At 35.0% G+C, this 72,089-nt stretch overlaps 2 protein-coding genes across 6 annotated transcripts; one reads left to right on the forward strand and one right to left on the reverse strand.

The window, feature by feature from the left end:
• Window positions 1–28,292: 28,292 nt before the first annotated feature.
• LOC120260198 (protein LAZ1-like) lies at window positions 28,293–33,587 on the forward strand. 5 transcript variants are annotated; one of them, XM_039267656.1, is made up of 9 exons: window positions 28,293–28,745; window positions 28,837–28,893; window positions 28,976–29,084; window positions 29,676–29,860; window positions 29,949–30,037; window positions 31,198–31,459; window positions 31,977–32,228; window positions 32,777–32,823; window positions 32,893–33,101. In XM_039267656.1, the coding sequence occupies exons 1-9, from the start codon at window positions 28,596–28,598 to the stop codon at window positions 32,960–32,962; spliced, it is 1,221 nt and encodes a 406-aa protein (XP_039123590.1). In that variant the 5' UTR covers window positions 28,293–28,595; the 3' UTR covers window positions 32,963–33,101. The 5 variants fall into 5 exon arrangements, with proteins under 5 accessions (XP_039123590.1, XP_039123575.1, XP_039123584.1 ...); XM_039267641.1 differs by lacking the exon at window positions 32,777–32,823 and having other exon boundaries at window positions 32,860–33,587; XM_039267650.1 differs by lacking the exon at window positions 32,777–32,823 and having other exon boundaries at window positions 32,893–33,587.
• Window positions 33,588–35,887: 2,300 nt separating this feature from the next.
• Window positions 35,888–39,912, reverse strand: LOC120269748 (small nuclear ribonucleoprotein SmD3b-like). Its single transcript, XM_039276886.1, has 5 exons — window positions 39,624–39,912; window positions 38,688–38,740; window positions 38,521–38,587; window positions 38,376–38,432; window positions 35,888–36,295 (listed from the first exon to the last, which is right to left on the reverse strand). Exons 1-5 carry the CDS (start codon window positions 39,780–39,782, stop codon window positions 36,236–36,238), a joined length of 396 nt encoding a protein of 131 aa, XP_039132820.1. The 5' UTR covers window positions 39,783–39,912; the 3' UTR covers window positions 35,888–36,235.
• Between the last annotated feature and the right edge of the window lie 32,177 nt (window positions 39,913–72,089).

Raw genomic sequence — 72,089 nt, forward strand, 5'->3', positions numbered from 1 at the left:
TAGTAAATTAAACTGGATAAGAGATACTTGATTTAAACAGTGCTCCGGACTACTCTTGGGGAACATATACTGACTCCTTACAATGACTATCACGTATATCCTCTTGGACCAAAGGGTAAACCCTAATTCAGAAAGCTCGACACCATATGCTCTATCCCTAGCCATGTACTCGATCCAAATCCTCTATGTGTGCCCTAACAAGCAATGATTGCAACTATGACAAATATTACACATAATAAAATTGTAAAGCGTGATAAAACATTGAAGAATCCAAGAAAACACCATATATAGCTAAAGTAAAAAAAGTAAATCAAACACACAACATTTCAAGGCTCATAAATCTGGGGCACCAGAGAATGGTTTAGCCATCAAACACACAACATTTCAAGGTTCATAGATCCGGGGCACCAGAGAATGGTTTAGCCCCTCATGGGTTCACACGACATATAAAATAAAGAGAAAACAAACATGTAAGAATCCATAGTACTCTCTTTTGCTTCTCTAATCTTCCCAATAGTGCTCCGAGGACCTTCCCACCGACTTAGCTTTACTCCAATCGGTGCTCTAATATCTCAGCTTTTTTCCCTTTCCAAATGGCGATGAAGGTTGTCTAGCAACAGTAACAAAAAATCCCAAACCAAGTCCCCTCAAACCCTAACATTGGGGGTATAAAAAGTAGTTCCCAATACAAGCACGGCCGTTCTTAGGCCATGCTTATGCCTATGCACTATACAGGTTGGTCTAGGGTTTGACATCAGCTAAGAAATCTTCCAATCAGTTATCTACATGGATATAAGCACGTCCCGTGCTTGGGCTGTGCTCCCATCTACACAGTTGTGCTTTGAGCTCTATGCCAATGATTCCTTTTTTTCTGATAAAAACTCCAAGTTTTGTGATGTGCACGGGGCTAAGCATGGCCTTAGCACGCCCATGCTTCTCCTAAAGAGGTTTAGTTGAGTTCTTTTGATGTTGAATTTGCTCCAAATCTTGTTATTTTATCCCAAGACTTCTTTACCTGTACATATAAGCACTTATACCCAAAATAGCATTGAAATATATAAATTGAATGCTAAAAGATAAGTTAAATGCATAAAGGAGGTATGTAAAATGTCTATATGATATGCACTCATCAATGCCACCCTCAAACAGGTGTAAATAGGGCAAAACAGAGAACTAGAGAATTTCCTAGGTTAAGCTTGCACAACCATGCTTATGGTTGTGCAAATTACATGAATGAGGAAAATAACTATTTCCTAAAAACACGGGCTTAATCACGCTCATGCTTACGTCGTGCTTTAGTAAGCATGGTCAAGGGCTTAAGAGTAGGGACGTGCAACATTTTTTTCCGAGGCAATTAGGCAAAAACTTGTAATATGCATGAGCTTAACATGGTTCTAAGCAAGCTCGTACTCTTTTCTGTAGAAGGAAGCCTATGATTGTTAATTTTCCCTAATGAGAAATAGTAAGGCCTAAGCACGATCATGCTTAGGCCTTGCTCAAGACAATGTTCTAGAACCCTAGGGTACTTTTTAAGCGTGTCCCGCCGCCGTCACCTTTTCACTTGTCGTTTCACTTCATCTTCTTTTACTCCTCCCATTCTCAAAATTTTGAGTGATTTTTGTGTGGTTTCTCCCGATTTCTTGGAGTTTCTATGCAAATTTAGCCTGATATTTTTGTGGTTTTCTCTCTTAGTCCTCAAGCTCAAAGTATGTCATTCTTCGCCATTCCTTCATAAAAAGCTCATATTTCTAGTTAAAATCATAAACTAAAAGCATGCTTACATGTTTAGAACGCGTTTGACTCCATCAATCCACCCTATAAAACATATATAATTTTGAGTATATATATATATACAAACACGCAGTTCATAGGAATGTATGCAACTATGATTTTTCTTTTTCTTTTTTTTTTCTTTGGGTTTTATAAACTTAAATATAATCATGGATGCTATGAGTTGAAATACAGAGTTTATAATGAATAGAATAGTATATTATTATTTTAAGGGGTGCATAGGCAAACATGTATTCAAAAGGTTGCATTCATAATTTTTTTTTTGAGGTATCTTAATAAAAAAAATTTCATCGTTATTGAAGTGTATGACATATATATGATTTCTATCAACATGGAAATATGCACTTTTAAGAAGACATACATGAACATATAACTTTTAGGAGATTCATAAAAATTTACTTTTATCAAGGGTAATGTCCTTAGGTGAGAATTTTACTTTTGCATTGGACCGTTATTTTTTTCTTGTTTTTCTTTTCCATTGGATCTCATCAGTCAGTCAAAGAAGAATATTCATGGTCATCATCATTTGGTCATAACAAGAATGAAACCTTAATGCATCTCCTTGTGAGAATTAAGAAACAAGAGTGAAAATTCTCAAGGAGAGTTTTTTTTTCTTGTTTTTCTTTTCCATTGGATCTCATCAGTCAGTCAAAAAAAAAACAAAATCCTATAAATTTACAAAAAAGACCCTCCACTTTCAAAAGTTCACTATTTTTTTTTTTTTGCATTTTAACACATTCTCATTTTTCCAATGTTGTCAAACCCAGACCATCTTCATGGCTGATTCCCGGTTTTTCGGGTTGAACTGGCCTTTGCCAGTCTGACTAGACTTTATTGACTTGGCTTTGAGAATACCCGGCTTGTTTACCCAGAAATCGATTGACTCAGCCGGGTCTAAATGAGTTAAAAAATCCGATAATAAGAAACAAGACAAGTGAGGGAAAAGCTCCGGAGAGACGGCCAGATGCGATGAGAAGATCTGAAAAAGTGAGGAAGAACTTCGAAGCAAAAGAGATAGACGGCTGATTGAGAAGTAAGAGACAGACGGAACGGTTGAGAAGCAAGAGAGAGAGAGAGAGAGAGGGTGGTTCACGTGATTTTTTTGAATTTTTTCTTGTGTGAGTTCCCCATAGAGGGGTGAGAGGATCGAGGGCCGGGAAATTCAATTATTATGATTCTTAAATATTTTATGTATTTTTTAAAATTAATGATAGTGTATAAAATTTTAAATATTAAATTTTTTTAAAAAATTAAATATTTAATTAATTATGTTTTTTAAATATTAAAATATAAGTTATATTATTTTGTATAATTACAAATTATTATAATATATTTTTTAATATTTTATTATTAACCCCAGTTCAACTTCAATTCGACCCTATCGAACCCATCGACCCCTGACTCCTGAGTTTGACCGGATCAATGCCCGGGCCGGGTCTGACTACCTTACATTTTTCTGCAAATTTTACTAATAAACCCTTGAAATTTCCATTTTTCACATTTTCAATCATTCTTGTGAATAAACCCCAAGAGTTCTCACTTTTCCTTTTTTAAAAAAAAAAATATTTGCACTTGTGTCCTCAAACTTTTTTTTTTTTCATTCATTCATAAATTTTTCTAATAAACTCCCATCTTTTTACATTTTCATATTTTTCAGCGAATCTCATCGGATGAATAATCCAATTTTCACTAATTTACTTTCTTGGATAAGTTCCACCTATCAACTTAAATCTTCCACACCATATATTTTTTATACCTTGCTAACATATCCTCAACCATTGCCCCCTTGTGAGCATGGCAAAAGTGAAAACCCAAAGTGAGCGTTTTTTTTCTTTTTCTCCGTTGGTTTTTATCAAGTTTGTCAAAGAAGAGAATTCCTATAAATTTACAAAAATGACCCTCCTCTTCAACAAGTTCCCTATTTTTTTTTTTCTTTTTTGAATTTTAACGCTTTCTCATTTTTGTGCCTCCTCGCTCCGTTCCGCTCTGTTCATCCTTGTATATGAGCAATATATAGCAATTTAGCTCAAGTCTTTCAATGAAAAATGCAACATAATTACATAGGTGTCAGTACAAGATGACTTCAAATAACATGGGAAGCTCCAAAATCACTCCAAACTGCTCGATATTCAGCGACTAACCAGAAGAAAAAACCCCGAGAGCAACAATTCAAAACCACTGCCATCTAGTGTAGGAAATGGTGCTATTTTACCCTTGTAAGTCCCTTGGCCAAGGCTGAGATGAAGGTTACATTTGTCTATATTCCCTTGGACGAGTACATGTTCTCATATAAACTCACATAAATATGTATATTCACTTATATACTCCTCAAAATTGAATTTAGGAATACAACTGCAATGAATACTTGCATGTACACCCTTGTAAAAAAGTCACATAAGGTTACAACTATATCCTTGTAAAATGCGTGTTTGTATTTGCATGCAATCCATGAATAATCATTTTGAAGTATACATAACCAAAAAAAAAAAATCATTGTTGGGTATCTCCCTAGCTAGAAGGCTACAACTGTATACATACACTGGTAATTATTTATGTTATATGGGGATAACCGTAAAAATATAATTCTAATAAGGCATATGTCCCCAAATATGATTATTATGAATTTATGGATGCAAATATGCAAATCTTATAAGATTATCCATAAGAAATGAGACTTATATAAAAGTTTAGATCTAAATTTGATTTTTATAAGATATATGTGAATATGTACTTTTATAGGATAGATAATGTATATATATATTCAGTATATGAGGTTATATATGAAAATATCTCTTTGTATAGGGGCATATGTGCTTATTTTATTCCAATGGGAGTAAAAAGGATTGAAGGTTAATTTGAAGTCAAGTGCCATATTATATATTTTTTTTTTTGTGGAATCTTTTATTTATGGTAATGTTTATCATGATTTTTTTTAAAAACCAATAATAATACGTTGAAACTATACTAATAAAAAAAAAACTAGTTTCATATTTACTTTCATAATGCTCAACACAAATTATACTCTATTACAAAAATATATAATGCAATTTCATATGAATTGAAAGTAATAAATTTTATAAAAAAATAATTTAATTTAAAAGCACTACATTGCAAATATTCCAAAATTAGAATTTCTTTTTTTAGAGATTATGGTGGCAAGTATTTGCTTTTCTATGATGCTATCCATGCAGATATGCATTTTTATTGGTGTAAATAGGCAAATATATATATATATATATATATTATAAGATATACATGTAATTATGTAACTATATGAAGGTATATGCGCAAACATTATCTATATAGTGGGTTAATCACTAATATGCATTTTCATATTATTATGTATACATTGTGTTTGTGGATGATATAGGGTCTATATGAAAATATCAAATTTTATAGAGGTTCACACGCTGATATTATTTAGTGAATTTGCCTTGTTCTAGAACCAAGTCCTTGGTTCAAGAACTGTGCACACAAGTACATATATATTTTATAAGGTTTAGAGTTTAGGGCAGGATTCATAATTTAGGGTATACAGTGTATATGGATGTGTGCACACAGTAGTTAAATATGGATCTCCATTAGAACCCCTTACAAATGATAATAATATATTTCTAGGAGTGTGAGTAATAGTTATGTACTGGGGATTCCCACCACCCATGTGTACGTATGCCTTGTCCCCACTTTCTCTGTCAAATCTCGTGCATGTCCCTGCTTTTCATAGCGGCTTAGCAACCACCTTAGAGAAAAAAAGAATGCCAAAATTTTAGATAATAAAACAAGTTCAATGATAAAAAAAAAAATTGAAAAAAGAAATTTTATAAGGCGCTAATGTTATTTAGGTTTTATAGTGTTATATATTAAAAAAATTAATTAGGGTACATGATAGATTTCATAATATAGTTGTTTGGTTGCCCGTATTTTCAATAACAATGTAAATCAAATTACATGCAAATCAATTTACTGTATTTTAACTTACATCATGGTTGTTTGGTTACTTTGTAATTAAAAATGCTGCATTTAATTTCTCAAGTGTTTGGTTTGATGTAAGTTGTGGGTTAAAACTACTATGTAAAATAAATGATGAGATTATCTTTTTTCCAATTTTTAAATATTTTACAATTTTTTTAATATTTTATTTATTTAATTTTAATGTATTTTATTTATTTAAATATATTTAAGTTAATGAATTTTATCTATTTAAACAAGAGGTAGAAATAATAACATTGAAATGCAGGGTTGGAATTGAAAAATTGGTCCTAAAGCTCTTGCATCTCCATCAAAAATATTTACACAAAAACCCGAATATTTTTATTTAATTGTTTTTGGACGAAAATTTTTTTTGCTAAAACAAACCTTCAAAATAAAGCAACACATGGAAAAGACCTCCAAATGGCTTCATCTGGTTCTTCTCCTTCGTTGAGATATTTACAGAAAAGACCCTGAGATTTTAAAATATTCAAGAATACTAGGTTCTTGCTGGAGGTGATCACTGGAGGAGATGGGAAACCCAGGCGACGTCCGACGAGGAGTTCTTCGGCTTCTCAAGGCCGCTTTCCTTGTTGAGCCTTTTGAACATCTTGGCTCATAGAGCTCGGCGGATTCCACTCTCTCGGCGGGCTGGTTATCGCGGGTTCCCATTGGTCGAGCTAGCCGGCGACGTCGTTGATGGTTGAGCTCGTCGGAGTAGATGCTACTGATCTTGGACAACCGAATGAGCATCTTCCCAGTCGGTGACATCAGAGGGGAACCCAACTGCATCAACGATGGCTATTGTTTGTTTTATGAGGGGTAATTTAAAAAAAACCAAATGCAGCAAAAACACCCCAATTATGTAAGTGAAATCCCTGCATATATGCTTTCACAATAAACCAAACAACTCATATTAACATCTAGTTACGGGTAACCAAACAGCCCCTTAATGGATTCGTGGTTGGATGTTTATTTAACCATCTTATTAAAGAATCAGGTTCAATTGAGCATAAATTTGAACCCAATTGACCGATGTCAACGGAAAACCTAGCTACTAAGTGGTATAAACATACATAAATATATAGAGAACAAGACAATGAAATTGATTGCTAACTTTTAAAATTACCAATAAGATCTTTAAAACTATACAGACAACTGAGAATTTTAGGTCGTAGTAAAGACAAAAATGAAGATAGCCAAGAAATAATATGAAAAAAATTCATATTACACTTTTCAAGACATGTTTATTAATAAACTTCTATGAATTTCATGTCTATATATACTTCATATAAAGCTTGTATTCGCCTCTATATACTTTTTTAAGAACATATATTTATATAAATTTCAATAAAAAATGCATATTAGTTTATATACCCACATTGTCATACTTTTTTTTTGACACTAGGGGCAAGCACCCCCATTTAAGTTTAAAGTTAGGGACGTGCACTGATGTGGAGTGCATCGGCAAGGTCAACAACATCGTGCCATCACCTTGCGTAGGTTTCGATTCCGAATTTTCCCGAAACAAGAACCTTTCGCAAGGGACCCGGTACCAATAGGCCAAAATCATACTTTGAACATTACTCTTTTAAAAGTAATTTATTTTTATGTATCTCCTAAAAGCTATATGTGTTAGGATGCGAACTACATATTATGCGGGCATATAATAAATATATACATTAAATTGTGTAGTTGTACACAGATTGCATTAATATTATGTGTGTATATATATATTATCTTTAATTTAAAAAGAATTAGTTATAGTAATTTTGTAATTAGCCCAATATTTAAACTAGATGTGTGGATTTATATAATAATATGTAGAATTCATAGGGACAAAACCATCAAATCTACAATGGGTAAATTTATAATTAGCCACATAAATTTTTTTATAAATAGAATGTGGTCCCTCACTAAGCATACTAATCATTGAGATTTTAAATTAGGGGGTTTTTCGAATTAGAATTGTCATCTTTCTTTTTGCTTACAATCAGTTAGAAGATCAAGAACACCCCATCGTTCATATAAATGATTTTAAGTACCGGTACGCTTCCACTATTTTTCAAGTTTCCCATGCAATTTTAACAAGAGTATTAAGGCCTTTATAGAGGATTATTCCCATCATGTGATACCAAAGTAATGTTGTTGTAAAATTTTTTTGGGATAATTAGATCTTGAATTTATTGATTAATATATATATATATATATATCTTTGTTACGCATACTTCTGGGTTGGATTTTTCATAACAGTATGATGTTCAATATATTCAACTACATTGCAGTTAATTTTCATGTTTATAGAAAACAAGGATTAAGTGAATTAATCCACTGATTAAAAAATGAAAAAAACAAGAAACAAATCAAGGCGGGCTCATGTCACGATTATAGGGGCAACACTTTGCAACCTTTGCTTTGACTTTATATCAACAGCAAATTGATATATATATATATATGGTAATCCCTTAGATAGTCGTTTTATTTTTTTAAAAAAAATTTATCGTTTTAGTGTCTCTATTTTAAATTATAACTTTTTAATGCATCTACTATCTTAATTGAATTATGTCAATCTTTTTTTATATTTTAGGGTTAGAGTTTCGGCTTCATAAGGACTGATATGACTTAATTAAAATAGTAAAGGACTAAAAAAATATAATGTAAATTAAAAAAATAAGTTTAAAAAAATAGAGAAACTATTTACGAAATTATATATATATTCAGTGCTTTTGGTTTGAGATTTAACTTGACACAGTGCTTTTGCTCCATGTGGAGTATTAATTAATAAAGAAAATTATCTAAAAGTCCCTAGAGAGTTTCAAACTTCCACTGCAATCCCTCTAACTTTTTCCATTTCCAATTCGATCCATCCTTTTTTAAGTCGAATTCTTTTTAATCCTTAGTATTACTTCCGTCGGTTAAATGGATGAAAAATGTCACAAATGTCTATATCCCAAATGAAAAGGCAAAAGCAAAAAATTTTCCCTCTAAGTCACATCACATTAAATGTGATGTAATGTGATGTAGGGCAATGAATCTTTTTTGTCAGATACTTTTATCTTTTACACTCTTTCTTCTTCTCATTCTTCTCATTCTTCTCATTCTTCTTCAACTTCTTCTTTGTCATCTTGCTTGGGTTGCCGAAACCTCAACTTCTTCTTTTCATCTTGTTTGAGTTACCCATTGAAAATGTCAACACGTAGGTTCTTCTTCTTCTTCTTCTTCTTCTTCTTCTTCTTATTCCTATTAATTTTCATGCTTTCGCTGCTGTGGAAACTTACAAGCTTCTTCTTATTTTTCATGTTTTTGTGGTTGTGGAATCTTACAACCTTCTTCTTAATTTTCATGCTTTTGTGATTATGAGATCTTACAAGCTTTTTGAAATTTCATGTAGATGTCAACAAGAATGAAAACTTTTTGTGTTGTGTCGCGATACAAAGGAGAAGGACGCATGCTTCAATTCAGCGTCTTAAGCTCATGGGAGTCAGTCATGGGTGAAATATGTGTGTGTTGGGCCTTGGATGTTTCTCAAGTGAGAGTGAAGTTCGTAACGCTTGACTTATACAAAAAGCTTTGCCCAAACGAGTATGACCCGGATTTTCAATGCATGTGTCATATATACCATAGTTTCAACAAATTTGTCGTGGATATTACCATTGAGGAAGTGAGTGGCTCTGTGGATAGAAACTCGAGCTCATTGATCCCATCGTAATACAACAATAACCGCTATTGCTTTGTTATTTTTGGGTTTTGTTCTTGTGTTTAAGTCGCCGTTCCTTTGTATTCCTATCATTTCCTGTGTATTATTATCTTTTCTTGTGTATTATAATTATTTCTTGTGTATAATATATGTTTCCAGTGTATTATTAATTTTTCATGTGTAGTAATCACCGTTCCTGTGTATTTTGTGTTTTTTTGTTTAATGCAACGCATGGAGTCCTTTTTAGATAGCATGGACCCCAATGGTGATACTTTTCTCTTCGAACATCCTCCTTCTGGGCGCTTAGTATTGCCGAGTGTTCCCAAAAACATTATGCGTCAACAATAAAAGTAGGCCAACAGTTTTAGAATGCATACCACTTCAAAAATTGCATGTGAAGCACAATTATAAGACAAAATTTTGACTTTACACTTATAAAAAATGATAAAATCTGGGTGACTATAAGGTGCGCTACTCCGGAATACCAATGGCGAGTGCATTCTTCAAAAGAGGGAAATATAGGCACGTTCCAACTGAAGACAATTCAAGCAACTTACATTTGCGGTGGAGGCATCGGTATGATAGCGCATCCAAAAGCAAACAAGAAGTGGGTTTTGGAACATGTTATGCAGAAACTAAAAGAATGACCATTGTATAGAGCTGTTGACATACCATACGTGTCATCCAATTTTAGGGTTGTTCCTGCAAAAGATGGGAAGTACATGGCCTACAGTGCAAGCATGCATGTGCCGCAATCATGGAAATAGACACAAATGCCCATTCTTATGTAGACGATTACTTCATAGTCGAATGGTATCGTCGGCCGTATGCTAACTCAATATCCTTGATTTTCTGACAGTAACAAGCTATCTGACGACAAAGCTAGGGAGGTTCGAATTCGGCCGTTAATATCAAAGAAACAGTCCGACCATCCAAGAAGAAAGAGAATTGAGTCATAACTCTTCAATATCTGCTATTTACATTGTAGCCGAGTGCCATCATGCTTGACATAATCGTAGATCATGTACTGCAGTCATATCGGATTGAACATTCTATCCGTAACAGTAATGTAATTTATTTGTTTTTACTATTGCTATATTTAGTTTTTGTCTATTATAAGCATGAACTGTGTTTGTTTTGTTGTTGTTGTGTAGTTTTCTTTTTACTTGTGTATTAAAATTGTTTCCTGTGTATAGATTCGGAGTACTATGTATTATTTTCGATTTTTGTGTAGAAATCTGGCTTCCTGTGTAGTGCTTCGGTTTGCTGTGTACTCTATCTGTATCCTATGTGTTATATCAGGGTTGGTGTGTATTATTTACGTTTCCTATGTATCTTTAACTTTTCTTGTTTAGTAAATTATGTTGATTTGCATTATTTTTTATGTATATTTCTTATTTAATGCCGATTTTATAATTAACTGCATACGCAATGTTTTCATTCACAGAGAACAAAAACAATACTAGTACATATATGGAAACTGAAAGTTATGAGAATGTTATTGTTCACATGAATACGGAATACATCAACATTGTGACTGTTTTGAAGTGGCTTCGTCGGTTGCAGCAGCTTCTTTTTTCTTGTCGATCTCCTAACCGTCAATAATTCTCTTTGTCACTAGCTGACACAAGTTCGAAGAACTACAAAGCAAACACACAATAAATACAATATCGTCATCATATCATACATAGTTAATCTATAATATACACATAAAAATGAAACACTACACATTAATTACATTTTATACACAAGAATTAAGGATTCTACACGGGATGCTAGGAATATACACAGGAAGCAAGGATTCGACACATGAAGCTTATATATTACATAGATATTGGGTATTATACAAATGAAACTATTACAATACACATGAAACAAACTCATTACACAAAATTAGCAAATATTTCACACTGAAAAATGACATACTTCCTTGTTTTCCTTTAAGTGATTTCAATAGCAGGCACATAGACGCCGCCTTTATGAAACTGGTCTCTCCATAACACATTATCCCAATCACAGTTTTTTCACATTGCCCGTCATCTTATAGAACGAGATGATTAAGGGCAATGGTGCACCCTTTCATGTGCACACTTAAAATGCCATGAACCATGTATGTTTTGATGTTGTTATTTAGTTGACTAGACACATGTGTATTAATTTTCTTTCCTGTGTAGTGTTTTCATCTTGTGTGTAGTAATTCCATTTCTTGCTGTTGAGTGTATAGTAGTTTTGTTTCTTGTGTATTATTTCTGTTTGCTGTGTATTATTTATATTTACTGTGTATTGGGTATGTTTCCTGTGTATTACTTTCATTTGGTCGGTATTATTTAGGTTTCCTGTGTATTGTACGTATTTTCCATGTTTAACATTTCATTTGATGTGTATCATTTGTTCAGTACATTTCAGATTTACAGCTGATTTTGTAATTACAAACATCAATATTAGTCACTTACAAACAACAAAAAAAATGACAATTAATAATATGGATACTAAAGCTCTTGTAATAATAATGTTTACATTAGGTACTGATGTCAGAGCCCTACAGATTTATCTCAAGTTCGGCGTTTGAAGTCTACCGTTGTTTCCTCCATCATGTATAGCACACCATTAAAATTAAGAAAAGCTTAATTTATACAGTTAGTATCCATCATGTATAACACACCATTAAAATTAAGAAAAACTTAATTTAAACAATTAGTAAACATGTATATATATATATATATTTTTGCATGGACCAATTTTTCAAAATTATAAAAAAATAAAACCAAATTACAAATTCAATAATTCTTCAAAATTGTAGAAAAGCTTAATATATATTTTGGATTTTTTTTAATGAATAATGGTCTAATTAGATATGTAATGAATTTTTTTTATGAAGTTGAATAAATCATAATTTCATTAATAAAAAATTACAACAAAAAAAAACAGCAAGGTAGCATGACAAGAAAGAAGCAAAGAAATTAGGATAGATCATTAATAGTGATTGGTATTTTTACAAAATAAAATAAGTTTTATTAACCAACTTTAAAACAATTCCATTAATTACTCATAAAATAATAATTAAATATTATTTAAAACTATCTTCATCTTTAAACAAAATTAAAATACTATAAATTTAGAAAAAAATAAATTTTATTTATTATCTTCAAAATAAAATAACCAAAGTATCAAATTCAATTTTTAACAAGATAATAATAATAATAATAATAAAAATAATAATAATAATAATAATAATAACAATAGAAATTACAGGGTTATTTTTGTCATTTCAACCGGTTAACGGGATGGGAGAAGTCGCAGTTTCATGTGGTTGAGATCATGGGTATTATTGTAATTTTTTATCCCACATAATTTTTCCATTGCCTCCGTTAAGTGTAAATGGACTGAAAAGTAAATTAAACAAAAAGGAGGGACCTATAAGGAAACCCAATAGTTGTAGAGATTTATTGGGATTATGCAAACTGTGGAGGGATTTTTTGGTACTTTCCAATAATTAATATGATCATTTGATCTTTATATATATATATATATATATATATTGATAAGTGTAGAACATTCTTTGTATAATTTTGTATACTCATTTGGCTTGTATTAGGATTATATTGTAGAATTCGATGCTAAATCTAGTGTCTTGCATTCTCAGGCTTCGGGCAACACTTAAAGACGAGGGAGAACCAAAAGAAGCATTCCAGACCTTAAACGAAGAAGTTGGATCTCTTTCGGTATCAAATGAACAAGGATAAGGCAAACTAGGTGGCTTACGGGTAGCTTACGACCTGGCTTATGACCTTAAGAACTTTCTAGAGAATCTTATGGGCATGCTTATTCCTGTAAGGAGCTCAAAGCCAAATTAGAGGGCCTTATAGGAAGGACTTATGCTCGTAAGGATGCCCGTAAGGACCATCCAAAGGAGCTTACGACTAAAGCTTATGCCTGTAAGGACGATCACAATGGATAACACAGTGAAGCTTATTATCCAGCACTTACAACCGTAAGCTGGACTGTAACACAAACAGAAGACTTTACGGATGGGACTTACGGCCATAAGTGATATCCCTCAAGGCTTGGGACCCATCTTCTCCAGCTACTTACGACCACGTCCTTACTCTTATAAGCAGCCCTTAAGCAGTCAAGTATAAATACATATAATGAGGATTTTTAGGGTATTCTTGGAGGTTTTCTTTGATTCTTTTTGGAGATCAAACTAGGGGAAGAAGAAGACAAATCTCCAGGGCTCAAAGGATGATTCTAAAGGAAATTTGGATCCACATTCAAGAGGATAGGAGATCGTAGACGTCAAGCTCATCTTGGCAGAGTGTGTGGAAGCTTTCCTAGGGTTTCTTCGGCGATTCACCTACGGCACGATTGAGAATAGGGTTTTTATGTTGTTAATATCTCTCATCATGTCTTTCTTGTTAAATGATTGCCCTCCACTAATGGATGGTTAATTTGTAGATGTTTGGGCATAGTTGAACTCTCAGGTTTACTCTTTGATATTAGTTGTTAGATTCTTGTGATTTACTTATTTTCTCTAATTGCAATTGTTTCTATTTGATTCTAATCGCATGTTTGAATGCTTAATTTCTATTGGAGTGAAAGCCCTAGTTATCATACTTGATGTGCTTTGTAATGAGAAGAAATTCCTACCTAACATAGACATGTTGTGATTAGAGGGAATTGTGAGTAAGCCTAGACATAGGGTAATTTGGAGACTCCGTCTCCTTCAATTCTCCCGAGTGAGTTAGTGAGTATCTCCGTGCCCTTTGCAATCATGTGCAGTACATTTTAGGTTAAATGGTATTTCTACTCTGTATTTAGACTAGGGGTAATCTCTTCTTAAGAAGGATTACCTACTTAAGAGATTCTCATTAGCTCACAATAAGGTTTCATAGTGTGTTAATGTGATTGTGTGAATGATTATATCAACTCTGCACCGATTCAATTACTCTTCACCCTCTACCGAGGGGTTTAGTATAATTATATAAACCTCTTGGTTCAAATAAGATTGTGTACTCAGACAATCTTTGTCTTGCACTTTATCAAACCCTAGAGGATGCTATACCAGGACATCGTTTCTTTCCCTGATTTCTCTTCTAATTTATTTCCATATTTCTTGCTTTATTCTCTTTTTGTTCATACACACATCATTCGATCAACTAGGATAATTTTCAGAATTAGGGTTACTATTAGAATTTGTCATTCTTCTTTGTGGACCGGCATCTTGCTTTACACACACTTATATTATGCGATTGATACGTACACTTGTGTCCTAGTCATATATATATATATATATATAATTTTATTTCATTCTTGTGAGCTTTGTTGATATTTATATATATCTATATATATATATATATATATATATATTACCTTCAATTTATATATAAATATTTTAAATTGATTTTTAAAATTAAGGATCAACTTTCGTAATTAAGGTTTTATATTATGCTAGTTGGTTTATACCTTATTTTCTTATGCTTGAATAATTTTCATATTTTTGTGTAATTTGATAGTTGAATATTGTTTAATTATTGTCCGTGAATTTGGTATTATAATTTAATAATACATGTGTCAACAATTTCGAAATTATGATGGTTATGGTTGTAATCCATAATTATAATGTTGGTTTTAATAATCAATTGGAAAATAACAACTTCAAGTTACTTGTTATAAGATTTCTTAGTTATTTATTGTGATTGAGTAGCATTGATAAGGATTAATGTCACCTATGAAAATGCAAGTGCATGTGTCGATCAAGTATTATAGAGAGCTAGAAAGCAGTGTTATAAATCCATGAGGAACTAGAGGATATTAGTACTAATTCTAAAGCCGTCAGTTACTCCAATTGAATTTTTGGGTGATAAATCTGAAAAAAGAAACTAAGAACTAGAGAAAAAAGTAAATTTGCTGTAAAATAAGTATGAAAGAAAGGTGTTCAAACAAAGACTTCCTCCTAGGGTTTGTTAAGAACTAGACAAGGTTGCACAAACTATTATAATTTAGTTGAATTGAGAGAGTTTCTAACTCATATTTTCCCCTTTCTCAAGGTGAACAATAACTAGTCCCATACAGCTCTGCTATAGACTACTCTATAACTGCGTTACGTTCAATAAACTCTATCTAGAGAAAACAAGGATTCAAGGAGTAGTTAATCCCTCTCTTGATTCTATTGACCTAATCTCATACAAAGCTAGCTTGGTATTTATTTTCCTAATGCTTGCTCTCTATGATTGCATTACACTCAGAATTCTATGTTTATTGTAGCACCCCCAAGAATATTCATGGCGCTTCCTCGTCCTTCTCCCTTACTTTCTCTCACCGCCACTCTCTCATCCTTATCCCTCACATCCTCTCATTACCAAGGTTGTCAGACCCTGACCGGCCCGGCCGGTTCAACCGAAAAAACCGGGAACCGGCCATGTGGCCGGCCCGGGTATACCCCATTGACCCGGGTATTAAAAAACCCGATGTTAACCCGATAACCCGAGCGGTTCAACTGGGAACCGGTTGACCCGGCCGGGTCAATTGGGTCACAATGTTTAATTTTTTTTTACAATATTTAATAATTTATTATTATTTTCTCATTAGAAACCACAAAATCGTGTATATTTATTAATATTAATTTATAATTTATAATCATTAAATAGAATTACAATATATATATATATATATTATAAACATACCAACAAAAATTAACATTTAAAAATAAAATATATTAATGTGTTATGTAAATACTTTCTAAAAAAATTTAATTTATTAAGAAAATAAAACAATAAATGAGTGTAATCCTATTATAAAAATATAAAATTAAAGTATTCTAATTAAATAAAAAATATAAGAAAATTTAAAATAAAATAAAAACTCAATTGAGATATAAGAATTAGTGAATTAATTTCTTATTTATTTTAACAAAATCAACCAATAAACAAATAAATAAATAAATAAATAACACCGAGAGAAGTTCGATAATTATATATTAATATATTAAATTTGTAAATATTTAAAAAATGTAAAAATAAATGACATAATTAGAAAACTCTACTGTATATAAGGTCATTTATCAATTTAAATATCAAATTTGAGTAGGTTTTTATAATATAATTATGGGTTTAATATTATATTTGCTCATTATTAATTATTATAATATTTTTTATATTTAATTATTGACCCCGGTTCAACCCCGGTTCGACCCGATCGAACCCATTGACCCCTGACCCCTGGGCTTAGCTGGGTCATTGCCCGGGCCCGGTCTGACAACCTTGCTCATTACCGACACTCTCTTTTTTTTTGAAAATTTTAATTTTTTTTAACCCATTAGATCCGGCCTGGTCAATTGGTTCCCTGGTAAACCGGCTGGGTCACCTAGTTTTTGACCGAGCTGTGTCAAAAACTGAGTCAAAAGGTGTAACCGAACCGGCCCCATGGACAATTCCCAGTTTTGCTAGTCAAACTGGCCTGGCCGGTCCAAGTTTAACTACATTGAATATAATATGATTTGTGCATCTTTTATTAGTATCAATCATCATTGGCAAAATGTTCAATTTAGATATGTGCTCTTACTTGATAGGCTACAATCTTTTTTATTTGGTTATTTAAGACATATATGGAAGCAATGGATTGGAAACAACCTTAAACTATTTTTATAAGTCAATGAATTGCGATGGCAAATGCTATATAAAATGTCAATAGAGTAGACTTTGTTATACAATGCTTACAGAATAAACTTTGTTTATGGTACATTAGTCAAAATGTTGCCAAGAACATTCCTAGATACTATAGTCAATCTGATTTTAAAAAGCTTTTCAATTTTTGCATCTATGATTATCAAACAACAAAAGAATCCTTTTTGAAATGGAGATCTTTACTCAATAAATGGAACCTTCAAGAAAACTCATGGAATCATAATCTATGCAAATATAAAGAAAAATGGGCTCCTGCTTTTAGCAAAGGCACTTTCTCGTATCTTATCTTCTCAGTGAAGTGATAGCATAAATAATGTTTTTTAGATTTTTCACAAAAAAAGGCAATGACTTTGACAAAGTTTGTTCAGTGCTATGAGAAGATAGTGCAGAGAAGATGAAAAAAAAAAATTTTATTTGAAGGTTTTCATTGCGATCACAATCAACCTATTACAATTTTAAAGGAAAATAATATAAAAAGTTAAGCTATATATAAACACTTACATAGGAAAAATTTTCAAGAAGTTCAAAGAAGAAGTTATGGGAAATATGTCAATTGCGATACAAGATATTAGATATGATTCTTCAACTTGATCTCAATTACAAGTTGATTGAAGAAGCTACAAGCAAAGAGAGCACCATGACTTACAAAGATTTGGATGGTATCACAAGTCGCAACTATAAAAACTTTGAATCAGTAGGCATATTATGTGGTCATGCACTGAAAAATGCTAAATTTAAATAAAATATTTTAGATACAATCTGTCAATATATTTTGAAAAGGTGGATGAAAAGTTGTTAAGGACTGGATTATGTGTCATAAAATGGTATGGGCACTGTTGTAGAAGCAAAAGATTCATTTGGTTTACAAAGAAGAAAATTGATGAATAAGGCAGTAATTGTAGTCTCTAAAGATTTAATGAAAGAAGAAACTCACTCTTTATTTTATACTTGCTTAGAGGCCACTCTTAGAAAAATTGAAGACTTATTAAAAAGGCAAGTTTAAAGAAAATCTTAATTTGGACCATTTAATATCTGAAAGTGAGCATGAAGTCATTGGCACACATTTCAATAGCTCTTTGGCCTCTTAAAGGAAAGTTTTTAGATCCTTTGTAAGTCCATCCAAAATGCATATCAAGGGTTGAATGAAAAATTGTTTAGAGTGTAAGCGGAAAAAAGCAAGAACATTAGCAAAGTTGACTAGCAAAGATTTGATTACTTATCAATATCATGTTAAGACTTTGCTTTTAGTAGTTTGATAAAGCACTTGCTTTAATGGAGTATATTTTGTTCTGGCACAAAAGTGAAAACTCAAGAACTAGTTGTTGAGTATATTGTTGAACCAGTGGTGTATCGAACTAATGTGCTTCAGGATGGTTGAGTGGAGTATTTAAGAATTTCCACTCATAGTATCCGTCTAGTTTATCTACTGACACTATTTCACACCCTTTTATTACATAACATATATACCTTTAAGGGGGCATTTGGTTCACAATAATAATATATTACCATGGTAATGAGATTACCGTGGTAATATGATCGAGATGTTATATGTTCGAGAATGTTGTTGTAATGTGAGATTACCATGTTTGGTTGAGAATTTATACTATTGGTAATTTTTCATTACCATGTTTGGTTAGTCATGGTAATCACTTCAGTAATATATCAAATTTACTAAAATACCATTACATATAAAATTTTAAAAAATATAATTTAAAGTATTTAGATAAATAAATAATTAAATTATAATATTAAGAATTATTTTTTTTACAATTTTTTAAAATACCTTTGTATTTACCAAAATACCCTACGTATAAATTTTGAAAAATATAACTTAAAGTATTTAGATAAATAAATAATTAAATTATAATATCAAAAATTATTTTTTTACAATTTTTAAAAACACCTTTGTATTTACCAAAATTATCCCTACATATAAAAATTTGAAAAACTTAATTTAAAATATTTAGATAAATAAATAATTAAATTATAATATCAAAAATTATTTTTTTACAATTTTTTAAATATCTTTGTATTTACCAAAATACCCCTATGTATAAAAATTTGAAAAACTCAATTTAAAGTATTTAGATAAATAAATACTTAAAATGAGGATGACTCTCCTCCGAGACCTGTGGGGCGTTGCCGGCGGTGGTGGATCTGAAGAAGGTGGTCGACAAGGTGGTTGTGAAGATGGGTTGTCTGCTGAGCCGGTGTTCAAGGGCAAGGCTCTTGAAATGTCGTATGCTCAGGTGGTTCATTCGTCATCGTCGGAAGGAGGTTCCTCATCAAAGTTGATGGTAGGTAAGCACTCCTCGAATGACCAACACCGGGTGGAGAGGAAGCTCACATGGTCTAAGCGTCCGAGATCTCCGAGGGACAAGGTCAGTGGTCGTTACTTCCGATCTTCTCACAAGACGGCCGAATGTAGGCATCAGGTGGTTTGCTTGAGTTGTTATGGTGTCGGTCATTTGGTTGCCAAAGTGCTCGGTGGAGTTGCGGAGGAGTCCGCACCGTAAATGCCATGTATGCTCCAAAGTTATGGGACAGCAGGGGAGATCGCAGGAGCATCCGGAACCTAGTGGGTCTTCGGGGGTGTTGTTGTTGCCTCATGTGACGGTGGCTGCTCCTAGACAAGAGAGACAACGTCGGGCGGCCATCTCGCTACCGTTGACCCCGGAGGTTACCGCTACCCGTGAGGAGTTGGGGAAAAGTGGCGATTCGGTCTCTGGTTTCCGGTTTTGTTAATGAAGCGAGCATTCTGGAAATCGCCCGGTAACTCATCAACATTTCCCTCGCCGGTCATATTACTCCCTTGACTGAATGCTCATATCTAGTTCCTCTGGTGAGTCGGTTGGAGGTGAAAGAAGTTTGTAAGCTTGGCACTTTTAAAGCAACCACTAAGGACGGCCCATGCATGCTGAAGCTCGCACCTTGGTCTGCGGAGTTGGGTGCGGAGGGGAGAGCGTCGGGGGATGGCATCTAGGTCTTAATATGGAATCTTCCTCTTCATACCTGGTCCTGGAATGTTATCGTTGAAGTTCTCCGACCGGTGGGCAAGCTCGTGGCTCTTTCTCAAGCTACGGTGCCACACAAGCATTTTATTACAGCGTTGGTTCGTCGGCGTGTTAGCGTTTCTCTGCCATTGGAACTTGACCTCAGCCTAGGGATGAGGAAATATGTTGTTATCTTCACGGGCGAACGGGAGGCCTTTCCACTGTTCTGGTGGGACCTTAGTCGGTATGTTTTGCCTGACAAGAGTGTTGAGGTGGCCGTCACTCCCCCGCTGGCTCGGCATTTCACCCTTGATGTTTCTCCGGAGGATAAGGGGAAGAAACCGAAGGCGGGTCATTCTACTGGTCAGCCAGAGGTCGGGGCGGTGGAGCTTTGCTCCCGCCCCGGTGGCAAGGATGCTCATCTGATAAGTTTGGAGGTGAATCCTGGTCAGGATGCCGGAATGGTTTCGTCTGACATTCATATCGCTGTGGGGACGTCACCGGAGACCATGGTTGAGCTTTGCTCCCACGGTGGAGATAATGAGATGGTTCCACGACCTCGGACGACAGTGCGTCGGACCGATAGTCGCATTGAACTTCTCCGTAGATCCGATGGTCCGTCTTTGGCTCGGTCCTCCAGGATTGACAGGGGAGCGAGACGTGATGAGGCTGGTTCGTGGGGCTCAAGACCACGATGTGTCGAACGCTGGTCTGTTCGGTAGTCGAAAAACTCATGTGTTTCGAATTTGGATGGTGTGGTCCATGAGATGGCTTCGTTCGAAGCGCCCGAGGTCCGTGTTGCTGATGTGGTAAGGGATGGCGGCGTGGCAGTAACCCTTGGAAGACCACGTGGGGTGGAGAATGGTCCGAGGTTTGAACATGTGATGGAAGACCCAATACTCGCTGATGTCGGGCTGGATCCGTTGGTGGGCTAGGAATTTGACCCTGTTCTGTTATGCGATGTGGGCTCTTTTGTGGCCCAAGATGTGGGCTCTTTCATGGCCCAAGAGACTAGTGTTATATGCTCAAAGTAGGGAGTTTCTGGGCCTAAATTAGACTTTTGTGCTGAGCCGACCCATATCATTGAATCCGGGCCTAAGGGGGTGATGATATTGGGCATCTTTCTGTCCCTGGTCCTGGGCCTTCTAAGGAACATGGGCCTGGCCTTCCTGTTGGGCCAGATTATTCTAGTGTGGATTTTGGGGACAACTCTTCTATTCCCATATTCATCCCTTCACTGGTTTTTATTTGGCAATTCTTAGCAGGGGTTTGGGCTCTTGTCCCGGGGATCGGATATCACTTCGTTACCATTATCCAGTGCTCCGAAAGGAGGGAAGAAGACTTAGGTACCCATTCCGAGGTTGGGGGGTGGTTCGATCTGGTAGCAATGTCGAATCTGATAATTCGGTGTCTGTCTTTGAGAAGAATCTCCGGAAGCTTCTTCTTGGTCTTGCTGGAGACACAGACAGGTCACCTGATGATCAAGCAAAAGGAACTAGGAGAAGTGGGAGACCTAAAAAGTCATCCACTAGGTTCAACGAGGAAGCAGGGTTTGTTGATGAACCACCAAAGCCAGCAAAAAATGAAAGGGGACCAGGGCACTTCTGCGGAAGGTACTTCTAAACCTCTCCTCGTTTCAGATTGGACTGATACACAATTGTTGAACTATTGTAATGCTTGTGGCATCTCATTTGCGGAACCTTTTTCGATTGTCTTAGTCACATTCGTGTGATGGAGCAGATGCGTTCTGCTTCCATCCTGAAATCGGCGGAGACCTCGTCTGAGGTCCGCGTGCTTTAGATGTGTTTTATGAATATTATATCTTGGAATGTTAGGGGACTAGGTAGACCGGCTAAGCGGTTCCTAGTTAAAGAGCTTTTTGATCCTACACTTCGCAGATGTTTGTTGTTTATAAGAATCAAAACTTGCTAATATTCCTCCGGCCATGTGGCGAGAAATAGGTGGTTCCCGGCTTGACCAATTTGTTTTCCTGCTGCGAGAGGCTCTGCGGGAGGTATTGTTATTGGTTGGAACAGTGGGTTGCTTACGTGCAATCTTGAAAGCTTTGGGGGAGTTTAGTCTGACTGTGGAATTCGTTTCCAAGCTGACTAACTTCAAATGACGTTGTACCTCGGTTTATGGGCCAAATGCGAGGTCTCTTAAAAGCGCATTTTGGGAGGAACTACGGGGTTGCGCAGGCTCTCTGGACATTCCTTGGGTTGCTTTGCGGGGACTTCAACGTGATATTTTCTATAGAGGACAAAATGTCAGGATTTCTCAATCTGGATGGCATCCGATGTGCAAACATCTTTTTAGATGATTGTGGTCTTGTGGAGCCCCCTTCAACTGGTAGAAGATTTACCTGGACTAACGACCAAACTGATCCAATTTGGGTTAAGCTTGATCGCTTTGTTGTCAACCAGGCTTGGGTGACCCATTTCCCCAAACTAATTCAGAACTCACTCCCGAGACTGGGATCGGATCACGTGCCTATCAGATTAGAATTGGGGGTCCACATGTCCAAACCGTGATCTTTTCATTTTGAACTGGCTTGGACAACTGCGGAGGGGTTCCAGAATTTGGTGTGTCAGTGGTGGGCGGAGCCATTACAGGTTGGATGTGGAGCTTTTATTTTAGCTAAAAAATTGGCTTTTCTGCGTGATCACCTTCGAGTATGGGCAAAAACTAGCTTTGGTTTGATTAAACTCAAGAAGTTAGCATTTCTGCATGATCTCGAGGAGTTAGACATCTCTAAGGAATCTAGGTGCCTTACTCTTGGTGAAGTGCGCAGGAAACAAGATCTCTTAGAGAAGTTGAATGTCATTTTGAAGCAAGAAGAATTATACTGGAAACAGAGATCCAGGCTTTTATGACTTAAAGAGGGTGATGATAATACGAAATTCTTTCACGCGTTTGCAAACGGGAGGAAAAATCGAAACTTTATTCTTAGTATTCGCCACAATGGAGTCTTGGTTGAAGACTCGCGCGGCATTGGGAATGTCTTCCGGGAAAGATTTCATCAGCAATTTGGGCAACGTCGGGCTTCGCGTCTGCAAGTGGATCTTCAAAAGCTTTTAGCACATAAGGAGTAGGTAGATTTGTCTCATCTTGAAAGACCGTTCTCTCTTGAGGAGATCAAAAAAGCGGTCTTTGATTTGGGAAGGAACAAAGCCCCCGGTCCGGATGGGTTCCCGATCCAATTCTTTAAGCAATTATGGGATTTGTTAAAGATGGACTTACAGTTACTGTGTGATGATTTTTATGCTGGGCGTGTCAACTTAGAACGTATTAATTGGGCCAGTATTGCCTTGATCCCAAAGGTGGGTACGCCAGAGTCGGCGTCGGACTTCCGTCCCATTAGTCTCATTAACTCGTCTCTGAAAATCATCTCCCAAAATTCTGGTGACCCGGCTGAGCCAGGTTTTGAATTTACTGGTGGATGTTGATCAGTCGGCTTTTATGAAGGGCAGATGCATTCTGGATAACATTGCTACCGCGGAAGAATTACATTTCCGCATTCACAAATGGAGACTCCCTGGTTTTATTCTGAAGGTTGATTTTGCAAAAGCATTTGATTTGGTGGACTGGGATTTCCCTCCTGGATCTATTGCGGGCCAGGGGCTTTGGGCCAAAATGGGTGACCTGGATTCAGAATATTTTAGTATCTTCTAAGGCAAATATTCTGGATAATGGATCTCCGAATGGATATATTCGCTACCAGAGGGGGCTACGTCAAGGGGACCCTTTATAACCATTACTCTTCGTTCTAGTAACGGATGTTCTTAGTGCAATGTTCACGCATGCACTCAGATCTAAAGTGCTTGTAGGGGTGCCCCTGGGAGACTTTGGTAGTAGATGTAATCTTCACTACGCGGATGACCTTCTGGTCCTAACTACTGGTGGTTTGGAGGACCTCAGGATCATTAAGCTTATTCTATATATTTTTGAAGGTTTATCTGGCTTGGAGACTAATTTTGTTAAAACGTGTCTCTATTCTTCGGAGATTGGGGTGCGCCCGACAAGCTGATGCAACTACAATACTAAATTGCCAAGTGGGTCTCCTCCCGATCTTATACCTCGATGTCCCCATTGTTGGCAGAAGGCCGCGCCGTCATGATTGGGAGGGGCTGATTCAAAAAGTGAGAAGGCGACTCTCTGCTTGGAAAGCGCAACACTTATCGTTAGGGAGGTCGCTTAACTCTAGTTAATTCAGTTCTATCCGCCTTGCCGACATTTTGTATGTCTATTTTCAGGGTGCCTTCTTATGGACTGGACCGGATATTGGACATCCAAAATGCCGATTGGTTGGTTGGAAAGCTTTATGTCGCCCTAGGGACCAAGGGAGTTGGGGTATTCTGGATTTGAACACTTTTAATTTGGCATTACTGGCTAAATGGCTTTGGAAATTTATGTTGGATCCAGATTGGGGTGGAGCGAAGGTTGTACAATTCAACTATGGGTTATCACGATGGAATCTATCACATAGGCCGTCTGGGAGGATTTCATTTTTTTGGAGGGGATGTCTCTAGCTGCCTCCCGGCCTTTAGAAGTTGTATTTCCCATGAGGTTAGCTCTGGAGATACGACCTTTTTTTGTAAGGACCGTTGGTTTAATGGTTTAGCTCCTATGAATTTGTGGCATGTGGAATTTAGAGATAATCCGCTTCACAGTGGTACAGTGCAAGAGCTGGCTTTTATGCTAGATAGTGCCCCTTTTAGTACGATTGAGGCTTCCTTGTTTTTCAGAGACTGTGCTCGCTCCGAGACTGAGAGTGGGGGACAAGAAACATTGGTCGTTGACGAGGGAATGGGATTTTCTCAGTAAAATCATTCTACAACTTTCTCATTGATGGAGGGACCAGATGCCCTGTGGCAAAGTTATCTGGCGTCGCGCTTGTCCTAGGAAGATCAATCTCTTTAACTGGCTTGCGTGGAAGAACAAAATTCTCTCCCTGGATAATATTGTCTTAAGAAGTTGTAATAAACTTCCAACTGCCCCATGTGTCCTGTGTCACTCCGACATTGAAACGGTCGACCATCTTTTCCCTTAATAGTACTTTTACTAGACGGATCTGGGATTACTTTATTCATCTATTTCGTCTTCCGAAACCTCCGGGGCTGATGTGCAGTCTTTGGGGCCCTTGGAGGTTGGCTGTGCAGCCTTTTGTTAGAAACTTCACGATTTACTTGTCAAAGCTCTTGTGTGGAATGTTTGGCTTGTTAGGAATGATATTATATTTAATGCCAATGTTGTGCTTATCCATGCTATTATTCTTAAGGTTGATCGCATGCTTTTGTCTTGGTTCTCAAATTGCACAGATAACTTCTTAGGGAAGCTTGAGGAGCCCATGAAGAGTATCAGTCACAGTTTGGAGTTCATCAGATCCCGATCTATGGGTGTCAGTTCTGAGGTTAGGCCGGATGTTACTCCTGCCGAGGAGGCGCAGCTCATGTCTACTGAGTAGTTTTTGCTAAGGGCTTAGGGAGGCATGTTCCCCATGTATCTTTATTTTGCTCTTTTGTTTTGAGCAGTTGTACCACAACTAGTGTTATGCTGCTTATTTGCTACTTCCTATTGGGGAGATTGTGGCTTGTTGTACTTTCTGTTGCTTTAATTAATATGATTTATCCATCTTTTCAAAAAAATAATTAATTAATTAATTAAATTATAATATCAAAAATTATTTTTTTCACAATTTTTTAAAATATCTTTGTATTTACCAAAATACCCCTACATATAAAAATTCGAAAAACTTAATTTAAAGTATTTAGATAAATAAATAATTAAATTATAGTATTAAAATTTATTTTTTTACAAATTTTTTAAAATACCTGTGTATTTACCAAAATACCCTTACGTATAAAAATTTGACAAACTTAATTGAAAGCTATTTAAATAAATAAATAATTAAATTATAATGTCAAAAAAAAAATTTCACAATTTTTTAAAATATCTTTGTATTTACCAAAATACCCCTACGTATAAAAATTCGAAAAACTTAATTTAAAGTATTTAGATAAATAAATAACTAAATTATAATATTAAAATTTATTTTTTTACAAATTTTTTAAAATACCTGTGTATTTACCAAAATACCCTTACATATAAAAATTTGACAAACTTAATTGAAAGTATTTAAATAAATAAATAATTAAATTATAATGTCAAAAAAAAATTTCACAATTTTTTAAAATATCTTTGTATTTACCAAAATACCCCTACATATAAAAATTCGAAAAACTTAATTTAAAGTATTTAGATAAATAAATAATTAAATTATAAGATAAAAAATAATAAGGAAAAATAAAAACTATGGAGTGTAATAAGGAATTAGATTAAATGAGTGGGGCATCATTGGAAAAAAAATATTACACATTACCACCGACTTTGGTAATCTGGATGGACACTTATTTTGGTGGTAATCACATTACTATCTTATTTGGTAATATTTTACTATTGGTAATCTCACATCACCATCAACATTACTACTATTACTACAGTAACCAAATATGGTAATCTGAACACATTATCATCAGATTCCTGGTAATGTTTTCACATTACCGCGTTACCGCGAACCAAACGCCACACAAGTGTAAAGGTATACCAAGAAATTCTTCTATTCACCAAGTATTGGGCTAATATTTTAATGTCCCTTAGGCACAATCTCAAGCCTAGAATTCTTTTGTATTAGACAAATTGATTAAATGATACAGTGAATCTTCTTTTGTCTATTTAATATATCTCTGTTATTTCATCACTGGTAATTTAGTTTATATTATTCATTACTCTTTTCATAGCTAGAGAACTAAGTTCCTTCAACAGCTCTACTTTATGGTGCAATTTCAGTTTTAATTACAAATGTAGGTTAAATGAGGATGCTTCTATCTCTCTAAAGGGTTGCCCTAGTATGCCTTTCTATCTATTGAATTTGCATAGACTGGCATCAAGTGAAGTCTTTATTTGTTTGAATTGGTTCATGTTGTTGTTCTTGTTCTTGTAGAGATTCATGCAACTCTTGCTGCTGCAATGTATGCTGGCAAGCATTTGCTATTGCTGACTGAAAACCAGTTCACCATTTCCATTCTTTTAAATCCTCATTAGACTGATTTCTCATATGTGAAAGAGACTAGGCACTGCTCTCCCAACTTAGTTAGCTCATTGCAACACTTCATTATACTCACTTAAAGACTCGTCTTTAATTCTGTGTCTTTACTTTTTTTTTTTTGGTTATATTTTTATATTTTTATAATACTGCTGTACTTTTTATTCATTCAAATATTATACAAGGTGATTATCTGCAAAGTTTATAAGTTTAATTACTATTTCCATTATTAGATTATCTCGCAATGTAAATCATTAATACATATGTTTATAGTGATGTTTATACTTATAACATAAACACTTGCTCTTTTATGCATGGAGTGTTTGGACATTGCTTTTTCTTTCAATTTGAAAGAAGCTCTATTTTTCAATTTCAAAAGATTAGTCTATAAGATTGTGTATTATTTTTTCTTTTTCTCTTTTTAAATTCCAGTTAACTTTCCTTTGTTAACTGTATAATTTTAATTTTAATTTTATTTTTATTTTTAATTTTAGTAAACTTTCTCAGTTTCAAACTTGTGTGTATATTTAATGAATAGACGAGTCATCAAATGAATGGTAAACTCATGCAATTAAAATTAGATGAAATCGTCTTTCACCCACTATTTTCTTCCTCATGACTTTATTAAAAATAAGGATAAAAATAAAGAAAAATAAATAAATATTTGCTAAAAAAATAAAATCATAAAATAATTTTTTTCCCCAAAAAAAGGTCTATAAATTTATCTATAAATATTTATCTGATATATAATTATGTCTTTGTTTCTACTTTTTCTTTTTCAGGTGATTTTACTTCTCAACCAGGGATCCGAAGCCAAGATCAAATCCAAGCCATTGGATGGACGTCAAGGCCAATCTCAAGGCACTCACCAATCACGACCCGAAGCTGACCATTTGGTACAACATTAAAGCAAAATCCAACCGTCTAAAATTGATCGAACGGTAGATATCCATCCATTTTTCCGTTAGGTCGATAAGAACCCTGCCACGTGGCCCTTCTTCTTTTTTTTTTTAAATACGAATTCGAAAATCAAGATAAAAGTAAATACCAAACCAGTGTTTTCGTCTTCGCTCGAGAAAACAAAGAGCGAAGAACCTCAGCGATCGATTCCAGATCGCGCGATCCTTCTACTTCTCTTCCTCTTCGATTCCAATCCTTTTTGATTGCCTAATCCGACAAGCAGCTCGGTTTCCGCTTCGATTCCATGGTCTTTCTTCGAATTCGCGTTGGATTTGTAGGGTTTTGTGGAGAGATGGTTTTTCTATGAATTTTTTTTAGGTGTTTTTAGGGAATTTTTGGATGATTCGAAGGTTTCTTTGGGGATGGATGGTTGGAGATAGGTTGGTGGTGTGGTAAAGAGTATGGGGATTGTTGAACTGGTTTATGAGATGTTTGGGGCTTACCCTACGCCTTCATGGGCATTGGTTGCTGCTGGGATTTTCGTGCTTACATCTCTCTCGTTGTCGATGTTTTTGATTTTTGAGCATCTCTCTTCGTACAAGAATCCGGAGGTGTTGGGTTTGAAATTTGTGCTGGTTTTGGAGTGATTTGTTGTTCATTTGATTCGAGTGAGTTAGTTTTTGTTGTGGTTTTTATTTGCAGGAGCAAAAGTTTCTCATTGGTGTCATCTTGATGGTGCCTTGTTATGCTGTTGAATCGGTGATACTTTCAACGCCCTCTGATTTTTGGACTTTCTTATGGTTAAATAGAATGCTGAATTATGTTTATTTTTTTGTAACAGTATGTGTCTTTGGTGAATCCATCAATAAGTGTTGATTGTGGAATACTTCGTGATTCCTACGAGGCTTTTGCGATGTATTGCTTTGGGAGATACCTTGTAGCGTGCATGGGTATGTGGTCCTGAATGAACTCATTTTGAGTGTTTCTTTGACAACCCTGCTTGTAATTGCAGGAATAATTTTGGTTGGAAAATGTTCTAGATCATAATTTTCTCTCGAATTGTATTTGGTGCTACTAGTGTATGTTGTTTGTGAAATATTTTAGTTAACTGATATTTGCGAGAAATTTACTCATTATGTCAGTGTTCTTAAAAAGCTAAAAACTTTTAGAAGATGCTCTAAGATCTTGTTTCTACCATTGTCTGTCTACAGAGAAAAATTCCTTGATAAACATTTAGAGATATTTTAATGTCTTGATTCATCTGACATTAAAGAATCCCTTGTGCTTTACCTATCAAGTTATTATTGTTGTGTGCTTTTATTGAACTGTTAGCTTGTAAATTCTGAATGTGATTGTTAGCAGTCACATTTGACGCTCACATTGGTCTGTCATCTGCTTATGACAAGTTGCACCTGAGTTTATTTTTTCTGGAATATTTTGCTTTATGCGATATTCTTTTGTCAACATTCCATCATGCAGATATCTATCTCCCTATCTTCTCACTGGTTTTTCCTAATTTTAATTTAGCTCCTCCTATTTAGGTGGTGAAGAGAGAACTATTGAGTTTATGAAGAGGCAGGGTGGTTCAAGCTATCATGCATCCTTGTTACCAAATGCTTCTGAGAAGGGAGTGATAAAGCATCCTTTCCCAATGAATTACATTCTTAAACCATGGAAACTTGGTGAATGGTTTTACCAGGTTATCAAGTTTGGAATTGTTCAATATGTATGGCAGACATTGTCTATGAGAAATTTTTTTTTCCTTCTTACACATCGAACATCATCATGTAATTTTCCCCTTTTCTTTGGCACAGATGATAATAAAGACTCTCACTGCTATTTTAGCTGTTTTTCTTGAAGCGTTTGGACTGTACTGTGAAGGAGAGTTTAAATGGAGTTGTGGGTAAGTTGAAATAAGTATGTTTGATTGCTAACTATGGAAGAATCAATCTATTGTCTCTGGTCAATCTATTGTTGACCATAAAAAAATCATGTATTTTTAAAAAATCTACACCCGAAGTTTTACTAATAACTCTATCGATAAAATTATGAAGATGATTTTATTATTTCCTTTATGTAACGTGTGTATTTTTTTAAAAAAATCACTAAAACTTTAATTGGTTAATCAGGTTAACTTTATATGTTTTGAGTGAAGGTTGATTGAATTTCTCTAATGTTGCATCTTCATTATTTAGAGCACTACTAAGTAAAATTAGAAATCAGTACTGGAGTATGTTAAGAATAAGACATCCTCCATGTGTCTTATTTGATTGATTTCAGGGCTTGCTAGTATTAGTATACTAGGACATTATGCATGTGTGCACAGGTGTTGCCGCTTTCTGCTTAGATTAGCTAATATATGTTTCTCTTGGTCTTTAACTTCTACATTTTGTACTGCCAATTACAGGGGAGAAGTGGTACCCTGAATGTTTGGTAGGTTGGTCATCTCAAGTATGAAGGTTTTTATGTTTGTCATGTTATACTTTACCATCCTATATATCACCTAAATTGGTTCAGTGAACTAGATTTTTTGGCCAATAATTCTGATTCTATTATGAATTATTCCTTTTTGTCTCATGTAATTTTGGTTGGGTTGGTCTTTCACTTTTCATTATTACTGTTATATAACAGCAGCCAAATACAGTATTGATTATCGTATTGAAGATACTAGCTCTAATATTAACCTGTGTGTTTTTGTTTATGTTTGTGCATGTTAAGGTTTGTTGTCAAGGATGCAGTGGGTTGTCTTTGCATAAGTTTATCCTTTTACCTTTCTAATTATGCAATCATTGGTAAGTGTAAACTAATCAGGCTAGCTGGAAACAAAATAATGTCATGTTTGTTACTGTCATCCTCTTGCTTTCTTGTACTTGGTTTAGATAAATGGTTGCATTTCTTTGAATGAAGAAAATATTTTGAACCCTTAGCATTTTGAGTTTTATGTCTTTATTCTGTGGTTTATTGAAATGCAGGCTTTGCAATCTTATTCACTTTGTATAGGCTATCCCTTCATTTATCTCTGTTGCAACATGACTAACATTATTATGTTTCTCAATTCTGTAGTTATCCATATATGGCTGTTGTCCTCAATTTCAGTCAGTCCTGGGCGCTATATTGTTTAATTCAATTTTATGCTGCCACAAAGGATGAATTGGAACATATAAAACCATTGGCTAAGTTCCTTGTATTCAAATCTATTGTCTTCCTGACCTGGTGGCAAGGTGTGGCGATAGCACTACTTTACAGTTTGGGTTTGTTCAAAAGTCCTATAGCTCAAGGGTTACAATTCAAAACAAGTATACAGGATTTCATCATTTGTATAGAGGTACTCAAAGCTTATTTCTTGTGCTTATCCCAGCTTATGAGTTACTGGGTATCGCATATAACCTATTTCCATTTTCTTTTATCACATTAGTTTTTATGCATATTTGTTAGTGTACATGTATGGATTTGTGTTGCAACATGCATGTTTTAGGTTTCAAGTCTTCAACCTTAGCCTGTGTTTGCATATCAGAATGTCAAGGTCATGTGATTATCTTGTTAAAAGCAATGGCGATCTTGTGTTCATTGGCCTTTATATATTTGAAGCGGGTGTTCACATGGATAAGGCAAAATCTATGTAATGTTATCCTGTATGATTTTTGTTGTTGTTGCTTCTTTATTATTTATTATTATTGGCAATTTGGCATGATTCCATGCATCTATTCAGTAGGTAGACTCCTTTGTTTCCACATTTTATTGCCATTGTATTGGGGGCTTCATATTCTGTTCAAAGCGTCTGTATGTACTTCAAGTTTGATGTGTGATGAAAGTCTTACAAACTATATCTTCTTCCAGCACAGATGGGCATTGCTTCCATTGTTCACCTGTACGTATTCCCTGCAAAGCCATATGAATTAATGGGTGATCGCATTCCTGGAAGCGTTTCAGTACTTGGGGACTATGCATCTGTGGACTCCCCTTTGGACCCTGATGAGGTCAGGGACAGCGAGCGGCCTACAAAACTGAGGCTTCCTCAACCTGTTACTAAGGCTAAGAGTGGTATGACCATTAAAGAAAGTGTTCGAGATGTTGTCATTGGTGCTGGTGAATATGTAAGATCTTTTCCTCTATCCTTTTGAGTGTTTTTTTTAATGCATCCATTTAAAACCTTATGACATACTTTATCTTGCATCTATGGACATGCCACCATCTTTGCATAAGGTGAATGACTCAGTTACTCAGTGAAAAGGATATTGGAAAAAAATATAAGTTAGGCTATGAAAAGTCGCCTTGGGTACTAGAACAATAGTTTGCGTATTTACATGGTACAAGATGCGAATGATGCGCTGTTAATACCTAATACACAAAATACAGGTCATCTTTATTTGCTATGTTCACAAATAAGCACACAGAAGTTGCAAGGTATTGGATTACACTAAACAATTCATAAACTGGTCATGAATGATTCTTGGGCAAAGCAAGTGTAAATTATCTGCAATAATGGAAGCTGCATACATGAAAACAAATCATGATGAGGTGTGTCTTGTTCAACATCAGTCAAGCTGCATTTGGTATCTAAAACATTTTGCTTTAGCCGCAAATAGGCTCTTGATTAATGAATTTATAGTGAATCTTAATAAATTCTTATCTTTTTCAACAGAACAATTTTCGTTTTAGTAAAGCCTTTGGTCAGTGGATTGAGTACGAGTAAGTGTACAACTCATTTAACTTTTGTCCCTGTAGATTGTAAATGATCTGAAGTTCACCGTCAACCAGGCGGTTGAGCCCGTGGAGAAGGGTTTCACCAAATTCAATGAGAAACTCCACAAGATATCCCAGAACATAAAGAAACACGAGAAGAAGAGAACAAAGGATGACAGTTGCATCGGCTCAACATCACCAGCCAGGAGGGTCATCCGGGGAATAGACGACCCACTTTTGAATGGTAGTGTGAGTGATAGTGGAGTTGCCAAAGGAAAAAGACACCGCCGGAGATCTGGGTACACCAGTGCAGGAAGTGGTGGTGAGAGCAGTGATCAGGGTCGCAGTTGTGGGTTTGAAATCCACGGACGCAGGTGGCTCACCAAAGACTAATTGCACCTCCCCCTCATAGAGAAGAATTAACCATGTCGTTATTATTAAACTCGGTTTGGTTGATCCTGACAAACCAAGAGATTGAAGGTGCAGGTTATCATCAATTTTTCGCCCGGGCATGATACTGTTTCTAATTTTGCCGACGTGTACATATGTTTTCCAAGAGTATTTGAAGGTAACCCAAGCAGCGATGGTTTGCTTGGGCACACATTGTTGTCTCATTGGGCTTGATCAACAACGGGTGCTGTTTTAGTGTTAGCATTTGCAGAGCAATGTGCTAGTTAGACATTATGTACCATTACTTAGAATTCTAATACTTGAGTTCTTATAATAACCAAAAACGGCATTCACCATTATCAGCTTGGTGAAGGTTTTCATTGTGATGGCTATCCAGTGAGTTTAATTTATAAATATTGTTTTTATTGTTTATAAATTTTGACTATCCGCTTTTTGGGGTAAAATGTTAGGCTGCTAGCATGGATGGTGATTGAAACAGGATGAATATAATTGAGATTGTAAAATGAAGTCTAGGCTTGAAAGATAAACGAAATATTGAAATTCATGAAAATAAAAAATAAGCTCGAAAGAAAATGTATGGTGCCAATATCATACACCCTAGTGTCGCTACTGGGACCAGATTAGACTAACCGATGCAATATTGAAGAGAACTTGTGTTTTCATGGGGTTGGATAATTGATGCAATATTAAATAGAATTTGTTTTAGTCATACCAAAGATCTCTTCGGTTTCCAAAGGTCTCCTGGGTCATGGATGATGGAGAATTGAATCCTCGAGAGAATTGGATTATTGATGCAATATTAAAGAGAACGGCTTCATAACTTACTGATATCAAGAGTCTTTTTTGCTTGTGAACGACGGAGAATTGAATCTTCACCGGACAAGATGATGGATGAGCTCCTGGATTGGTATGATCATTGCCTGGTGGCCATTTGAAACAATGTAGCTTGTCTACCATTTTGTAAATAAATAAATAAATATTAAGAAAATAAAATAAAATAAAATAAAATAAAATAAAAACTTGCTTGAGCACTCTCAAATTGTGAAAGTATGTTGGAGGGCCTCGTCTTCACTCTGATGTCTACGATACGGAGAATAGGGCCAAGACAATTTCTTTGGGTTTATATTATTTTATTTAACTTTTTTTATATAACACTATTATTTACAAACATTAATTTAGTGTGAGATAAACACATCGAACTAATCCCATGATACTTACTATAGAATTGAGATATGACTCGACCTCACCTATTACATTGTCTCGATTTAATAATTTTTAAAATAAAAAATATAGATCTTTTAAAATAATTATCAACCTATCCCTATATTATATAATAAAAAATCAATAAAATATATAAACCCATAGCTAAAAATAAACCGATTCTTCTCCAGAACGCAGTGATTTAAAAACCGGACCGGACCGGCCTGTTGAACCGGAAACCGGCCGGTTACTCACATAAAATAGTAATGAATCGGGTCGGCCGGTTCAACCGGGTTCAACCGGTGAACCGGTGAACTCGAGTTGAATCGGGCGGCCGGTTCAACCGGGTTCAACCGGTGAACCGGTGAACTGGTTGAACCGGACCGGCTAATTTATTAATTTAAATTATTTAATTGGTTTATTTATTTTTATAATTAAAAAAACTTAAATACTGCTTAATAAACTTATTAAATTGGTCCAAATTTCAAAAGGCAAAAAAATAAAAAATAAAAATAAAAAACAAAATGCCGTAAGATATTAATATATTATGATTTATTATCATTAATTTATTATAATTAACTTATAATTTTATGCTAAGCAATAATTAAATCATTAAAGTTAAAGTATTAAAGTATTAAACTAAACATTTCAATGGTTTGGTTTTTATTTTTTAATCATTATTGTTGTTGTATACTTGTATACTTATATTTTATTTAATTATTTATTTTTTAATATTTGTTGTATAGTTATATCTTTGTATGTTTGTATATTAAACATTAAAGTTGAGACTTTGTGACCTTATAAAGGTAATTTAACTTTGTCATATCTAATTTTGTATTTTTTTATTATTTTTTCTTTATTTTTGAAGTTATTTTTTTACTTATTTTAAATTTTTTTTAATTTTTAAGTATTTATTTATTTGAAAAAATTAATTCCGATTGGACCGGAACCGGTTGCTTAACCGGTTCGATAACCGGTTCGATAACCGGTCCGGTTATTAAAACATTGGCAGAACGCTAATTTTTATCTAATAATTTTTCATATTTCACCTGACTACATACATTTGCCTATATTTGAAATTGCTTTTCTAATTACTTTATATTTAAAGAACATGTATTCCTAAATAATTAATAATTTTTTATAATTAAAAAAAACAATAATGTTTCTGAAAATTACAGCAAAACCTTGGACATATTCTAGTAAATAATACATATGCGGTGATGCATAACAGATTTCTCACCTAAGTAATTGAATCCTAAATATAATGAATAAATAGTTTTAAATAATCAACAGTGATGAAACCACCCGGTTGATTTCGCACAAGATAGTTAAACAAACAAAAAAAAATTAACAAGTCCTTACTTTGAAAGGTGGCACTTTTTATTTTGGTAATAAACAAAAGGAAGAAACAATCCCATTCATGAATGAGAATAACTGATTGAAAAGCAAGCAAATGAACTACTCCCACAAAGCAAAACTTCTGGGTCCTGCAAAATGTATCACCCAACTCAGAATACACATCCACAGATATCCATGGGAAGATCATGAGATGAAGTGTTCCAAATACTAGCATTAGTTTAACACCTCATACAGGAGATGATAAAGCAATTTTAATAAATCAAAAAAAAAAACAACATCAGATAAGAGGCATCAGAGACACTAAATGATCAAACAGTGATCCAGTATCTATCACACACCCTTCTTGCTCATTGTTGAAGGCTCTCAATAAGTCGAAAGCTAATTTGATCACGTAGACATCCAGTTCTAATCACATTAGGCGCTAGGATTCAGTAATGCCAAATTCCGGCTACCTCCTTACAGGGGGTGCACCCCTACCAGGCGGAGCACCACGACCAGCGGCTTGGGCCTGCAGGCAGAAACAAAATAAGTCACAACCATCATCAAATAGACATTGAGCAAAGAACTATAGAATATCAGTCCAGTTCCTCGTACCTTTTTCTAAATGGAAATATTTAGAAAGTAGAAATGGTTGAAAATTTATGACAACTACTATTAAACATATTAAAAGGCAAAGAAAAAGAATAGATAATTATTTATATCTAATTGACTAATAACTAAACAATATGAATCAAAACGTTAAAAAATGGCTAGTTGCATGGGCTGCTTCCTTTGAGTTGTCGGTTCAAAATCACTCAATCAAAAACTTAGTAATCAACCATATTATAGGAAGCTATTTTATCTGCCAAATGAAGTTTTAATTGAAGTCTGAGGTTTATATTTCTGATGTCTCAATTTCCATCAAGCAAAAAATGAGTCCAGAGTACAGAAACAATCTGAATCATGGCATCTAGTAACAAGTTTTCCATACATATCAATTTTGGACAGATATTTTAGAACAGGAACCTAATAGTAAAAGGAGCCGCTAGCAGTAAGGTTCTGCCTACGAAGGATGTTCTCCTCTGAAAAGTACACAATATTCTCTATAAAATAAGATAAAGATAATGATCACTTGAGCAAACACTAATCTATAATATATCAATCCATGAACAAGGAGCAAGTGATCGGTTGGAGATAAATGGACATAATTTGGTTTTGAATTTACATATTATTGGAGTTACATGGATTTGAAAATTTATATCAGGATAATTGTGTTTGGTTAATGAGATTTGCAATTCCAAGTTTCCAATTGTGCAATTGTTAACAGAAGTTTGGAAAATATGGAAGAAAACAATTGAAAATATGTTAAAAAGATTTAAAAAAAAAAGGCCAACCAAATGTAATCCTAATCATAATCAATGATGGAAAATAAAATCAAGATTTTGACTTCAATGAAGCAGATAGGCATGAATAAAAAAATAATAAAAAGGTCAGGATTTCAAATATTATTTGAAAAGCATTTGGTACTTCAAAAGACCAACCACAGTGAAATACTTCAAAACTAACACCTGATTTTGAGCAAATAACTGGATTTTAAAAATGGATTACAACTGACCAACCGCACTGAAAAGTTAAAAGAGATCCTGTATCCAACTGTTGTTCAAATGCCACTCATATATAGCTTTCAACTCTAAGTCCAGCATTAATCAAACAAATGGAACAATGTATATATTATATTCAATGAGAGAAATATAACTCAATTGGGAAATTTTGACTAAATTGAAATTTCCTAAAGCAGGCAAGGCCATAAGTTTAAGAGCTATGACGTTATTATTTGTGTAGCTGCCCGGTAATAACTGCTTTGAAAAATATAAGTTGGAAATGTACATATCACTAACAAATTAACAAATTTATTATTCAATTTGATCAGGTCAATAAAGTTGCTAACAAACTTGACAAATCTCCCAGAACATCATTTTATTATATTTAATTATTTTAAAAAATCCAATTAATTATTAATTTAACTATATTAACCAACACCTATATTAATTAAAAATAAAATAAAATCTTTATCTAAAAATATTGAATTTGGTTAGTACTAATTAAGTTAAATTTTCCTCAATCCAAATAAAAGTTTTCCTCCAACCAAATATTTGGAAAATATTCCATCACCCCACACTTTTATTCCCCAAACAAAAAATTCCCTTAGGTATTCTATAATGAAGCAAAATTGTCAATGACTATGGTATGTTAATTCTAGATTTCCTTTGCGTAACATAACCAAAGTTTTGAGCCCAAAAAATAAACTTTGAAGTTTGAACACTGCATAAGAATAATTAAAGGCATACAGCAAGGCATTGACTGCAAGACTGTGCAGCACAAATAATAATAGAGCACACTATCTTCCAACTGTTCAGACTTCAGACAAGAGTAGACAAGCCACAATAAACTGATCCTTCCAAACAAGTTGCCTTCATAAAGCAGATTATCCATCTCATGGGAAGAAACGGTATATTAAGAATCCACTAATCTTAGATAAAGATCTTAATATCTAAAGGGGGAAAAGCAAAATAAGGTCCATAACAACAGGAGAAAGTAAATATGCATACCCTAGAACGCATGGCAACTGCACGACCACGGCCAACTCCCAAAGCAGACCCTTTGCCCTTCATAATATTAAAGACAAGATAAATTGTTAGGAGAAAGAAAAGTTAAGAACTTTGCCAAAAAAGGAAAAAAAAATGTTCCCCATACCTTGATTCTTGCATCCAAACGTTTGAACATTGGTGCATTTTTCAGCATATCAGGAATGACCATAAACCTATGATGTAAACAAGTAACATAACCAATATGATCCTTACTAACATTAAACACTAATGCCTTAATAAACTGAAATCATCTATTGGTAATTCTGAACTCACCTTACTTTACTTCCCCGGATGAAAACATGCTCAAGCTGTGAAACCTTCCCATCCTATGTACAACAAGAGAAACAATGAGTGCTGAATTCTAAGACTTCGAGAACAGAACAACAATATCTGAAAGTGAAGTTTCATAAGCAAAAAAGATCATAAAAGAAACCAAGAACTACACCAGGTATATCAATCCAACATTGCAACTCAAACTTTCATAAAGTTCCCAAACCTAAAATCAAATAGTGACATTCAAGAATATCACAGGAACTTCAAATCCACCATCTAATATAATGCGCAAGTGGTGTTTATATTTAACCCAAGCTTTCTCACCTTAATCTTCATGAAATATCACCAAAAGTTAATGAACTTTCAAACTGCATACATAAAATTCAGGCAAAAAAAGAGCCATAATTTCTTATAAAATATATGACCAACAATCAAATTCCCATTAATAAAAATTCCAATGAAAAAATAAACATCAAATACCAAGGGTCTCAATTCTCTCTCTGATGCAATGCACTAGGGCTGACATTCAATCTAAGCTTTCTCATCCAAATCTCCACTCAAATGACTAGGAACTGGAAAAAAATTACAAACTATATATATCAAAAGAGGGCAAAACGCCCACAGCCATAATTTCTTCTAAAACATATAAACAATCATAACGCTCCCAGAATTTTTTTTTTTAAAAAAACAAATCCAATCAAGATATTCAAGAATATCACATCATTTTCAATTGTTCCCTCTGGTTTAACTTGCTAGGGCTTGCATCGAAGCAAAGGTTTTTCACCCAAATCTCCCCCAAAATCAGCGAGAAAACGGACGAAATTACAAACTATAAACATCAAAAAAGACGAAAAAAAATCACAGCCATCACCGATCCAAGGAAAATGCAATGAAACAAAGATGAAATCAAAAAGAAAAACTTGAAAAGAGGATTACCCTAGCAGTGTAGGTGATGTTCTCGAGCTGGCAGTTCCAGTTGTCCTCGCACTCGATCATGCTACCCCGATAGAGCTCGCCGCTCTTCAACTCCACCGTCACAATATGGCCAGCTGCCTCGTGCAGCAGCTTCACGGGTATCCCCAAGCTCCGGCTCATCTTCTCCGTCTCCCACTCTCTCCGAGCTACTCCTTCTCCACTTCCGCTCACTAGGGCTTCAGAGGAACGAGAGCTTGAGCGGTTGAGACCTTAAAACCCTAGCAAGCTTTTCAGTGCCGGTTGTTCTTCTCCTTTGAAATTGGTTTTGAAGGATCCCTTCTTTTAGTCACGTGTCTATCAAGTGATGCTGATTCATTAAGATTCGTGCAATCACATTATATTATATTATATTATATTATATTATATTATATTATATTATATTATTGAGTAATGATCCCACGGAAATGTTCCAGGGCGTTTGGTTCTCAATAATGATATATTACCATGGTAATGTGATCGGGAATGTTATATATCCGGAAATATTGTGGTAATGTGAGATTAACATATTTAGTTGAGAATTTATATTACTGATAATTATATCAGTAATATCAAATTTACTAAAATACCCTTACATATAAAATTTTGAAAAATATAATTTAACGTATTTCAATAAATAAATAATTAAATTATAATATTAAAAATTATTTTTTTACAAAATTTTAAAATACATTTGTATTTACCAAATTACCCCATAAATATAAAATTTTTGGAAAAAATATAATTTTTAAGTATTTAGATAAATAAATAATTAAATTATAATATTAAAAATTATTTTTGCATAATTTTTTTAAAAATACCTTTGTATTTACCAAAAATATCCCCTATATATAAAAAGTTTTTGAAAAATTTTTAATTTAAAAGTATTTAGATAAATAAATAATTAAATTATAATATTAAAAAAATTATTTTTTTCACCATTTTTTTAAAAAATACTTTTGTATTTACAAAAATACCCCTACATATAAAAATTTGAAAAACTTAATTTAAAGTATTTAAATAAATGAATAATTAAATTATAATATCAAAAAATAATAAGGGAAAATAAAAACTAAGGAGTGTAATAAACAATTAGATTAAATAAGTGGGGAGTATAATTGGGAAAAAAAAAATATTACACATTACCACCAACTTGGTAATCTGGATGGACACCTATTTTGGTGGTAATCACATTAGCACCTTATTTGGTAATATTTCACTATTGGTAATTTCAAATTAACATCAACATTACCACTGCTATAGTAATCAAACATGGTAATCTGAATACATTACCACCAGATTCCCGGTAATGTTTTCACATTACCGCGAACCAAACGCTACCTTAGTGACTTCTAAAACCAAAATGTGAACCCACGGGTTAAATTTTCTTAATTTATTAGTGGCTTCTAAGGTAAACTTTTTAAAATAATTATCAATCTATCACTATATTATATAATAAATAAATAACAAAATTTATAAACTCATAACTAAGAATGAGCTACGTCTTAGTTTTGTAGTAGTTACTACGGAACTAAATCTATTGGATCAAAATTTTATATTATTATGTGTTGCGGCCTTATATTTAAGAGAAATAATTCAGTAAACTCGGTATCGTGGTAACTATCATGTGTTTGGTTGAAAAAGAAAGTGTCCGATCAATAACCACTTTTTGTGTTTGTTTGTGGAAGTGAGAATTTAAAAAATGTAACTTTGGTAGTTCTTAGCATTTCATAGCACTGAAGTGGGTTATAGTCACTACCTCAGATGGGTAGTGAGATTACCCCACTATTGGTAGAATGGTTATGAATGATATTAAAATGTTAATATTGTTCATTTAACTTATTAATTTGTTATGTTAAACTTAATTTTGTTATGTTTTTTTCATATATTTTTTTAATGATGTTTGTATGATAATTAAAAATTCTTAAATTTATCAAATTAATATTTGTTTGCTTTTTATGAAGGAATCAAAGTATAACACAAAATTACATAAATAACAAAATAAATTGCAAATAAACAAAAACTTGCTTAATCATGACAAAGTATTAAAATTCTTAATCATGATAGAATTAAACTTCATGACAGCAAAATGATATATTTAATTGAGTTAAAGTTTGGTTTTTTACCTTTTGTAACTATCTCAAGGTTGGGCCTCTTCTCCCTTTTATTCTCAAGCATTATCCCACTTATCTTTGATGGTATATTAGCATGACAAATGAATATAGGATTGCCTTCACAAGTTCAGTTGAGGATGTAAATTACAAAAAATAAAACCATGTTTAAAACATACCAAAAAAGCTTTAAAAAAAAAGAAGATGAATTTTTATTTACATCTTCATCAAATGTCATACATACAATTTACAGTGCTTCATCATTATACAAAATGTCATAACTAACCATTCAGAACTTCCATTCATGTGTTGTGAAACTTACATCTCAGTAAAAAATAAAAGCAAGGGGAACACAAACTTCATGGCTTGACATTATCTGAATGGGCTGAAATGAAATCAACATCTACATTATCCAACAATTGCAATCTTCCACACAAGCTTGCAAGAACAATAACATAAAGTTAAAATTTATAAAACCATATACTGAAAAGGACATCTTCGCAATAATGTATTATAGTAGCCAAAAGTAAGGCATAAGAACTTGGAAAATGCAAACAAAAACCAACTAAAACAACTTGCAAAGTAATGGTTAAATTTGAAACTAATACAAGTATCAAGACTTGCAGAACAAGAGAAGTCTTACATATCTCTTTGATTTGGTTGTAGCAGCTCAGTTTTATTGAAGTGGCTCTTATCACAAGGGTAACAATGTAGCACTTTCATCGACATGTACCCTCACATATTTGCTTTGTTGGCCAATTTTCAAAAACCATTCAAATAGACAAAAGAACACAGACCAATATACTACTCTAGTGTCATAGATGCCTCCTGATTGCCTCACCTCACTTTTCACCAGCAAAAAAATAACACACACACACAACCAAACACATAGAGAATACAATGAAAAATACATATATGCAAACATATAAATAATGCACAACTAGCTACAAAACTTTCCAACCTGGGCGACAACATTGCAAGATAAATAGCCATTCATAAGTTAGGAGGAAAGAATTAATTCAACCGAAACCCAAGACACAACAATCGCTTTGGCCCTGGGTTCAACGAACCAAATAGGCCCTTAGTAATTGTAAGTTGAGGAACTATTTTTCTTTCTAAAATTTGAATGAGTTTTTTTTTATATTATAAACCCTAAAACTATATTTATGCCGTTATTTGTTGCATTTATATTTTCCCCTCATTATTTATATGAATGTTCATTAAAATTAAGATATGAGTTATAGTTGTGAGGAAGTTGGTTGGAAGTGATAATAGATAGTGGAGAAAAATGTAAATGAAGCTATTATAGATTGTGTATTTATTTTAACCAGAATGATGCCTTGATAAGATAAAGTTTTTTTCATGCATGATTAAAACCCTGCTTCTTAAACTAAAAAACTATTTGATTTCAGCTCTGGAACTGATGAAAATATTTGTTGGGGTCTCTACATCCAACTATATAAGCCATGTTTGCAAGTTTCTAAGATGGCTATCAAGGCTAATTTGATCATGTGATTGCCTAGTATATTTTTCAAAAGGAAAAGTTGTGTTTTATGATTAAAAAAAAAAAAAGACACTTAAAGTGGTGTTTATTTAAGAGCACATGTAACTCCAAATACCACAATTGTCAAAATCCTTTGTTTGTTTAAAAAGATTTGGTTTTATTGTTGTAAATCCAAATCCAGCAAAGGACTGCCAATAAACAACATCCAAAAGTCTCAAAATCTCGAGAGGAATTTATATCTGAGAAAGAGGAGGGAAGGGAAGCCAAATTTGATGCCAATGTGTGGGACAATCTTCAGAGGTTGACAAGAGTGAATCCAGAGTTCTCCTTCTTCTATCACTTGCTTCACTAGCCTTTCAAGTTCAATATCTTCTCTACTCTGCATTTGCACCTTCTTCGATCTTCATGATCGCTGATTTAGGAAATCATCAGAAAAAAATTTGCTTTATCATATATCCTCCTCTTTTTACTCTCAAGATGTTATTTCAATCTCTTCTCTTTTTATTTACTCTCCACATTGAGTCACTAGTGCTTAGGAGTCTCTTCTTCGACTTTGTTCTTCAGGGCTTGTGGATCTTCAAAATCTATAACCAAATGTTTTTTTTTTTGTATTACATCAATATAAGTGAATAACGTGCCAAATATATTGTGAGGAAAAAATGATTTAAGACATGAACTTATTTTTGTCTAATTAATTATAATATATGACTAGTTATTTATATTATAATTAAGAACATCCAATAAGTTATAATAAAACCAAATGCTCACCCATAGTGAAGGTAGCCTCACCATGTGTGTCTATATTTTATAAATATATCAAACTAAACACATGTTTTTAAAATTCAAATTTCGAATCCCTCCTACCAAACATAAAATTCTATAATCCAACACTCTAAATGCATCTAACCAAATATTATATTCTACTCTCTTCATTTTCAAACACACAAAATTTATAAATACATTGTAATTAGAAATCCACTGCATTTTTAACTATATTTAGCCAAATGAATAAATTACTTTTATTTAAAATACAAAGAATGAAAATGAGGATAATGAGGATGGAAATGGGAATATGAATAAAGGAATTGGAATAGTTAAAGGTATAATCAATTGAGCTTGAGCCGAGTAGTAAGATGCTCAAGTTAAAACTCAATCGAATCGAGCTGAGTATCTAGTAGCAATTTTTCAGTTAAGCTCGAGCTCGACTGAAAAATTGTTGCTCGATACTCAGCTCGAACTCGATTGAGTTTTATTTTTAAAGCTTGAGCTTGACTCAATACATAAATCAAGCCACTTGAGCTCACTTGATTAAGCTTGGTATATATTTGGTTTGACTATAAATATTCTTCTACTCGAACTCTAGCTCGAACTTGATTATTTAAAGCTTTTTCCCTTCAATTTCATGAATTAAATAAAAACTTTTTTTCATCTAAAAAACTTGATTTCCCCAACAATATACCTAAGACAAAAAAAAAATATTACAATAACATCAATAATTACCAACACTAATACACCAAAACAATGTTTTACTTGACCAAATAAAGCAACTAGAACAATGTTGCAACAACATCAATATCATAAATTTATAATGATAATAACTACCAATATTACAATAGCATCAATCTACATACAAAAAACAATATTTAACTTGACCAAGTAGAATAACTAAAACAACAATATTGTTTGGGTTTTTCATAAAAGTTTACAATTCATACTTCCAACAACAAAATACAACATAAACTTTACATCACTTGCAAGTGGCAATACAACATAATACTAACTTATAAGCAAAAATAGTCCATAACAAATATATATATATATATATATATATATATATATATATATATATATATATATAAGAATTAGCAAACACATCAACATGCCCTCAAGATCAAAGTGTCTTGAAGTGAAGATTCATTACAAGAAAACATGCATTTCGTGGCGTTTTTATAGCATTTAGCTGCGGTTTTAACCGTTGTGAAATCCCTTATACGGCGGTTCATAAACCACCACCAATACTGGTGTCGCTAAGCATTTTGCGATGGTTTTCAACAACCGGCCGGAATAACCGCTGCGAAATGTAGTTTGCATTTGATGTAATTTTATAATTATTGCGAAATACGTAGGTCATTTGACGAGGTTGCATTTCCCGGCAATTTTATAACTGTCTCGAAATGCATCGTCTCTTTATTTTGCGGCATTTTTATAACTGTCATGGATTACAATGGACTGCATTTTGCGATAGTTTTATAACTTTCGCGAAATGTAATGGGGTACATTTTGCGATGCTTTTCATAACTATCGTGAAATGTTTTATTTATTTTATATTATTTTTAAAAATCATTTTGCGACTCTTGGAAAACCGCCGCGAGATGCAAGTAAATGATTTTTTTATTATTATTTTGTTTTTTAAAAATGCTTACCTATTTTTTATAATATTTTAACGTAATCCAAATTTTTATCTTTCATATCATTCAAATGCATTCATTTCAAATATAAAAAAATAATGAAAAAGTTATTGAAAATTCAAGAATAATCAAACCAAAAGTTTTATCTACAAATTTGTTCAATCTTTTAAAGAAGAACATATGAAATTAATTATACACTTTGTAAAAATTCAACAAAAAAATTATTTACAAACATTGCTTACAAACATTGAACAAAATATTACATGACTTGCCTAATAGGATTTGTAAAAAGAACACCAACAAAACATGCAACAAAATTTTGCACACTTACTCACAAATAAATGTTAAACATTATTTACAAATATTCAACAAACAATTCCACAAAACAAAATATTTCACAGTTGTTCTCAAATAAATGTTAAATATTGTTTAGAAACTATTCAACAAATAATTCCACTCAACAAAATGTTGCACACTTGTTCTCAAATAAATGTCAAACATGCTTTAGAAACATTCAATAAACAATTCCATTCAACAAAATATTGCATAGTTCTCAAATAAATTGCACATTAAAGTTTGCATGACTAACATTAGCAAAACAAGATAACTTCATACCCCCTTAATTGTTCATAGTTGCAAAATGACCACATGTAAGTCCTCAACGTCTGCAAGATAAACAACTTACCATAAATACATAATATAGGGACAAATTATAGAATGTAAGGCTAAATATATAACTTTATAATGTAGGGACAAGTTATGCAATATAGGGTCAAATTAATTAAACTTAAAAGCAAGAACTAGCACTTATGCAATGTAAGCTAATTAACAATAACAAATTGAGCAAGACCAATGTTGTGGTAATTAAAATTATTCTTTAGCCCAAACCTTCAAGTCATAAGAAAACAATAAGAAAGTCAATCAATAATCAAATAATAACCTACATTCTTGGCTCAAACAAGTCCCAATCATAAGATTCTCATTCTCACTAAACAATAGCAAAAGCAAGCTCAATGCTAAGTGTGATGAGTTTTTGTCACTTCTCCAATCATGTCCCTTCGATCCTCCTTTCCGAATCTCTAATTATTCAAGCACAAGAAATCATAAAAATAAAACATTATATAAACAATATTAACATAAATAAGACTATATATAGATAAAGTTTTTGATCATTGTCTCCAAACATCTAAATCATAGTCTCCAAACAATATTGGCATAATGCATCATTTAATGTTTTGTATTTTAAATACAAGATGTTTAAGGAAAACATTTCGGGGGAATGAAGCATCAATAGCATGTACCTATGCAATATGGTCTGAATTATGGTCGCCACAACCTGAATGACTACCCTGTGAGGAATGCCTCCCAATAACTGGAGACTCCACATTGTCCTATTAGAAATGAAACAAATATTATGTGTTTAAAAAAAAATTAAGTATGGATATACATAAATGAAAAATACCCATTGAATCACCACAAATATATGAAACAATAGATTTAAAATAGAAAATTATAGAAAACATGATCAGGTGAAAAATACCCATTGAATCACCACAAATATATGAAACAATAGATTTTGACGTTTACTAAATCCGCACATAGGACATAGACATAATATCATATTATTAATTGAACCATTGATGGAAAGCAAATTCAATGAAATTCTTAACGCCTTGGTCATATGCGGGCAAATTACGCGGCATTGTAACCCATAATTTGCCCATGTCTATTAAGAACTTTTTGTTAGCACATATATCTATAAATCTCATAAAAATTGAACTAGAGTCCTTGTTGCTATTAATGCCTCATATTATGAACAAATATTACTTAATTTGGTATATACATTTCATCTTGGTGAGAATAAGCGTACTTGCATGTGAAAGTAAAAACTATAAAACTAATACTAAGGGAATTATCAACAAATTGTGAGAATAATAAAATATGAACAAATATTACTTAATTTGATATATATTTCAGCTTGGTTCTTAATCCCAATTCAACAAATAAATCAATAAAGGTATCAGAGTTTTTTTTCAGAAAACAAAATTTGAAAACAAAATTAAATTTTAATAATTTTTAAAATTATTTTTGATAAATATATGTGATTATGGTTTATTCTACGGTAAACACATAGATTCTTTCCTATGCCAAGTCGATCGTCTATGATACTCAATGCTAAATAAAATACATGTTCTCCAATTAGGATTCTAAATCCATGCTTGCATTTACATCCTCATCTAGAGATGCTGACAAAAAAGAAAAATAAAAAAAGAGAAACATGATCAATGCGACCACCCAACAATTAGGAAAACTACATGTTGTATTCTCTCTAAATTATCATAACAGCATGCTCATCATCCAGGTTCATTGGGGATCCAGAAACATGTCACTAAATTAATCACTGTACACTTTGGTTCTAATCATAATCAACGAAAGTAACTAGAGCTTAATTAGAAATAGAAGAGGAGAAAGAGATTTATTTTCTTCACTATTCACGGTCAATTAGAAAAAAAGCATAAATATATATATATCCATAAGATTTAAGATAACCTGTACAGACCAATCACCTTTCCTCCTCCCAAATCAACTTGCAAGAACTCAAGATCCATAAACCTTACTCATTATTATTATTATTATTATTATTATTATTATTAATATTATTATTATTATTATTATTATTATTATTATTATTATTATTATTATTAAATCCCCTCCACCTACAACTTAATCAACAGTTAACTCATAACCACATGAAACTATAAAAACTATAACAATTAACAAAGCCAAAAATCAAACCATATAAACATAATATAAAAATATATACCTATATCCACAGTCAAAGATAGCTAACCTAATTTAAACTCTATCCTCCGGGGACCGGAAAAAACCTCAAGGAGGTTTATAAAACCCAACCAATGACCTCAACATGGTCACCAAAACATTTTAAGTCTTTTCACAAAATAAAACAAAAGCCATGGTTCAAACTGATAAGAAGAGTGACTAATAAATTAACACTGATGATAGAACATATAAAATTCCTAGAATCAACTCCAATTGATCTAAAAGCCATAAATTTCATGTTTTTCTTTCTCCAATTACCTCATAGAACAAGGAAAGTAACTAACAGCTTCATCATGACTTCATAAACGAGTAAAGCAACTACTATATTTGATTAAATTACAACCTACAGGAGTCCATCCTTCCCAAAAGGTTGAAGCATCAAACCTTTCGTATCAACTCAGATTTGACAACATGCCATAAATTCCATCCTTTTTTTTGTTTATATGATTAACACGGGCAGGCAAGAACAATGACTACAACTTCATCATAACGTCATAAACAGATAAAGCAACTACAATGATTGCCTTTAATTACAACTCACAAGACTGCAACTTTTTTCCTAAAAGACCGAAGTATTAACACTTATGATCAAATCCAATTCATCCACAGGCCATGAACGAGAAGAACAAGGGAAAGACCCGGAGGCACGGAGGGAGCTCAGGATGGTAGAGAGCACTCTTCTTTTGTAGAACAGAAAGCTCTCTTGGAAGGCCACAAGGACTCGGACAATGAAGGAGGAGAGAGTTCGGGGCGGCCACGATGCCACGCAGACAGTGAAGGGGAAGCGGGTGTGGACGCGAACATGGATGCAGTAGTGCCAACGACGCTAGAGGAGCACAGGCGGACAGACGCGGAAGGTTAAGGAGATCGATTCAGAGGAAGAGTGGGCGATTCGGATTTTTAGGGATTTTTGGGAGCCAACTTTTGGGAATGAGAGGTTAAGTTTGATATTTTATTTCTATTTAAAAGGTTTGTTTAAAGTTCTATTTCTTTAAACAAAGATTTGTTTAGTTTGACATCCATCCTTTGTGATATATATATATATATATATATATATATATATATATATATATATATATATATATATATATATATATATATATATATATATATATATATATATATATATATATATATATATATATCTTTCACTGCAAACAAAGATTTGTGTGCAATTCTAAAATTCTATTTCTCTATTTATTTAAATGAAGATATGGATATATTATTTATATGTTATTCAAATATGTGATTGTTGACTCGTAAGGTCAATTTATAATAACATTTTATATTAAATTAATAGATATAGGTCACACTAAATAACTAACTAATAAATAACTAACTAATTCAATAATTAAAGAAATAAATATCTAAACCTAAGTTATAATTAAATTAACAAAATATGTGGAATGTGATGATAGTTTAAGGACCACTATTTTAAAACAAGGTTTTCTACAACAAAAAATTATAAAGCGCATGATTATTATATATTGACCTATATAAAAGATGACATTATTTTTATGAATTAATATTATTTATTTTTTCTTGCAATTTAACATTTAATTTTTTTTTTAATTTTCTTTTTTATTCATCGTTTTTGCAATTTAACCCTATGATTAATCACATTTTGACTATTTTTTTAATTTGCTAAATTTAAAGTTATATTTTGAGTTCAATTTTCATAATTTACTTTGAAATCTCATTCTAATAATTATTCAAATTGGTTATGCTCTCTATTTGTGAAAATTTATATAAATAAGTCTCTCACAGTGATCATAAATTAAAATTAGTTATTTTTTCTAGTGAACATTTTTTAAAATTATAAAACAAATTTAAATGAAAATTTACTTTAAAAAATAATTTTAATTTATTTTTAAATAAAAATTATAGATATATAACACTCTCATATCATATTATTTTTGTAATAATAATAAAAAAAGAATTTACATGATTTGAATGCTTCAGGAATATGTGCTATTAAAGAAGAAAAACTATACGCTCCATGCAAAATTCACTTTTGGCATATATATTATTCAAGAACGCAAAACTAAATTTTCTTGGCACTATTATAATGATAATACCTACCAATATTACAATAGCATCAATCTACTTACAAAAAAAAAAAAAAAAAAAAACAAAAAACAAAAAACTTGACCAAGTAGAATAACTAAAACAACAACATTGTTTGGTTTACTAATAAAAGTTTACAATTCATACTTCCAACAACAAAATACAACATAAACTTTACACCACTTGCAAATGGCAACACAACATAATACTAAATTTTTAGCAAAAATAGTCCATAACAAATGTATGTATATATATATATATATAACAATTAGTAAACACATCAAAATGCTCTTACGATCAAAAGTGTCTTAAAGTGAATGTACAAATGCATGTATTTTATACCCAATTTGTACACTCATCCGGTATGTATTAAGATCATATTGTAGAATTCGATGCTAAATCTAGTGTGTTTCTCATTTACAGGCTTAGGGCAGCAGTTCAAGATGAGAGAGAGAGAGAGAGAGAGAGTAAAAAAACCATTTTAGACTACAAACTATGAATTTGAAGCTTTCTTGGTATCATTAGAACAAGGAAAAAGCAAACTAGGTGCCTTTTTCGGATAGCTTACGACCAACCTTACGGCCATAAGTACGCTCTAGAGAACCTTGCTAGTGTGCTTATACACATAAGAAGGATTCAGAGCTAATTCAGAGGACCTTACAGGAAAGCCTTACACCCGTAAGGATACCCGTAAGGACCATCCAAATGTTCATACGACTATAGCATACGCCTGTAAGGGTGATCGTAAGAAGCAAAATCAGTGAAGCTTACGATCCAGCGCTTACATCCATAAGCTAGATCGTAACACATATAGAAGACCTTCCGAACGTGGCTTATTGTCGTAAGTGTTCCCGTAAGACTCGTGACCATCTTCTCCAGCTCCCTTATGTCCTAGAACTTATGCTTGCAAGAGGCCCGTAATCAGTCGGGTATATATAGAACTTATGAGGATTTTTAGAGCATTCTTTATTCTATTCTTTTATTTTTTGGGGCCGATTATTGGAGGCGAGTGATAAGTGATTGTGCGATAAGAATACGAAGTGTTCTTTCCTTGTGTTAAGCATTACTTTTCTCAGGTTTTAATGCTAATATGGGTGTATTTATGTTACTTTCATGCAGGTAGGGTTGTGAGGCCGATTATGAGAGAAATAAGCCAATGTGGGTCGTAATGCACTAATTTGGAGGAAATCTTGCTAAGGTTTAAACGCGAAGACATAGGTCGGGTTCCAGATGCAGGAATGTGTGCCAACCTCCTCGTACTCGAGTTAGCACAACTATTTGGAGGGGCACAAGGGCAGTCACATTCAAGCATTCCGACTTGTGCATATAGAACAAGATCTCCACCAACATGTCCGTTATTAAAGAAGCAAGGCGATCCACGATGTAAATGTATGCCCGTTTGCGTTACCTCGATGAAAGTATGGATTCGGGAGTATTTTCGAGCAGTCATGCAGCGAGTATTGGTAGAAAACACTGTAGTAAAAAAATGACGCATCAACACTGCTTACGTACCGGTCAGAGAAAAGCAGGGAAAAATAGAGAATCCACACCGGTGTCAGTGGAAATTCCCACGCCCAGTGCATGTGAAAAAAATCCACCAGAACGCCCACATGGGCATGTGGATTCCCGATTCCACCCTTTTTAAAAAGCATATTTCAAACTTTCCGATTTCAGAGATTCTTTTCTCCATCTTTTCCCCAACTTGAGAGAGGGCGGCTAGGGTTTTGAAAGGCATTGGCTAGGGCTTTGAGAGATTCTATGGCTCCGAGATCGTGCAACCGCTTTGGAAGAAGGTTAGTGGGAGAGCTTTCATCGAGACCGATCCGTGCGAGGTGTATCCTAGGCCGGACAAAGGGACCCTTGCGATGAGTAGAGGACTCTCAACAAGACCATCGCCATGACTAACGAGGGGTTTTCTATGGATGCTTTGTCTTTACATTCGATTTCATTGATTGTATTTAGCTCCATGAAGAGCTATACCCCTAGTGGGTACTTGGGTATTTGTGAACCCTAGGATATATTCATTTCATTGAATCTCTTTATTATGCTTTCAATTAATTGATGTTTATTGTGAGTTTGATTGTATGAATACTCCCCTAGAGTGACACTAGGGTTGAGAGTTCTTATTGGTAACTCTTGTGAGTGAGTGACACACCATGAGAGTTAGACAAAGCTAGATTGGAGAGGGTTGAGAGGGTGAGTCGAGAGGTTGCGGAGCGTCCCCTTTCTCCTCCGGTATGATCTATCCTACCTCCATGTTCCAAGAGTTCTTTGCGGCCATAGTAGAGTGAATGGGCTAAGGGATGACCTTCCGCTGGGGCTTAGTTGCGAGTGCAACGGAGTGAAGCGATGAAGTGATTTTAGCACCTAAGGCTTAATTGTGGCTAGGGATCTTCCACCTGGACCAAAGGGTTGGGTCTATACATAGGAATAGGGTTTATCACTTGGAATCTCTAGAGCTCATTGCAATTCTATGCGAGTGCGAGGTTGAGAGGTTATTCAATCTCTCCTCCGGGACAAATATAGAGTTAGGCATGGTTGACCTTAGATTTGGGATCATGTAATTAAGGATTTCCACGACTCATTGTTGCATCAATTAGGAAGTATAATAGAGGGTTCTTGCACTTGAAACGATTGTCCTAGGAGGATCAATGTCCGGGTACCCCATCTTTATCGATTGCCTTACCTTCTCTTTTACTTGTGCTCTCTATCTTGTTGTTTTTATTTTCATTATTTCATATTTTGTCACACTTATCACTATTCATCTTCCACATTAGTTAAGAAACAACTTAAGTTTTTTTATCCCTACTCTCTGTGGATACGATATCCACTCATATGGTATTATTACTTTGACACCCGTGCAATTGCGGTTTACACGGACGTGTCAAGTTTTTGGCGCCGTTGTCGGGGAGTAGGCGTTTAGAGATACTTTGCACTTTGTTTTCTTAGCTATTCATTCATTCTATTTCATATTTTCTTTCCTATCATCGTTCTGAATTATTCTTTTTTTTTTCTTTGGTCACAGAAATGATTGAAATACCCTAGTTATTCAACACTATCACAGGAATTGTTGAAAATGCGAAACAAAAGATTCAATTGTTTGCAGTACAGGATACACCGTGTCATTTCTTGCAAGAGTCGTATAATATTCAACAGCCCATAGAAGAATCAGTTGAAGATTATATTGCCAGAATTCAAGAACGAAACTGCGAATTAGATAATGTGTTAGATCAGTTTGAGAGATCTGCATTGGGATCAATGAATGATCACTTAGAGGAAAGTCTGGAGAGGGTCCTAGCTCAATTTGATTCATCTTATCATGAACAAAAGCAGGAACTTTTCTCTTTGGGTATGTCGATGTTAGGAGGGGAGAGTTGTGGAATGGAAGCATTGTTTGCCGTAGAAGACCACACAAAAACACATTTACAAGTAGAAGAAGGGGAGAATGATTGCGAACATGAGGCGAAGGATTTTAAGGAGACTGGCAAATTGAAGGAGAGCAGGCTACACCCTTCGATTGATGAACCACCAGAACTTGAGCTTAATACCTTACTAGCACATTTAGAGTATGCCTTCCTGATGGAAGAATCTAAACTCCCGGTGATTGTAGCTTTAAACTTGTCGGTGGATCAAAAGGGAAGGCTTGTTAGCATGTTGAAAAGGCATACATTGGGTATTGCATGGAAGATCTCCGACATTAAGGGCATAAATCCATCATTTTGTACTCATAAAATCTTAATGGAAGATGATTACAAATCTGTGATCCAACCTCAGCAGAGGTTAAATCCGAACATGAAGGAAGTCATCAAGGCGGAGGTGGTGAAGCTCCTGGATGCAGGGATTATCTACCCTATATCCGACAGTGTATGGGTGAGTCCAACTTAAGTGGTTTTGAAAAAAGGGGGAATATCTGTGGTGAGAAATGAAAAGAATGAATTGATTCCAACCAGGACGGTTACAAGATGGCGAGTCTGCATTGATTATAGAAGATTAAATGATGCCACTCGAAAAAATCATTTCCAATTACCATTTATCGATCAGATGCCGGAACGATTGGCAGGGCATCAATTCTATTGCTTCCTTGATGGCATGTCGGGATACTTTCAAATCCCCATAGCTCTAGAAGATCAGGAGAAGACCACATTTACTTGCCCTTACGACACTTTTGCTTATAGAAGAATGCCTTTTGGGTTGTGTAATGCACCAGCAACATTTCAGCGCTGTATGACGGCCATTTTTGATGATCTTTTGGAAGATATTATGGAGGTGTTCATGGATGATTTTTCGGTATTTGGGGACTCTTTCGACATATGCTTGAAGAATTTGGAAAGAGTGCTAGTGAGATGTGAAGAAACAAACCTCGTCTTAAATTATGAGAAATGTCATTTTATGGTCCAAGAAGGCATTGTCCTTGGACATAAGATTTCCCAAGCAGGTATGGAGGTGGATAAGGCAAAGATTGAGGTCATTGAAAAGCTTCCTCCACCTACAAATGTTAAAGGGGTCCGCAGTTTCTTGGAGCATGCAGGTTTTTACAGAAGGTTTATCAAGGACTTTTCGAAGATCATGCAACCTTTGACCAAACTCCTAGAAAAAGTGCTCCTTTTGATTTTGGGGATAACTGTCTGAGTGCATTCAATTTATTGAAGGAGAGATTAGTGCAAGCACCAATTTAGACTATACCAAATTGGAATGAACCCTTTGAACTCATGTGTGACGCAAGTGATTACGCTGTGGGAGCAGTTTTGGGACAAAGGAAAGACAAGCAGTTTCTACCGATTTATTATGCTAGCAAGACTCTCACAAGTTCCCAAAAGAATTATACAACCACCGAAAAAGAGTTGTTAGCAGTGGTGTTTGCTTTTGACAAGTTCAGGCCATACTTCATTTTATCTAGGGTTACAGTATTTACTGATCACTCGGCACTCCGTTATCTCATGAACAAGGCCGACGCAAAGCCAAGATTGATTCATTGGATCTTATTGTTGCATGAATTTGATATGGAAATAAAAGATAAGTGGGGAACCAAAAATGTGGTTGTAGATCATCTTTCAAGATTAGAAGGTTGTGAGGGGCAAGAACCGACAAACAAGGAAATTAATGATTTCTTCCTTGAGGAACATCTGTATGCAGTACAGGAGTCAGAGTCAGAAGATACTCCATGGTTCGCGGATTTTATAAATTATTTATCAGAAAAGGTACTGAAGTAAGGCCTTAGTTTTCAACAAAAGAAAAAGTTTTTCAGTGACTTGAAGAACTGTTTTTGGGATGATCCCTACCTATTCCGTATTTGTGCAGACCATGTGGTTCGCAGATGTGTTTCTAGGAAGGAAGGTTGGAGCATTATTGCGCATTGTCATTCGGGTCCTGTTGGAGGGCATTATGCTTCGAGCAGAACTGCTGAGAAAGTTCTGGCCGCTAGTTTCTATTGGCCAACTTTATTCCAGGATGTTCATTAGTTTGTTCTTCATTGTGATAGTTATCAGAGGGCTGGAAACCTATCGCGAAGGGATGAAATGCCTCAGAATCCGATGCAATTCTGTGAGGTGTTCGATGTTTGGGGAATTGACTTCATGGGACCATTCCCGAAGTCTAATGGTAATCAATATATTTTGGTGGCAGTTGACTACGTTTCTAAATAGATGGAGGCTCAAGCTCATCCAACTAATGATGCAAGCACTATGGTGAAATTTCTAAAGAGGCTCTTCACTCTATTTGGGACTCCATGAATCATTATTAGCGATCGAGGAACCCATTTTTGTAACACACAACTTGAGAAAGTGTTGAAGCACTATAGAGTACATCATCGTCTTGCTACCTACCCCCTATCACCCACAAACGAGTGGACAAGTGGAAGTTACAAATAGGGAACTAAAGAGGATTTTAACTAAGTCCGTGGAACAAGGGAAGTGGGATTGGTCTGAATGGTTAGATGACACACTTTGGGCTCATAAAACAGCGTACAAAACCCCGATAGGGACTACTCCCTACAATTTGGTGTATGGAAAATCCTGTCATTTACATGTGGAGTTAGAGCATAAAGCATATTAGGCAATTAAGGCTATGAATTTTGATTTGAGCAAGTCGGGGGAACAAAGAATGTTACATCTCAATGAACTAGATGAATGGCGAATGAAAGCATATGAGAATGCTAGGATTTATAAGGAAAGAATTCAGAAATGGCATGACAAGCATATCAAGAATCCGAAAGAGTTCACTGTGGGCGATCAGGTGTTACTATTTCAATTCTCGTTTACAGTTATTCCCGGGAAAGCTGAAGTCTAGATGGTTTTGGTCCTTATACGGTGAAATCGAGTTTTACCTCATGGGTTAGTTGAGATCACCCATCCGGAGAAGGGTACACTTAAAGGTGAATGGACACAGGCTGAAACCATACTACGGAGGAGAGGTTGGTAATGACGACAAGAAAGTATTTTTCCTTCATAAATCCCCGTGAGGTAAGACAACGTACGTCAAGGTAAGTGACGTTAAACAAGCGCTTCTTGGGAGGCAACCCAAGTGTTTACTGTTTTCTTAATTTTGTAGTTTAGTGTTGCTTGAATAAATTGTTGAGTGTTGGTGTTTTGATTTGTAGATGCTTTTGCTGTGATTTTCTTGTGGATTTGTAATTTCACCGTGTATTTTCATGTGAATTTGACGAAGTTATGGTCGTTTGAGCTATCTACCATGTTTCTCACGGGTATAGTTTGCATATTAGGGCAGGCTCTGAGTGTGTAAAGATGTTCAGAAATTATCTGCAGAGCCTGCAGAGTCTTCTAAGGCATCCAGAAAAAACACACGGACGTGTGGAATTAACACACACCCGTTGTTTTGCATTGCGAGCTCATCCAGAGAAGACACAAGGGCGTGGACTCACCCTGTGAACGACCTTGTGATTCTCGCACGCCCCTGGGTAATTTCCGCACGGGCGTGTGATTTCCTGCAGAGACTTGGTAAACTATCCCGAGAGCACACAAGGGCGTGGACTCGCCCTGTGGCGAACTTGTAAAATAAACACGGGCGTGGGTAATTTCCACACCCCGTGCGGATCTCTGCAGATGAGCTCTATCCATCACGAGAAGACAGAGGGGGCGTGCGGCTGGCCCTGTGAGTTGGGCTTGTGAATGCCCACGCCCATGCGGAATTTCCACACGGGCGTGTGAAACACTTAGCGATTCTTCTTGGGTGGGACGGAGAAGCCACAGGCGTCGCGGCCCACATGGGTCGAGGCACTGCGGCGTGGGTATTTCCCACATGCTCGTGTATTTGCGTTCAAAGACAGTGAGTGTTTTCCCGAGAGTGCACAGGGGCGTGCACCTGCCCCTGTGAAGCTTTCCTGTGGAGGCGCACGGACGTGGGTAATTTCTGCATGCCCGTGAGGTTGTACAGAACGCCAAGAGGCGCAAGTCCTCTTAAAGGATCATCATTTCTTCTCATTCCCACACCCCTCTTCGCCTGAGAGCGCCCTCACACTTCTTCCCAACTTCGCACTACCGTATTTGGAGGGATTTTTTCGTGGTTTTCCGGCCGCTTCAAGGTTTTGCACTTCAACTCGTCGGTAAGCCCTATCTTTTGTTCTCTTTGCAAATTCTTGATTTTAATCGATGAAACTGGTGAATAATGCTTCATTTCTATAATTAGAATGAGTATGCATGTTTAGAACGAATTTAAAAGCGATTTAACGGTGTATTTTTTTTATTTTTGAGGCGTGGCCGTGCCTTTTTCACGCCCCGTGGATCCACACGAGCGTGCAGAAATTCCACACGACCGTGTGGAGTTCTGCAACATTGCTTAATTGACTTGTTTGTTCGGTTTTCTTTCAAATTTTGCAGATTATGGCACCCAGGTCAAAGAAGCAAGCCGATAAGCGGCCGCGTGAGTCATCTCCTAGGTCCGAGGGTATGAGATTCACTATACCCGAGCATCAGGCCCATTTCGAGCGTTTGTCGAGACTTCGGTTCGGACAGATTCGATTCTTAGACACGAGCATACTAAAAGATTTACAGCAGGGAGACGAGTTCACCGATGAGGTCGAGGATCTCATGTCGGTGGGTGGTTGGAGGCAGTTGTTGTCGATTAGAGAGTTAGCCATCAGTGAGCTTACAGTGGAGGTCTTGCCGTCATTCGAGTTCGACAGATCCTATTTGAGATTCGACAGCCTCGACGCCGTTTAGTTCAGAGCACTTGGACATCACCAGAGTATGAGTATCACGCAGTTTTCAGTTTGGCTTGGCTTATACGAGGAGGCATTCACAGATACTGAGGAGTATTCTCAATTACCGACTGATTATCCTGGAGCTTTGACCCCGTAGAGAGCTTACAGAGTATTGTGTGGTCAAGGCCAGTACGAGCCGGGGGTGTCCAAGGCCACGTGCCTTTCCCGACCTGCGTATAGATATTTACATGCCATAATGAGCAGGTCGGTGAATGGTCGTAGTGATAGCACTGGCGTTCTGAGCCGGCAGGAGCTTTTATACTTGTATTCGATGATGTAGTGCATACCGATCCATCTAGGGCGCATCATCGCTAAGTACATTCGACATCAGGGTCAGTATGCTAGATTGGGAGCGATCATATTGGGTCCATACATTACGAGATTAGCTCTAGGTATGGGTCTCTTGGGCCCAATTCGCGGGGCCGAGAAGACTAGTATACCTGCGTCCTTGAGCCTGGAGACGATGAGATTGATGGGCATAGTTTGCAGGGTTCGGACGGGGGTTTATGCTATGGTGTTACTTATGCCGGAGATAGCCGAGGAGGAGGGTGATGATGCCGAGGCTTCCGAGCCTACCCCCAAGCCAAAGCTAGCACCGATGGAGACCGAGGCACCTCATATGGCAGAGGATCCACCCCCAGTACGCATGTTTTCAAAATCTCGAGCCCATGATCGTTTTGAGAGGCTCGAGAGTGCTGTGGGGGTGATATGGACAGAGGTCGCTGAGGCCCAAGCAGAGATTGCTGAGATTCGGGCTACGTAGGCCACACAGCATACAGAGTTCATGGCACATTTCGACATGTTACAGCGGATTTTAGAGTGAGACGTCGCCTCGCCCTTTGTCCTGCGGCCGAGAACTCCCCCAGCATGTCCAGCATCTCCATCCCCTATTCCACACCGGTTGACCCACCATGTACTTCATCACCAGCACTAGTAGCAGCAGAGGAGCCAGAGCATGACACCAACACTTGATTTGTTTTTTATTTCTTTTACTTTTACACTTATATTTTGGACTTGTATTCTCAGAAATGACTCCCCTTTTGAGTTTATCTTTTATTTCTTTGTCTCGAGTTGTATTCATTGCTTCATCTTTTTATATACTCTAGTTGTTTTATTTTTATTGAGCTTCACTGAACCCCCTCGTGTATGCGTGCAGATGGTCTTGTCATCATGGGAATTGAGAACTTTGTTATGGGCATGGGCAAGGTGTTTCGACACTTGGCCGTGTGAGCTTCACAACCCGTTGGAACAACACTCCCAAAGACTTAGCTCCATAAAATGCAACACTAGGAGTCAGGGGAGTACTGTTTTGATTGCTTATCCCACATTTGAATTTAATTGATATACATTATGAGTGAGCTTACATGAGTACATTGGGGACAATGTACAACTTAAGTGATGTGTATGTGGGGGGAGTTTCATAGTGCACATCTTTTATATTAGTTTTGATTGATATACATGCTCCCATAGGCAATAGCGGTTCACCTTAGTTGTAATGATTGTATTCGTGAGTTTTGGAGAATTTTTAACATTGAATATCCTCATGCTCTAGTTTTTTCTTGAATTTCTAGGAATTTTTGCCCGATTAACACTTGTTGTACTTCTCACTCTTGAAACCTTTTGGAAACTCAAGTTTGATGTTAAAGGGACTAAGTATAGTTGTTTCTTTCGTTAATTAAAAAAAAGGGATCAAAATAGTTTTATTTCTTATTTGTGCTTGTTGGGTGGAAAGAGCTACCACCTATGCAGTATGAAGCTACTCTCATAAGTCGGATACTAGTTATGCCCTAATGAGAGAAAGAGCTATCTCATAGGATGGGTGAAAGCTACCACACCAGTAGAAAGAGCTACTACCTCGAAAGTGTGAAAGCCACCTTAGCGGCCGCTTTGGAAAGGGCTACCTTAGAGGATGTGTGAAGCTACTACCAACTTTGAAATGTTTTTTGTTACTTTGTGTAGATCAATAAGTCCCTTATGCTTAGAACTTTGAGGAGTATATTGTGGGTTGTTTTGAGTGAGCTCACGCACTTAAACGATTTCGGGTTTGTTGTCCTTTCGGTTCAAGTTTTTAACTAGAGCATTGATTTTTCGTATTTAGTGTTGAAATTTTTCTTACTTGTAGAATGCTCTCTTTGTATGCTTTGGTGAACCTAAGACCAAGCACTTCCAATGTTTCCTTCATCTATGCATATAATGTTTTAATCTTTGCTTGAGGACAAGCAAAAGCTTAAGTGTGGGGGAGTTTGATAAGTGCTTGTGCGATAAGAATACGAAGTGTTCTTTCCTTGTGTTGAGCATTACTTTTCTCGGGTTTTAACACTAATATGGGTGTATTTATGTTACTTTCATGCAGATAGGGTTGTGAGGCCGATTATGAGAGAAAGAAGCCAATGTGGGTCGTAATGCACTAATTTGGAGAAAATCTTGCTAAGGTTTAAACGCGAAGACATATGTCGGGTTCTAGATGCAGGAATGTGTGCTAACCTCCTCGTACTCGAGTTAGCACAACTATTTGGAGGGGCACAAGGGTAGTCACATTCAAGCATTCCGACTTGTGCATATAGAACAAGATCTCCACCAACATGTCCGTTATTAAAGAAGCAAGGCGATCCACGATGTAAATGCATACCCGTTTGCGTTACCTCGATGAAAATATGGATTCGAGAGTATTTCAGTGACGATGCGATGAGCGGTATTGTAGATAACATCTGTAGCAAAAAATACTCGCATTAGCACTATTCTGACACGGCCTAGAAAAAGCAGGGAAAAGCGAGAGAATCCACACGGGCAGTGTGAAAAAAATTCACAGAGCGCCCACATGGGCATGTGGATTCCCGATTCGAGCCCCTTTAAAAGCCGATTTCAGCCCCGATTTCGAGATTCTTTCTCCATCTTTTCCCCAACTTGAGAGAGGGTGGCGGCTAGGGTTTTGAGAGGTATTGGCTAGGGCTTTGGAGAGGTTCTACGGCCCCGACATCGTGCACCGTTTGGAAGAAGGTTAGTGGGAGAGCTTTCGTCGGCACCGATCCGGCGAGGTGTATCCTAGGCCGGACAAAGAGACCCTTGCGATGAGTAGAGGACTCTCCATAAGACCATCGCCACGACTAATGAAGGGGTTTTCTATGGATGCTTTGTCTTTACATTCGATTTCATTGATTGTATTTAGCTCCATGAAGAGCTATACCCCTAGTGGGTACTTGGGTATTTGTGAACCTTAGGATGTATTCGTTTCATTGAATCTCTTTATTATGTTTTCAATTAATTGATGTTTATTGTGAGTTCCAATCTTGGAGACTTGATTGTATGAATACTCCCCTAGAGTGACACTAGGGTTGAGAGTTCTTGTTGGTAACTCTTGTGAGTGAGTGACACACCATAAGAGTTAGACAAAGCTAGATTGGAGAGGGTTGAGAGGGTGAGTCGAGAGGTTGCGGAGCATCCCCTTTCTCCTCCGGTATGATCTATCCTACCTCCATATTCCAAGAGTTCTTTATGGCCATAGTAGAGTGAATTTGGGCTAAGGGATGACCTTCCTTTGGGGCTTAGTTGCGAGTGCAACTGAGTGAAGCGATGAAGTGATTTTAGCACCTAAGGCTTAATTGTGGCTAGGGATCTTCCACCTGGACCAAAGGGTTAGGTCTATACATAGGAATAGGGTTTTATCACTTGGAATCTCTAGAGCTCATTGCAATTCTATCACGAGTGCGAGGTTGAGAGGTTATTCAATCTCTCCTCCGGGACAAATATAGAGTTAGGCATGGTTGACCTTAGATTTGGGATCATATAATTAAGGATTTCCACGACTCATTGTTGTATCAATTAGGAAGTATAATAGAGGGTTCTTGCACTTGAAACGATTGTCCTAGGCGGATCAATGTCCGGGTACCCCATCTTTATCGAATGCCTTACCTTCTCTTTTACTTGTGCTCTCTATCTTGTTGTTTTTATTTTCGTTATTTTATATTTTGTCACACTTATCACTATTCATCTTCCACATTAGTTAAGAAACAACTTAAGTTTTTTTATCCCTACTCTCTGTGGATACGATACCCACTCATCTGGGATTATTACTTCGACACCCGTGCAATTAAGGTTTACACGCATATATGGACGTGTCAGTGAGGTTATGGAAGAAAAGAGATGAATATCCAGCACCTAAGAAGCGATTTAGAGAGAGATTCGGATCTACATTCAAGGGAATTAAAGATTGTAGCCGTCAAGCTTATTTTGGCGGTATACGTGGAAGCTTGTCAAGCAACTTCTCCGATGATTCTTCATCCTAAGATTGAAAAAGATGGTTTTCATAGCTTTCATGTTTTTCTCCATTATTTGTATCTTGAATGCTTGCCCTCCATTAATGAAGGGCTAATTTGTAGATGTTTGGGTATAGTTGACCTCTAGGGTTTATATTCTTTTGATGCTTTAATTGATTTCTCATTTGCAATCATATCTATTTGAGTCTAACTGTGTGACTGAATGCTTGATTGCTAATGAGACAAAAGCCCCAGCTATCATACTTTGTATTGCTACATGACGAGAAAAAATTCCAATCTAGTATAGACTTGCCACAATTCGAGAGGATAGTGGGTACACCTTTGATTAGGGTATCTAGGAGACTTTGTCTCCCACCATCCTTTTGAGTGCATTAGTGTTAATTTCTATGCTCTTTGTAATCATGTGGGAGCGAATTTTAGAAGAAATCGCATTTCTGCTCCGTATTTGGATTAGGGACAATCTCTCTTTCTGAGAGAGAGTATCTACTTAAGAGATTTTCAGTAGTTCACAATAAGGTTTCATAGAGTGTTAATGTGATTGTATGGATGTTTTGTATCATCTCTGCACATATTCAGTCGCACTTCACTAGAGAAATCAAGGTTTTGTATAATTCTAGAAACCTTTCGATTCAAATGGGATTGCATATTTAGATAACCATTGTTATGTACCTCATAACCCTAGAGGGATACTATGTGCAGACATCGCTTTCTTCCTTGACTTCTCTCCTATTATTTCTCATATTTTCTTGCTTTTTATTTGCTTTTGTTCATACACACACCACTCGATCTTTCAAACTATTTTTCAAGTTTGGAGTCATTACTAGTATTCATTTTCTTTCCTGTGGACTCGACACTTTGCACTTACGCACACTTTATTATGTGATCGGCAGGTACACTTGAGTCCCTATCAATAAATAAATACCTTAAACATTAGTGATATGCAAAAGTAATGTTCATTCAACGTCAAGGTATTTTAAGTGTAATTTCAACCCGCTTCTTCTCTTTCTAAATTAGACAAAGTAAAATAAAAATTGTAAAAAATCATACTAAAGCATTACTAAAAACAATAAAAGAAAAAATAGAATTAAATAGGAAAAAATTACAATTAAATTCCATTATAAGTAGAACACATTAAAGATATATCATAATAAGACGTAAGGAAAAATAAAACCAGTTTGAAATAGAAACAGAGTAATTATGAACTCACTTTGTTCTTCTTCTTCACTCCATGAAGATTTCAACACCAATCTTCTCCTCAAAGAAATGCTTGCACTATTTTAGGAGCTAATGAAGCATGAAAAATATTAATAACCCGACTACCCAAACTAAAGGTAGCCTTTCAAACCACCATAGTGATAGGAATAGAGAGAATTTCATTAGCCAATCTTGACAAAGATGTGATACTTTAAAGTACTTCTTTTTCATCACTCTAAAACATTAAATTGATTAGGATCTCCTTCAAAATAAAGCAATCATTGCCTAGGTAGGCATCAAGATCAAATTGTTATCGTGGTGCTTTTTAATGGAATTTTACATGACTTGCAAATTTAGACCACCTGAAAGTAGAAGCTTTGAGCATTTCTACCAATATCATATCTATTAATCATTGGAGTTTCACTACTATGTTCATTGCCATGTTGATACTCACAAACATATTCTTCATAAATTTCATATAGACCCTCTCAAACTTTGATTATAATTTCTCTTACTTCTACATTTGAGTACATCCAAGTCAAACAAAACTCAACAACCCTAATTTTGCACCTTGGATCCAAGATATAGCAACCACAAACATTAGCAAATTGCATTCCCACTAATACTTATAAAACTTAATCTTCATTCGACCAATCATTGCTTGAATAAAATCATCTTCATTATTTCCCTTTTAATCTAGTGGCACTTTCACTTGATAAACTTCATTTAGGAATAAGTTGGAAGCTAGATAAGCACTATGGGAGATAATTTTTGCAACTACATTTAACACATCTAAAATCTCTCAAATATTTTTTTAACTTTTTCCCCAATTCCATTGATTACACAACATTGATAAAGAGATTCTTTGATCTTTAAATAGTGGAAAGACTTTTTTGAATTTTATTGAAACCAACAGACATCTCAAATGTTGAATTCCAAAGTGTTTTACAATAAAAAAAAATAATTTTCCTTATAGGTAACTCCAGCTGCTGCAGAATATCAGAAAATAAGTTAAGCATTGCCTTATTTTGATTAATAAATCTTACACTTTCATCATAATCTTCAATCTCAAAAATGCCATCCTGAACCATGATATTTAGAATGTGTGCCCAATAGAAGTGAAACAAATTTCCTCCACAAAGCAACTTCTTAGTTGTTGAAAAGTATCTTTAAGAATTCTAATTACTACGTCATTACTTGAAGCATTGTTAATAGAATTAGTAAACACTTTGTTCTCAAATCCCCATTCTTTCAAACACTTAAAAATGCAATCTGCAATATTAACACCACAACGAGCATATGGAATATTAAAAAAATTAATGACATGCTTTGCAACCTCCAATTAGAATTTGTAGGTAAAATCATTAAGTTAGTCTCTATACTTTTCTCTATCTTTCCTTTTGTTCTCTACACGGGAGATGGTATCACACCCACCGCATCTACCAAGGTGAATGTGGCACCCATTAGTTAAAAATCCATTTTAACTAGAAAACTGACACACTTGAACAACCAAATCAAACTTACAGAACACAATTAACAACTTTACACAGCTATAGGTTCAAATTCACGGATACAATAAGCACAATTACTCCAACATGCGGGTACAACCGCTACACAATCACGACATCAACAGTAGAAAGAAATAGGACCGACTGTAACCCTGAACTTAGCCTTGACTGGCTCTACACTCCACATTCAAACTAGTAGGGTCTTGCTCCTGCAACTGCAGCATATTCAGTTGGTTGATTGTGGCTCAATAATTAAATATAGCGTATACAATATATCAAGATCAATTTTTCCCAAATAACTTCCAAACTTCCACAAAGACAAGAATTTTGGCAAAATACAACTTTAAAAAGCTTTTGAAACATAAATTCAACATAAATCAACATCAAATCAACATCAAATCAATTTTCCAAGAAAATATACATTTTGTGAGAGACTGCCTTCTATAGAGCGACAGTTGGGCTTCGCCCCTCATCACAATCCAAAATAATATAAATTTTTGTGAGAGACTACCCTCCTAAGAGCGACAGCTGGGCTTCGCCCCCTCATCACAATCCAAAATAACAGGTAAAGTAAAATCCGCCATCAAGGAACTCATGTCCTTAACGTTGACCCATTGGTCCACTGTGTGGTGACCCTGGCTTCCCGATGCACATCCAGTCAGGGCTCTACACTCCCACCTGAACAGGACCAATAAGTCTGCCGGTCTTCCACACCACATCAACAGGCTGTCGGTGAAAACTGCCTACTGAAGTAGGACGTCACCAACCAAATAAATCCAAGCTTGCATCTCACAATGAGGAGTCCATAATTACAACAAAAATCAATATCCAAAATATTTGTCATTTCCACACGAAAATGATAAACATGAGCATATCTAAAAATTTTAACATAAATCAACGCACAATTGCGAATCACGTAACAATCCGAAAATCATTACCTTTGAATAACAATGCTTTTCAAGTATGAAACATACGCAAATAAGTCATTTCAATGCAAATAAAGTCTCAATGCATGTGTAATAACTAATAAAACTTTACTTAAGCAATATAGAATAATCATAGGCATTCTTTTAAAAGAATTGTGCATAATTAATCCCATCGTTGAAACTACATATGATTGTCAAAACCAGATATACTCATACGATTGCTATGGCATACTACAAATAAAATAAGTATCTTTAACAATAAAACTTATTAAACAGTATAACATGAAATAATTAAACAATTCCTTCAAATAGTAGCCCTTTAAATAAGTATTTCAAAACCATAGCAATTAACCAATTATTCAAAAACAGTAGCCACTACCAACTCACTTGGTCCCCCTTGGACTTCTTGCTAGACCTAGAATTCCCTCCCAAGCCTGAACAACACCTAACAGGAGAACGGAATAAAATGAATAAATACAGGCTAATTACGAAACTGAACCCAAAAGAAAACACAAGAAACAATTAACTGACTCTCAATTTGGGCCCACTCACTTCAACCGGTTAAAACCCGACCTTGCATAATCAAATTGGTCTCAAATTGCAGTTAAACCAACTCAATTAGAGCTAAACCATTATGAACCAATCTCAATTTCACTGAACCAAGTTCAATTGTTATACAAAATCTCTTGAACTAGCTTGGTTCAACTGAGCCCAATTCTCCTTAAATTGGTTCACCACAAAGTCATTATCCCAAAATCTCAACCAAGTCCAAATCAACTCAATTGAACTCAACCACAACTCTCATCCAGCCCAACTTCAAATTCAACCAAACCAATTAAACCAACCACTTGATTTCCAACCAACTTAACTTGATTTGATCAAACCAACTCAACCGAACCAATTTAACTCAACCCACACATTTCCAATCATTATCATCACCATCTTAATCATTATCATCACCATCTTAATCATTATCATCAACTTAACCATCATCACCATCAACTTAACCACCATCATCATAAACTTAATCACCCAAACAAACCCTAATCTCGGTGCTACAATAACACTACAGTAAAACTGAGAATCCATTCTTCATTCCATGCAAAAATCCACTAAAAAACTATGGTTTTTCCACACAAAACTCATCTAATAACCACCACTTCATCCTCTCCATCAACCCTTCTTCCAAACCATTATCTTCTTCATCAACCAACCACACATACAAACATCTTCTTCTTCATCAACCAACCACACATATAAACATACAAACATGCACCATACATCTCAAAACAAAGTTATTTAGAACCCTTACCAATCAAGCACCAAGCTTCTTCTTCTCTCAAAACCTCCAAGTTCCTTCTTCTTTCTTCTTCTTCTTCTTCTCTCAGGTTACTGTAGCAACCACGATGATGATGATGAAGAAGAAAAACCACAAAAACTAGAACTTTCCAACCTTAACTCCTAATTTAAATATCTGCCAAAATTCACAGTCAGTGCCTGAAAAATAACATCTTTTATAAAAAGATTCCTGAGAAAGTCACTAATGGTCCCTGAATCATAAAATAATATTTCAAAAAGGTCCTTACAAACTATCCAACGGTCCCTGGATTATAACACAATATTTTAAAAAGGTCCCTACTGCCTTACCTTCTAGTCCTTGGTTTCCAGATTCATTTCATGTCAATCCTTTTTTATTGCTTATGAATCCAAAATATTCTAGAAAATTTCACACTTAGGTCCTTGTTCTTTCCACTTGGGGTTTCTCAATAAAATTGCTCTGCAGGAAAATCTTATTGCAACGGTGATAATACCCTGAATATAATTTCTTACAAGTATCCCAAAGGTTCAGGGTATTACAGATTACCCAATTTAGTCACCCTACTTTTCAATTAAGAAATTCAGATCCACTTCCATTTTGGTAAGAATGCTTAATTATTATTTAGATCAACTCAAGCATAGTGAAGAATTGACAAATCGTTTTATATTGTTGTTATTTTTTGGTGGTTTGGTCTTCATTCCTGATGTATGGAATGAACTATTGTATGCTTACGCTTTCAAATAGTAAACAATTGATTAACTTTTTTCTAATATTATTGTTAATTTTTTTTTCTTTGGTTTGGTATTACTCTTGCTTAATTATTAAAGAATTTCTGTATGGCTCTTGCTTCATTAATTTTTGTTCTTTTCTTTTTCTTTTTTTGTGTGTTGGTTCTTATTATATGTAATTAATAAAATTATCCTAAAAATATAGATATGTATAATTCTTCACACAAGAAAGGTAAATAAAACAGAAGTGTGTTCTGCATATATTTTTGACCCATCATCAGCATTGAGGGATCCTATAGACATGTTATACATAATGTTTAAAATTTGGTCATTTACAATGCAATAGAAATTTGTTAAATTTGTAAGCAAAACATATTTGCACAATACAACTATACTAAATAGTTTTAAATGGCGAATACAAACATAACAAAATTAAATACAAACAGAGAATACAAACATTATCTACACAATACATCAGTTCTAAATAGAGAATACAAACATATCTGCACACATTTTCAGGTGTCCAGATCATATAACAAAATTGAATGCAAAAACACCAATCTGATAACATGAAATACATTTGATATGCATTGTAATTCAATATTTTCACAATTTAGAAGATTGATAATTGGAAAACAGAGATATTCATTGATCATATGAAAGTAGGAAAATTTACAATTGCTATGTTAGTGTTCATCACATCTCCACCCCATAGTTACAAGTCATAAGTTTCAAACAAGTCCATGACGTGTAATTAAGAAAAACGAACATGAGCTACTTGTCGTTACCATCCATATAGCATTTGACAAAATTACATCTTCATTTTTAAAGTAGGACACAAAAAACACCTACAAACAAAATAAAAATAAAAAAATTCTAGACATGCTAGCCCGAGAAGGATTTGATTCAACTATGGCATTTGTTCTATTGTGCTGTGTTGGAAATTCTCTATTGTGGCAAAGGAATGCTATATTGCTTCTTGACTCTGGGTTGTCATTTCCACAAGCCTTCTATTTCTTTGTTCCTATCAAATGAGAGTATACAGTGAATATAGTTTTGTAAACTAGAATAAGATCAATGTTACAAAACCAAAACTACCCTATAATAAGACCATACATTACAATTAATGTAGTACTAGTAATGAATGAAAAAGAATGCATTGCCTCTCTCCCAAGGATAAGTTGGCTAGTGTGAGACCCCTGTAGAATATTAGCAAACATTTTCATCATTTAAATTTAGCAAAATAAGAGAAATTAATGTTGCATTATGACTGGATTTTCAAACTTTTTACTTGATAAATGTATATTCAACCATAACTACCAATAGCGTTTGTTTTATTTATTCTCCTCTCACTTGGAATGGTAGCATTTTGTAGTGCAGTTGACTCAACTTGGGGGTTCTCAGCATTTTGTGGTGTAATTGACTGAACTTGGGAATTCTCAACATCACCTACAGAAAGGGAAACATTAGAACTAACAAATCAAGCAATAATCTAATTAATAGCAAACAACTCACATATTTAGGTCCTTGTGGACAACATAACTTGTTGTGCCCATGAGCATGGCAAATCCTGCATTTCATTACTCTACCTTCTTAGAAATCTTTGTTTGGACTTTATCTTTGCTTTCAAGTGGCTCTCTTCTCCTTTTCTTAGCAATTCGAGTAGGCATCCTCCTCACCATGGATGGCAACATTGGGCCATCTTCACTTGTTGGCCAAACTAACCTACCTTTCATTGGATTGGCAGAAAATTGATAAGCCTTCAAATATGTCTTTTCTTGTACCACTCAACCACATAATGACATGGATCTGCTCCTTCAAAGGCAATCATAGTAAGTACATGTTGGCAGGGAATTCCAGACTTGTCCCACTTCCCACATGAGCAACTAAAGCTTCCTAGTTGAAACATATGACCCTCCCTAATATGCATCACCAAGTTTTCCTAAAAACCCTCATGCCTTGCAACTCCATTCCATTCCACTAGCCATTTTCAACTTTATTCTCCTTTCTTTCTCAATTCTTGCAACAATGTTAGGGTCACATTCACATTTCCACTTCAATGCATAACCTTTCTTTACAACATTTCTACTCATCACATATTGTCTGATGTCTTCAATCTGCTAATAATCGGTTTCTGTCTTGCTTCCAACAACACACCATTAAAAGTTTCACACATGTTATTGTTTATAACTTCACACTTAATTACATCAATGAAGAATGCTTTACACTAACCTTCTCCCTTCCTCTCTCCGCCCCCCCCCCCTAAAAAACCTTCTCCCTTTAGATTTCTAATTTGGTCTAAATGCCTTTGTATTTCAGTTTGATTTGTGCCCTGGGCAACATTCCGGAATTAGAGCTATAATTCTTTTCTCGGGTGTCTTTTCCCCCATCTTGCATAAATGTGACTTACACACATCCTATGCTTAATAAAAGGTAATAAGGTCTTTACTGTATATATCAAGTCCTACATGAAAAGAATTAGGCACAATTAAAATACAGCTTCATTTTAGGTAAAATCCACAGTTAGTAAATTTACATACCTTTTGCATGTCACTAATTATTAAGCACCAAAGGCCATCAGCAATGTAGAGGTCCAATTTTAGTTGCTTAATGAATCATGCCTAACTTTCACTTGTTTCTTTCTCAAAAACTGCCCGCACAATAGGGAACATCTAATTGTTCCCATCCTTCCCAACTACCACCAGAAGTTGTCCCTTCAATAAAGCCCTTCAACAAACATCCATCAAGCCCTATTATGTTCCTAAAACCGTAAGAAAGCCTTCTCTAATGGATGATAGGAAAATATATATCCTCTAGAATACTGGGAAGTAATTTATATGTTGGCTTGCACTTACAATAGATATATTATTGTTAGGATTTGTTTGTTTCAACTTAGCTAGATAGTTGTTCAATACTAAATATTCCTCCCTATATTGCTCAATATTTTTAAGCACCATTACCTTTACAATTCTGAAACCTTGCTTGAAATTAATACCCCAAACTCCTTTTTGACCATTGTCTTCAAATGCCTTGGCCTTACGAAAGGCATGCCAACTACGATACCACTAAATCTTATGGCAGACCACCTTGATGGTTACCCTCTTATTTTTGGTAACCCTAACAACACATGAGTGTTGTGCAACATAATGTTTCACAACAAACATCCTCTTCCCACTTTACCATGAGCATTGAATCATCCATTTACAACCTTTTGCAATGCACTTTGCCCTTACTCTAACTGCATCATTTTTAATATATGTGAACTTAAACCTTTTCCTAACTGAAAAATTCAACAAGCTCAACTTTAAACATTTTTAGAGTTGGAAATCTAAGATCTAGGTAAAAATCTACCAGGGG

This window comes from Dioscorea cayenensis, chromosome 1, assembly GCF_009730915.1.
Source record: "Dioscorea cayenensis subsp. rotundata cultivar TDr96_F1 chromosome 1, TDr96_F1_v2_PseudoChromosome.rev07_lg8_w22 25.fasta, whole genome shotgun sequence".
Classification (NCBI taxonomy): domain Eukaryota; kingdom Viridiplantae; phylum Streptophyta; class Magnoliopsida; order Dioscoreales; family Dioscoreaceae; genus Dioscorea; species Dioscorea cayenensis.

Excerpts from the sequence above, each read along its gene's own strand:
- LOC120260198 (XM_039267641.1), top strand. The coding sequence starts at position 28,596 with ATGGGGATTGTTGAACTGGTTTATGAGATGTTTGGGGCTTACCCTACG. Across the intron at positions 31,460-31,976 it reads ATTTCATCATTTGTATAGAG|ATGGGCATTGCTTCCATTGT; the intron begins GTACTCAAAGCT and ends CTTCCAGCACAG. Across the intron at positions 32,229-32,859 it reads TCATTGGTGCTGGTGAATAT|ATTGTAAATGATCTGAAGTT; the intron begins GTAAGATCTTTT and ends TTGTCCCTGTAG.
- LOC120269748 (XM_039276886.1), bottom strand. The coding sequence starts at position 39,782 with ATGAGCCGGAGCTTGGGGATACCCGTGAAGCTGCTGCACGAGGCAGCT. Across the intron at positions 38,741-39,623 it reads ACATCACCTACACTGCTAGG|GATGGGAAGGTTTCACAGCT; the intron begins GTAATCCTCTTT and ends TGTTGTACATAG. Across the intron at positions 38,433-38,520 it reads GTTTGGATGCAAGAATCAAG|GGCAAAGGGTCTGCTTTGGG; the intron begins GTATGGGGAACA and ends AATATTATGAAG.